General features: G+C 50.3%; 1 protein-coding gene across 5 annotated transcripts; it reads right to left on the bottom strand.

The window, feature by feature from the left end:
- Nucleotides 1-12,524: 12,524 nt before the first annotated feature.
- Nucleotides 12,525-51,076, bottom strand: IGFN1 (immunoglobulin like and fibronectin type III domain containing 1). Of its 5 annotated transcripts, none has more exons than XM_041489530.1 (26): nucleotides 50,747-51,076; nucleotides 44,734-44,871; nucleotides 39,998-40,066; nucleotides 39,431-39,553; nucleotides 37,075-37,214; nucleotides 36,428-36,527; nucleotides 35,565-35,612; nucleotides 34,978-35,023; nucleotides 34,091-34,265; nucleotides 33,428-33,541; nucleotides 32,063-32,234; nucleotides 31,174-31,446; nucleotides 26,581-29,472; nucleotides 25,204-26,400; nucleotides 23,858-23,982; nucleotides 23,280-23,421; nucleotides 22,514-22,810; nucleotides 21,597-21,896; nucleotides 20,545-20,718; nucleotides 19,999-20,127; nucleotides 19,264-19,566; nucleotides 17,904-17,992; nucleotides 16,623-16,818; nucleotides 15,149-15,448; nucleotides 14,366-14,692; nucleotides 12,525-13,619 (listed from the first exon to the last, which is right to left on the bottom strand). In XM_041489530.1, the coding sequence occupies exons 3-26, from the start codon at nucleotides 40,014-40,016 to the stop codon at nucleotides 13,606-13,608; spliced, it is 7,695 nt and encodes a 2,564-aa protein (XP_041345464.1). In that variant the 5' UTR covers nucleotides 40,017-40,066; nucleotides 44,734-44,871; nucleotides 50,747-51,076; the 3' UTR covers nucleotides 12,525-13,605. The 5 variants fall into 5 exon arrangements, with proteins under 5 accessions (XP_041345464.1, XP_041345463.1, XP_041345460.1 ...); XM_041489529.1 differs by having other exon boundaries at nucleotides 25,204-26,541; nucleotides 26,650-29,472; XM_041489526.1 differs by having other exon boundaries at nucleotides 25,204-29,472.
- Between the last annotated feature and the right edge of the window lie 13,614 nt (nucleotides 51,077-64,690).

Here is a 64,690-nt window from a genome sequence, read left to right as displayed (position 1 = left end):
TCTAGCACTGTTCCCTGATGATGTTTCGGTGCCAGGTCATAAATTCTCTTGGAAGATCTGTGTTTTCCTGAAGTCTGAAGGTGAACATGTAGATATTTGTCCACCTTGCAAAGCCAATCCAGATGGACTGTTCCTGGAAAGCAGGAATGAAACAGAGAACCTCTGCAGGCCATGCTGGTTGGCCTCAAATGTGATCTCTAATCTCTGGTGCTTGGTTTCAGTGTTAAAATAAAAGATAGCTTCAGTAATCATGTCAGTAACATGATTTGCATAAACTATGGAGCGGTTCAGAGTAGTTTTTATTTAATAGGATTTCAATGGTTATTTAAAAAACAGAATGTGCTTCCAGGTTATCCTGTTCATCCTTTCCTGCTGGAATTGTCATCACCAAAGTCCTTCCCTGCAGCCCTCAGTGGGTGCCAAGGGAGTGAATAAAACCTGGGAGAAGCAGCTCTGCCCCACACTTGGCATCCAGTGCTGTCTTCATCCCCTCCTTGGGTTTGCCCCCAGCACCAAAGGACCCCTGGGCCTCAGGAGGGTGGGATGGAGGATGAAACCCATGGGTCAGCCCTGCTCTGTGTCCCACCTTGTGAGTGACCCCAGAGTGGTGCTGTCACAGCCCTTGGCATCCACAGCCTTCTTTGCTGGAAGTCTGGTGCTGCTCAGTTGGCCCTGGGAGTAACTTGGGAATGTCTGTGCTCTCTTCTCAACCATCTTTTCTCCTCATTTTCCCAGGGCTCTTCATAGCAGCAGAGGCTCCTCAGGGATTGCAGTGGGATGCCACAAGATGCACGTAGTGGGAGGATGGTTCCCATCAGCATAGCCTGCTGCATCCCACCCCAGGGAGGAATCAGGTGCTGCACAGAAATTGGAGCCTTGCCAGTGCAGACAGCAAGGAGGGTGGAGAACCTGGAGCAGCTGCTTTTCCAGAGGAGGGGATGATCACGGTCATGGACTCAGTGATACTCATCTGCCATGGCATGTCCTGGTGGGCAGCAGTGCCAGGCAGTGCTGGGGCCAGGGCACCACGGGCATGGGGTCAGCCCAATGTCTTCATCTGGCAAGGACTGACCTGTGCTGGCAGTGGCAGAAAAATCTTCCTGGAATTCAGGAGGGCAGGAGGCCAGGCCTGGAGATGGCATCACAGCAAAGCTGTGATCCCAATGCTCTGCTCTCCCTGTGACAGGATAAACAAGGCAGTGCCACTTGGCAGCCTGTCATGGGGACACAGCCCTGCTGAGGGGCTGGCACGTCCCCATGGGCAGCCACAAGACCCCAGGACTGAGGGGGGACCAGCACAGGGCACTTGTCTGACCCAAATACTCAGAGCAGCCTCCCACACTGACCTCCCAGCAGGGCCCACTTTCAAGGGAAGGCTCTTGCAGCCACCCTGGGTAATTGGGCCCCAAGAACAGACTGCACCCCCTGACTGTGCCACGAGCACGAGGAGTTCCTCCTTGCACCATGTCCTCCCACATGTCCTCCCTGAGGATGTCACACCCTGCCACGGAGGTGTCACCAGCACCAAGGAAGTCCCTGGGACAGGGCCAGCTCCAGGGATCCTGAGCTGGGCTCTCTCTGCAGTGTCCTGAGGCTCAGTCTGGGTCTTGGCTCCCAGACTCAAACTCCACCTCAGGCTTTGCCCTTGGGCTGCTGGGCCGGGTCCGTAGCAAGGAGGGGCTTTGCCAGCAGCGTCCCCAGGTGAGTCTGGGTGTGCAACATCTCCCCCCAGTGCAGCTCCTTCCCAGAACTGGGACAGGAGACAGAGCAGGGGAAGCTCCCCCTGACCAGGACAGCCCAGGCAGAGAGGACTGGGAAGAGATGGGAGAGAGCAGCAGCTCCTTGGCCTGTTCTGGAGAGGCTTCCCAAGTGAGATAGGGACACAAGGAAATGAAAACTGGGTGGGTTGGCCTTGTCCTGGAGGGGAAGCAGAGATGCTTCCTGCTCCATCACCATCCTCCCCTCCCAGGGCACCTCCCTGGGGCCTGCCCTTCCCTGGCAGCTGCATGACCAGTCCTGGCGCCTGTTTCCAGAGTGACCTGCTGACCATGTCCCTTTTTCCCTGCTGACCATGTCCCTTTTTCCCTGCTGACCAAGTCCCTTTTCCTGCTGTCAGGCCTGCACAGCCCTTGGAGCTCTGAGCAGTTCAGAGCTGCGATGCTGTTGCTCATCAGAGGTGGGACCTGTTTGTCAGGGGTTGTCCAAGGATGTCCAGAGGGGACAATCTGTGTCCTCAGCCGTGATGGTGCTGAGTCTGGAGCTGCTGTCAGGCCCCTACACTGAACTCTAATGGTGCTCTCCAACCCAGAGCCACCCTGTCCTGCCTGGTGTCCCCCTGTCCCCCCTGTGCCATTTGTCACCAACAGCGGCAGTGAAGGCAGGGAGCCAGGAACGTCAGCCCATGGAGGTCCAGTGACAAAGACAAGTTTGTGGCCTGCCCTTCAGCCCCAAGGTGGTCAGGACTGGAGAATAGCAGAAAAAGGAAAGGCTGGGTTTGCTCTGATTGGAAAAGGAAAAATTTGGAGAGATCTTTCAGTTCTCCGCAGCCGATTAACGGGAGTTGACAGAGGGACCATGGAGAGGCCATGGAGAAACCCCAAGGGCTGGAGCCAGGTTGGGAGAGATGGTGATGTAGACCTGGAGAAGAGGAAGCTCCACCTTAGAGCTCCTTCCCCAGTGCCTAAAGGGTCTCCAAGAGAGGTGGAGAGGGATGTGGGACAGGGGCCTGGAGGAAGAGGACCATTCCCAAGGGGAAGGGCTTCCCAATGCCAGAGAACAGGGTTAGAGGGGATAGTGGGAAAGAATTGCTCCCTGTGAGGGTGGGGAGGCCCTGGCACAGGTTGCTGCTTAGGGGTGGCTGAAAAGGAAATCTTACATTGCTTCTGTAGATCAAAGTGCCTCGTACTCCTCCTGTAATCACACCAGGCTGACATTTGTCCAGTGACTGCTCTGGAGAGCCAGGGAGATAGTTTTAGGAGTGATTGAGTAGCAGCTGTCCTGAATGGGTTTTAATCTCTGATTTAACTTGATTTGACAAAATACAATAAAATGTAGAGCCTTCTGGGCAGAAATGGGATTTAACATAAGTTTTCCAGACATTTCTACTTCATATTCCACTTGAGGCCTCATGTCCTGGGGATTTCCTGCCCTTGGGACCTGAACAAGAGAGGAAATAGCCCCTTGCTGCAGCCCAGCAGCAGCTTTGGGAGGAGGGAACCTCCTTGGGAAGAGAAACTTCTTGTTCTTGGCACAGCACATGGCATCCAAAGCATTTGCCCTGGCTGTGGGAAAGCAAAGAGGACAAATGTGCAACTAGGACACTTTTTCAACATTGGCCAGGATGAGAATTCCTGTCCCAGTGGCTGGGACAAGGAAACACTGGCCAAGGGGACCCCCACCCACCCATGGTTGTCCTGAGGTTCTGCCCTGCTCAGCAACATTGGAAAAGTCATCACAAGAGTCACAGAGACTGATCTGGGGTCTTTGGGTCATCCATCATCCAGCCATGGATGGGCTCCCAGCTATCCTGCTTTGGGACATCCCTCCTCAGAGCAGGTTGTGTCCACAGATCCTGCTCTCAGACCCTCGTGGTGGCCTGTAACACAATTATTGTTCTCAGAGGGGTTTTTCCTGTGTCAGAAATAGCTGGAGGGAAGGTGAGGTGGGTTTTTTATAGCACAAGCCCCAGGCTTTGTCCTGGAGAGAGCTAGGTGGAACAGCTCAGAAAAAGCTGGAGAGGGAGCTGGTGGTGGAGGAGCCTGGGCTGGGCTGGAGCTGCTCCCTGAACCCTCCCTGCAGCACAGGGACACCAGGACAGGGACGTCACACAGCTGAGGCACCCACAGAAGATCCAGTTGGGGACAGTTTTCTGCAAAGCCCACAGAAACCCAAAAGCCCAAGAGAGATGCTGAAACAGCCTGGGCAGCACCACAGCACCTTCCCTGAGTGCCTGGCTATTCCCACAGGGAACAGGAGTGTCCCAAAGGCTCCATGTGCTCCCAGAGCTTCACAGCCAATGTTACTCTCTGGGCAGGAGGCTGCATCTGAACTCTCCCTGTCCTGGATGCTGGGGAGGCTTCATGGGGAGAACAGTTCCTGGACTCTTCCTATCCCTGAAAAGCAAGGTCTGAGGGGGGAAAAAAGGAGCTGTTGATGATTTGAGGTAAGTGCCTTTTACCCCATGAAGCTGCTGCTCTGGAGCCTTTTACCCCATGGAGCTGCTGCTCTGGAGCCTTTCAGGAGGGATCACAGTATTCTGCACTGGAGCAGGGAAAGGACCCAGAGACTTTTTGTGCTTCCCTCCCATCCTGGACCATTCAAATCCAGCCCTTCCTCAAGCACCATGAGTTTTCCTCTGGCAGCCAGGACAGCAGTGCCTCACAGCAGAGACAGGGCTGCCAGGGAAGCTCTGGACACTGTCCTGTGACCAGTTTGGCTGTGAGCAGCCATGCCTGTGGTGCCTGCTGGCTCCTCACATGTGCCCAGGGCTCAGCTCTCAGGGCAGGGAGGAATGGTCAGGTTGCCAGGCTGCCCTGGCAGCAGCAGGTCAGTGCCCGGGACCATCGGTGTGGGACTGACTCATGTTTGGGATTGTGCTAAAGGCAATGAGCTGTTCTCTGGGCACTTTTCCAGAAGGTGGCACAGGGAGGTGGTGCAGCCCTGCTGAGCCAGGTGCGCTCTCCTCAGCCTGGCTCCCTTTGGACAAGGCTCCAGGAGCTGTGAGTTCCTGGCTGGACAAGTTCTAAAATCCAGCTCTCAGCTCCTTCTCCCAAACACGTGTCCCTGTAATAGAGGAGTTTATCCCCTGCTGGAATGAAGCAACTCAACCCTCCCCTTGCATTGCTGAGCCTTTCAAGCCTCCTTTGATAAGCAGTGTGAGCGCAGCTCCCTGGGCATTGCCACATCCTCCTGGCGTGCTCTGCCCTGCCAAAACTGAGTTCCAAGCTGGTTATAAATTAGGCACCACGCTCGGCTTTCATCTGCTCCCCGAGCAGAGGGCGGGGGCAGAGGCCACGCCAGGGCAGAGGAGCAGGGCGTGGGCAGGGGAGAGGCCGGACCAGGCTGGGGGAGAAGAACCCCTCACCCCTGGCAGCCCTGCAGCAAACGGGGGGAAGTGGCTGCTGCAGCCAGCGATGGGGCTGAGCTCTGGGGGACAACAGCAGCAGAGAAACCTGGGGTTCCCTGAGCAGTGACAGCAGCAGGAGCAGCACCAGCACCAGGCAAAGAGGGAGGAGAAGATGGTGAAGGGTCTGGAGGGGAAATCATGTGAGAAGTGACCGAGGGCACTTGGTTTGTTCAGCGGGAGAAAAAGAGCTGAGGTCAAAGCTCAGCAGGGACTGCAGCTCTGATCTCTGCTCCCTGTGAGCTGGGACAGGACCCCAGTGATGGGCTGGAGCTGTGTCAGGGCAGGTTTAGGTTGGATATCAGGAAAGGTTCTTCCCCCAGAGGGTGCTGGGCACTGCCCAGGCTCCCCAGGGAATGGGCACGGCCCCGAGGCTGTCAGAACTCCAGGAGAGTTTGGACAGCACTGCCAGGGATGCCCAGGGTGGGATTGTTGGGGTGTCTGTGGTTGGACTGGATGGGCCCTGTGGGTCCCTTCTGACTCAGGATATTCTGTGGTTCTCTGAGGCAGCACCATCTCATCAAAAGGACCACACAGAGGGGAGGTGGCTGTACACAGACAAAGAGGGAAGAAAGGCAGAGCTGTGGGCACAGGAAAAAAAGATGCTGCACAAGCCATCATGTCTGGAACCTCCAACTACTCCAAGGCCATCCTGGAGGGAATGGAATTGCTCAGACTGGAGCTTTGGGCCAGGTCAGAGCAAGGCTTCCCTGCAAAGGAGCGAGGAAATGAGAGGAAATGTCATGTGCAGGGTAACAGAACTTCCCAGGTCAGAGCCTCTGGGTCTGTCATGCAAATCTGCATCTGCTGCAGAGGCTGAGCCTGCCCAGGGCGAGGAGGAGCCCAAGCCACTGGAAGGATGAGGGAAACCAGTGTGAGCCACTGCAAGGAATGGCAGTTTGCTGCTCATAGTGGTTTTGTACACACACTCCCAGAATGGTTTGGGTTGGAAGGGACTTAAACTTATCCCATTCCACCCCCTGCCACGGGCAGGGACACCTTCCACTTGCCCAGGCTGCGCCAAGCCCCATCCAACCTGGCCTTGGACACTTCCAGGCATGGGGCAGCCACAGCTGCTCTGGGGACCCTGTGCCAGGGTCTCACCACCCTCACAGCCAAGAATTCCTTCCCAATATCCCATCTAACCCTGCTCTCTGGCAGTGGGAAGCCATTCTCCCTTGTCCTGTCCCTCCAGACCCTTGTCACAAGTCCCTCTCCAGCTCTCCTGGAGCTGTTTTAGGCACTGGAAGAGGTTCTAAGTTTCTCCCCAAAGCCTTCCTTTCTCCAGGCTGGATAGCTCCAATTCCATCATTTTCCTTTCTCTCTGAGTTTTCAGATACCTCTGGCCCCTTGGGCAGACCCCCAGTCCTCTGTCACTGCCAGTGTTGGGCACAGACCGAGAAACCTCAAAAGTCCCTTTATACAGCAAAAACAGCAGCTGAGTTGCCCAGATGTGGAGATGGTTTCCTTGTCAAACAGCTCCTTGTGGTGTAACAGGATCTTCTCCATGGATCAAGATGCTTCCCAAGGCTGCTGTCAGAGCAGCACACACAGCATCCATCACCTTTCACTGAACTGGTGCTGCCCTGCTGCATCCTTGGGCACCAGGAGCCCCACCAGGCACGGCAGGGCTTGGTTTTATCCCACACTGTGGCCCCCAGGCTGTGTTCTGTGAGGATCCCCACACGGGGGATCCAGCCCCCACTGCATTCCCCAGACATGCCCTCAGAAGGGCAGGGCAGGGCAGGGCAGGGCTGACACCATCCTACTGCATGGCCTTGGTTTCCCTTCCATGTGATCAGCCCCAGAATTAAGATTGGGCAGGAAATCCTGGTCTAGTGGACACCTCCATGCAGCTCTGCTCGTGGCTGACAGATCCACTTCAGGGCTGGACAAGCTCCTGTATCCAGACATGCTCCCTGCAGGAAAAGTGCCTGGGGGGGAAGTGCCCTGCGAGCTGCAGCTCTGCACCCACTGCCCAGATCTTGAGAGGTTCAGCTGAGCTGGGCCCTGCTGTGCTCCCACCACAGTTGAGCCACTGCAGGGACACTGCACAGGGTTTGGGAACACCACACACTTGTCCAGGTCTTGTTGCCTGCAGTGTCAATGGCAGCACTTCCAGCTGGAGCCTTTCGGGTCACTCAGCCAGGTAATGTGAGCTGTCAGTGTCCCCCTCCAGCCTCCACAGAACCCCTTTCCTGTGCAGGAAAGAGAGCCCAGCTCTGAGGGTTCTCACCAGGACCCCCAGCCAAGGGGGCACAGGGAAGGCACCCACGCCCCCATGGCATCCAAAGCCACAGGAACAGAGAACAAGGACGTGGAATCTGGTAACAGTAGAGCTTCCCCCCTTGGGAGCTTCATCCCTGCACATGGAGGGCTCCAGGGAGGGAATGGCAGCCAGTGCAGATCCAGGGCCAAGGGTCAGAAAGAGGCTCCACCGTGTCCCCATCTTGTCCAGATGTGCTGGAGAAGGAAACCCATTTCCTGTCACTTCCCATGAACAAACTGAGAAGGCCTGACCCTGCAGAGGGGGTGCTCCAAACCCTGCCCCAACAAGCCATGGAGCAACCCAAGACCCCACTGGGCTCCCATTCTTCCTCCCCAGGATGGCCACATCCTAAATCAGCCTCCTCCCTGGCTAGACATTTCCAGTGTGGGTGTTACAGGGCACTGGGGCTGGGATCACCCCCTAAGGAATAGACAGTGCTGTACAATCAGTGTTGAATTCATCCCTCTCATGTGGCCTAAGCAGCTGCCCCAGGACTGCTCAGGGGCCCTGCTGGGATCAGTGGTATTTAATGTCTTCACCAATGCCACAGGAAGGATCCCTCAGCATGTTTGCAGCTGCCAGGGCACCCTCAAGTTTACAGCTTTTCCTGCCCAAATCTCCTCAGCCAGGAAAGAAGAGCCCCAGGTTGCCCAGATGTGGAGATGGTTTCCTTGTCAAACAGCTCCTTGTGGTGTAACAGGATCTTCTCCATGGATCAAGATGCCTCCCAAGGCTGCTGACAGAGCAGCACACACAGCATCCATCACCTTTCACTGAACTGGTGCTGCCCTGCTGCATCCTTGGGCACCAGGAGCCCCACCAGGCAGCAGGGTTTGGTTTTATCCCACACTGTGGCCCCCAGGCTGTGTTCTGTGAGGAACCCCACAGGGGGGATGTGGAATCTGGTAACAGTAGATGCCAATGGCAGCGATGCCAGTGATGCCAATGGCAGCTCTTAAACAAGGCTCACGGGGGCTCAAGTGTCTCCAGGCTCTGAAGGAGCTGAATTGCAGAGCCTCCCACACGGAAAAACCCTCTCAGGAAGACCCAGGGAGCTCCACAGTCCTCCAGCACCACTCCCTGGAGAAGGAGGGACAGGACGGGCTGTGCAGCCAGGGAGGAGCTGCTCCAAAGGCTGCGCTCCCTGCTGAGCCCTGCGAGATCCAGAGGCACCCGGATCCCCTCCTGCAGCACCTGCATCCAGGAGATGGGAGCAAAACACAGCTGCCTTTGCTCCAAACGCTGCCCAACGGCAATCCAGACCCATCTCGCTCTGCCAGGAGTTTGGGCCGCTGAGCCACAGAGGAGTTACCCTTCCCAAAGGGAAAAGGACCCAAATTCACCCTCAGGGGCTGCTTGGGGACTGACACCAACACAGCCAGGCCCTGCCAGGGGAGGACTCCACACTTCGGGATGCACCGAAGCTCTCTGGGACAAAAAGGCTCCCCGAAGACACGAGCACAACTCCTGCCTCCACTCCTGCTCCCAGCAGGACCAGAGCAGCATCCAAACTCCTTGTGGAGGCAGCAGCAGCTCCTTCCTGAGGGGCTCCACCAAGAGCTGAGTCCCACAGCCCTGAGCAGCTCTGTCCTGGAGGGAAGGCACTGGGACACACAACTGGACAGGGCAACCAGAGGGACATGGACATTCCCAGCACACAGAGACCAGGAACCTGCAGCGGGTGAGGAGGCACAGCCTTGGTCACTGTGCTGGATGGAGAAAAACATTTTCTAAGCAGGGCCTATGAAGGGAAAATCGACAAGGAAAGATCCAGTGCATTCCTGAGTGAGATTTTAGCACTCAGAAAACAGCCTGAAAAAGCCTGCTGATTCATGGGCAGACTTGTTCTTGCTCTCCAAGTCACCAAAGGTGAGATGGAGTCCAAACAAAAGAATTCAGGGGTGTGGGGGGAGAGGATGGTGGAGGAGGATTGGTGCAAATCATCCAAATACCCCAAGCAACCTCCTGCCCAGGAGGCTCCTGTGTGAGGAGCTACTTCCTGCCCCAGCAGGATCCACCCTCCCTACTCAGGGGCTGAGAGGGGATTTTGCTGTAACGCTGCTGGAACCTGTTCCCCAGCTTGTCCACGCCAGGCTGGCACAGCCACTGCCCTCAGCAGTGACACCAAACCCAGCCCAGGAACACGGGGGAAATCCCAGTGCTGGCAGAGGGACAGCTCAGCCCATCAGAGCACAGCCCTGCACAGCAGGGAGCCCCAAGCTCAGCTCATCCCTCCCTCCCAGCTCGGGAGCATTTCTCTTCTTGGTGCTCACAAACTCCACTAATGAGGCACTGCTGCTCTCTTGTGGGATGGAAATTTTGGGGAGTGGCTCCCAAGGACTCCCAAGTGCCAGCAGAGGCTGCAGCAGTGCCACCCCCCAGCAGCACCACTGGGACCCTGGTGACAGGGAGCCATAGGTCAGGGTCCCTCTAGAACATCCTTTGGCCATTACAGATAGTTCCTGGAAGGAGGAGCAGACCTCAGAGTCACAGAATCTTAAAAAGATTTGGACTGGAAATGATCTTAAAGACCAACCAGTTCTACTCCCCTGCCACGAAGAAATACTTTCCATTAGACCAGGTGGAAAAGGATGAAAGAAACATTCAAGTTACCAAAAAAAAATTTATTTATGTGTTATTATTAATAACTGCTAAACTGAATTAAGAGCTGGAGCTGCTGGATTGAACCCAACACGTTGGGAAGGTTTTCCAGTTTTTTTGACAGCAAATAAAACAGGTGGACAAAGAGCAGCTAAGAAGATGCTGGCACTCAGGGAGAGACACCAGAACTTGGCAGCCAGTGGGAAAGGGGTCCTGTCCACCCTGTCCCACCATCGCAGTGCCCAGGCCATGCTGGGTGTGCTCTGAGCTTGCCTACACCTCCCAATCCCTTCTCTGGGAGAGCAGGATGGCAGGACAGTGCCACCTTCTGCAGCCAGGTGTGGCAGATGGAGCCCCTCAGCAGCTGCCAGGGCAGGGCGTTCCCATGCCACCCCAAACCCATTATCCCACCCCTGCCATGAGGCCGGGCACCCCTGCCCAGGATGTGCTGCTGAAGAGGAGCTGCTCTCAGCCACGTCCAAGTGCTGCTCAAAGAGGGGATCCCCACTGTGTGCAGGGGACACACAGACTGTCCCTGCCTGCCTGAGGGAGCGCTGGAACTGGATCCTCTCTGATGGGACACACGCTCCTGTCCCTGTGGGATCCACGTGGATGCTCCCATGCCCTCACCCCATCACCCTGGGATGTGGGAGCTGCCCTGCTGTGACTTCCCTGCCTTCTCCCCTCACCTGACTGATTTACAAACTCCAGGCTGGAAAACAAAGCTGCCGGTGTTGGAGGAGGACAGCGGGACCCTGGGAAAGGCCGGACCTCTCTGGGTGAGGAATGAACCCATCCACGGGTAGGGAAAATCCCACCTCTGCTCCCCTCAGCACGACCAGAAACTTCATCCTTTTAACCCAGCAAAGGGGGAGTCTCCGCTGCCCCCCAGACTGGACCCAGTGTCCAGGACCGGGAGCATCCCCAAGATTTATCCACAAACTGGGTGTGCAGCAGGTCCTGAACAACTGTGCTGAACCGAAGCCAAGAGCTGCGCTGGTGTCCCGGCCCGGGGGATGCCGCCGCCCGCCCCGTCTCAGTGTAGCACCCGCGGAACAGTCCTCGCTGTTCTCCCCGGAATGAATCCCCGCTCCACGATGAATTCCAGGAGATCCCGAGGGTGCTCCTGCCGCTCCAGCGGCAGCGCGGAGCTCTGGCGGAGCTCGGACCGCTCCCGGAGCCGGGAGAGGCGGCAGCAGCCCCTGAGAACGCCGCGAGGAGCGGCACCAGCCCCGCGGGCACTCGGGGCCGGTGGGGGAATCGCGAGGGCGGTACCCGCGCCCAGGGCATCCCCGGGGCCCCGTGCCCGGCCCCGGCCGTGCTGGGCATTCCCGGCCGTGCTGGGCACTCCCGGCCGTGCTGGGCATTCCCGGCCGTGCTGGGCATTCCCGGCCCGGGAGGCTCCGGTACCCGGTGATCCCGCGCCCGCTCCCCCGCGGCCACAGAGCTCCTCTCGCTGCCGCCCCACCTCTGTCTGTTTCTCCTTCTCTTTACTGTTATTTTCCCGCCCTCTCACCCTCCCCGGCGGTGCTCGGCTCTCCCAGGCCCGTCTCGTCCCGCGCTGCTGCCGCTCCCTCAGAGACCGCTCGGTGCCCGCGCCTTTCTCGAGGACAGAGCAGCGCTCGCCGTCCGAGCAGCCTCGGGCAGAGCCGCGGGACGCTCCGGAGGCACAGACCCAGAGCCGCGGGACGCTCCGGAGGCACAGACCCAGCGCTCGGGGCCCGCCGCTCCCCGAGTGCCTGAGAGACAGAGGAGCCAAGGCGACCACCCGGTCTGCTCCTGGGCGCCGCCATCATGGCTCAGGGCAGGGAGGGCCGCCATTGGCTGAGTCGGGGAGGGCCCCGAGGATCGACCAATCACCGACGGCAGTGGCGTGATGGATGCGAGGGGGCGGAACCTACTAGCAGGGTGGGAGAGACCATCTATGGGCAGTGCCGGGGGCGCTGGGCGGGGCTCGGGAGAGACCATTGCGCTGCACGCGGGGGCGCGGGGCCGATGCCCGGGCGGCTCCGGGCCGGGCCCGGCCTGCGGCCAACGCCAGAGTCCCGGCCCGGTGCGGCCCTGCCATGGGCGGTGACACCGTCCGTACGCCAGGGTGCTCCCTGCCCCTCCAGCCCGGCAAAGGGGAGCACGAACATCGGCCCTTGCACCCTGGAGGTGATTCCCGGCAGGGGATCCGCCTTGGGCTGGGGCCGGAGCTCGCGGGGTGAAGCGGCAGCAGAGGAGTTGCTGGAGTTGGTGCGGAGTTCTCAGCAGGACTTGCAGGAATCTCCTGCTCCTGCTGTGCCGGGGCTTCCCGAGGTCCCTCAGCTCCAATTCCAGTTTCCATCAGTCTTGGCTCTTGTGTTTTCTCAGTCGAGAAGCGAATGTGCCCTGCAGGTGATGTCCCCCTGCCTCCAGCCTCGCAGGAGGAGGAGCTGCGGGAGCCATTCCATGAGGGATGACCAAGTGCGGCCCTCAGGTGTGAAACTGCAGCAAACAGACGCAGGAACTGACTGGGATTCCTTCTCCAGAATAAAAACAGACTCGGGGTAGATTTCACTGAATTGTGGTTTAATTTCATTATCTACTGCTGCTACATCTGTACAACATTGTACAAAATGTAATCTCAAGAACATTCCAGCCCCACAGCTGTGTTTGGCTCTGCTCTCTCCTGTCACAAAGTACCCTTGGTGCTCTGGCTGTGACACCCTCCCACAGCCACCAGAACATTTTGCTGTCCAGGCCCAGTGATGGGAACCCCTGGCTGTGGCAGGAGGTCCCTCGAGTCCCTTGTATTTCTGGTCAGACAGAAAGGATTTTTACCTCTTTCTGCTCAAGGCAAAGCCTCCCAGCAGTGCCATGACCAGCGCAGTTGGGATGCACAGGTGATGCTGGGGGTGATTCAGGACTGGCACAGCGTTTGTACAGCACACTTTGTGGGTTTTGGGTTGTAGACTGCCCACACACGGGTTGTAGACTGCCAGTCCTTCCTACCAGTGCATTTGCACTGGGAGCTTCACCTATCCCATGCCAGGCTAGTCTGAGATTTCATCTCCTGCCCAGACAAAATGAGCAGGCAGATCTTTTAAACTTAGGGGTTAGGGAAGATAATCTACTTAGCAGCTACTGATAGTACAACATATGCAGAACTGCTTTTGCCATATTTGGGAAGCCTGCAAAGAATCACAAGGAATCCAAAATGATTGTTCTGGTTTGAAAAAGCAGATGTGAAAGGACCAGAGATCCCTGATGTCCAGAAAGGTCCTTATTGTGGGTGAGTGCTGTGGCAGGATGATCTCTCCCATCCACCTGTGTTCTCCACAGAAAGTTTCATTTTGGCCAATTATTTTTCCTCTCATCTTCTGTGTTCCTGAAACTTCTAAGCTGTGTTTTAAAGGTCTCATAGAAAGCCTGATTATTGAAAAAAAAATACAGTGCTCTTAAAGCTTTTTCCCCCAGTATTGATGGCAATGCAGCATCATGTTCAACATGCAATTACTGGATCTGAAAAATAACACCCTCAGACTGTGAAGAACATCTGACAATAAATGCACAGCCTTCATATGGACAAGTCCTCACCAGAACCTTCTCATCCTCAGAGCCAGGCAGGGATGTTCTCAGCTGGGCCACGCTACAGGGAGGAGTCTGAAAGTGAGGGTAAGAGAGAAGCAGCTCAGGGTTGTAGTGAGGAAGATCAGAAATAGTCTGAAAAGCTCCCTGTGAGAGGGAGCTGAAATATTGCAGGGCCTAAAAGTCTGCAAGAGGGTGGCAAGGGTTTAACTGACCCATTTTGCCACTCCTGTAATCCCAGCAAGGTATTTTGCATTTAAAGAAAAATATTTGACTCCAAGTAAAGGATATTTCACTGGGTACAGTCACCAACAATATTTATCCATAAGTATATCCAAGAGTCTATCCCCAGCCAATCCCACTGCCCTTCCATCCACATGAGGATCCCAATGCCTCTGACCATGTCCCTCTCTCTTCTCCCTTTGTGTTGGCTTTGGCCAAACATCAGCTGCTCTCTCAATGCTCCCCTCACGTGGCACATTTGCCAGGGTCTTTATTCTGCAGCTCCTGCACTCAAGAAAGTGATATTATCCTTGATATTATCCTACCTAATGAAGATGGGATTGTTCCTTCTAAAAAATTTGCTCAAGCTCAGCCAAAACCTCTGGGTCATGTAGAAATCAAGCGGTCTTTCCCATCTGCCTTTTTATTTCTGGTTCTGTTTGGTACTTGATCACAAGTACCATGATTAGGAATTCATTTAAACCACCCAAATGTACCATTGCTTTCTCAGCAGGTGGAGCTGGCTGGGGACCATTTTTGAGGCTCTGGGCAGCAGTGCCAGCCCTGGATCCACCAGGGAAGCAGCACTGCACAGTTACCTTTGATGGCGAGGAAGGCTTTGCTGAAGGCACGGCCCACTTCATTGCTGGCTTCCACCATGTACTCCCCCTCATCCTGCTTGGTGACCCCCAGCACCACCAGGGAGCACACCCCGAAGTCGTTGGTGCAGAAGTAGTTGGGATCTCTGGAGAGGTCTCTGCTGTCCTTGTACCATGTGATTTTTGGTGGGGGATGGCCTCCAACAGCACAGCTCATGTGACACTCGCTGCCCGTCACCACCACGTGAGACTTAAGGGGCACCAGGAACCTCGGGGGCTGGTTCTGGTTAACTCCCCTGTATTTCTGTGCTTTCACTCGAAATTCAGCTGTGAAAAATAAAGCACCAAACACACACTCAGATACTTCTCCCAGCACTGTAGAGTTTGCAGGGGTTTGTTTGTGCAGTCTAGAACTCTGCAAATTATCAGAGATCCCATGCACCTATAGATTGTAACCTCTGCTTCTCCTCAGAATTACCCAATATTTAACTTCAAAGACAGAAACTTTGGTTTCTACAATACTAAAGCCTTAGATTTTGCTGGGAATTCATTTTGGGGAAAATTGCATGTCATTATGGCTGGCAATGAAGGGTCTGTCTGCACAAAGTCCCTGCAGAAAGAACAAACCTTCCCTGCCCAGCTGGAATTCCTCAGGGCATCTCTGTGCATTCCTGTTCTGGGCCACTGAATATTCCCAGGAGGAGAGATCCATTTGAGGGTGGGGTATTAGAAGCAATGAAAGAAACAAAACACAACACAGAGAAATACTTAAAAATGTTTTACCCTTTTTCTTCCAGATCCTCCAGGGCTGCACAGTATCTGATGGATCACTGACTCCCAGGTCATTTTTTGCCACAACCCTGAAGTAATAATCCCTGCCTGGGACCACCCTGGTGAAGGTGAACTTGTTGTTGTAGATCAGGTCCCCCAGCACATGCCACAGGCCCTTCTGGGATTCCCGTTTCAGGACAGTGTAATACAGGTTCTTCTCCCACTGCTCAGATGCTGAGGGGTCCCAGGTCACTGTCACTGTGTTGGGCACATTCTCCTCCAGCCGGATGGCTCCAGGGGGCTGAGGGATATCTGCCAGGGGAGGGCACACAATGACACAGCTGTAGGGACAGTGGCACAGAACCCTAAAATCCTGGAGTCTGTTGCATGTCTGGGGCTCAGTGACCATCCTGATCCCTGGAAGGGATAAAATGCCATTCCTTCTCCAGGCACACACATGCTTTTGCTATGAACTGAGCTGCTGCTGCAAATATCTGCACTGGCTGAGCAGTGAGAGGAGGGTGGAACAGCTGAGCTGCTTCTCCTCCTGGGGTCACAACTGGGAGAGCTGTGCTCAATGTCCTACAGCCTGTGCTGACCTCCCTCATTCACTGTGGAAGGATAGTTTTAGTCAGTGGATTGCTCTGTCCTGCAAACAAGTGAGATCATAAAGTGCTTAGACAATCTCATAGAAAACTGTACCCTGGTTCTCCCTGTGCCTGCACAAACTGCATCAGATCTCACCATGCCAAACTCAGTTTGTGGCCTTCTGCCTACTCACAGTAAATCATGGAAGCCCAGACTGGTTTGGGTGGCAAGGGACCTAAAAGCCCATCCAGTCCCACCTTCTGCCATGGGCAGGGACACCTTCCACTATCCTGGACTGCTCCAAGCCCTGTTCTACCTGGCCTTGAACACTTCCAGGGATCCAGGGGCAGCCACAGCTTCTCCAGGCAGCCTGTACTACCCTCACAGGGAGGAGTTCCTTTCCAATATCCCATCCAACCCTGCCCTCTGGCAGTGAAAAGCCATTCCTCCTTGTCCTGTCCCTCCAGGCTCTTGTCCCAAGTCCCTCTCCAGTTCCCTTGGAGACCTTTAGGCACTGGAAGGGGCTCTCAGATTTCTCCAGAGCCTTCTCTTCTCCAAATGAACATCCCCAGTTCTCCCAGCCTAGCTCCAGAGTAAAGAGGCTCCAGCCCTCTGAGTATCTCCGTGGCCTTCCCTGGAATTGCTCCAGCAGCTCAACATCTTTCTGTTGCTGGGGGGCTGGAGGCAGCTCTGCAGGTGGGGTGCCACCTGAGGGGGCAGAGGGGCAGAATCCTCTCCTCCCCTGCTGCCCATGCTGGGGGATCAGCCCAGGGCATGTCCAGCTCTCACCCACCAGCACCCCCAAGTCCTTCTCTCAGGGCTGCTCTCAGTCCCTTCATGCCCCAGCCTGGATTGGCTGGGAGTTGCTGGTAGATTTGTATGGATGGCAGTGAGTTACCTGTAATTTGAACCTGGAAGCTGAAGGTCTCCCTTTTGCCCAGCCCATCCCCAAGCTCCACAGTGTAGGTGCCGCTGTCACTGAGCTCGGCTGCCCTGAGCAGCAGCTGGCTGCTTCCATCCTCGGTGCTCACGGCAGCCCGGCTGGGAAGGGGGAGCCCATCCTTTAACCAGGTCACCACCGGCTCGGGAGATCCCTGCAAACAGCAACAACTCACAGCCACTTGTTTCACCTCCAGACTGTGTCTTGTATCTTAGTTTCATTATCTTACCCCAAATATGCACCTCCACAATGTAGTAATGTTTAGAAATACAGATCCACGATGGATCTGAGAGCCCTGATCTGTTCTATAGTTTATTTACTTTTTTTTTTTTCCTTTTTGTCCTTTAAGGATGTAATTGCAGTAAAGTGTTCAGAACTGTGTCAAACAAGCTATGCCAGATCAAGGACAGATAACTTCAGGAGACAGTATTTTCTGCCTTTAAAAAAAAAAGATTTGTTGGTTTTGGAAAGAAAAAACCATCCTCTAAATCTTTATTTCCATTGTGCCATCTTAGGAGAAAGGCCAGCAAATACACACCCTTCATCACCCTCCTCTGGTATCCCAGACTTCACAGGATTATGGAATCATTTATGTCTGGAAAAGACCTACAAGAGCATCGAGTCCAACCCATGCCCCATCCCCACCTTAAAAGCACTTTTACACTTTTTACACGAAAGGTATTCCTTGGACATCTCCAAGGATGGCGACTCCAAACCTCCCTAGGCAGCCCCTTCCAAAACCTGACCACATTTCCCATGAGGAAAAGCCTGTGTTGTTCCAAGCTTACTCCAAAGCACTGAGATTTCTGTCAGTGCCTGCCAAGTTCTCAAGTCACAGAGCTCAAGTGCTGCTGTTTGGTGAGCAAGCCCAGTGAAGGTGTTGCTGGGAATGTGGTACCCCAAGGCCTTCTGAGGGAGTCACAGGGAAATCCCTGATTTGGGATGTCTGACAGAGCAGTACCAGATGAGGATAACATTGATAAGGCTACGTGGACAGCACTGAGCCTTGTCTGCAGAGGTTAAGGAATGACCACAATGTCATAAAACACCAATGCCAAGACTGACGACTCGATTCTGGCTTGTGTTTTCCTCACCATGAAAGTCTACACAGCACAGGCAGGCCAAATTATTTGCCCAGTGACTTGTAAACAAAATTCCATGACATAAAAACAGTGGCTCAAGTTTTCCTGTCTGCTATAAAACCAGGCAGGGAATTCCTCCAAAGCCCTGAATACCCACCTCAAAGGGAATCTTCACCCGGATGGGATTCCCTGCTTTTATAACCAGGAAGCTTTTCACTGTGTCATCTATCAGTAACCTGGGAGAGACTGGAAGAGACAAAGATTACTCCCAAAAGGCAGATGTTGGTGCAGTCACTGGTGACAATTACAGTGTTCCACCCCCCCGGTGCCTCTGCCAGCTGAATGAGGCTGGTGAGGGACTCACAGTGGGAAAATCTCCCTGGTTCAGTCCCAGACTTTACACCTCTCAAATTTCATTACTATTTATTTATCACCATGACTAAACAAGGGAAAATGATGTAAAAATACATTCACAACAATCTCTCTATTCATGTGATGTCTCAGTCACAGAGAAATTTGCTCTTTGCCACACTTTATCCCATCACAGGGATCATCTTTTGTGTTTAAATGGGGTCTGGAAAAAAGAAATTCCAATGAACACATATATGCAGCACAGAGCACAGAAAACCCACAGGAAAGCTGCCAGAGTTTATCTAAAATAGTGTTTTTTAGCATTTAAAAGATATTATTTTCTCTTTTCATGAATACACTACAGCAGTTAGTATTTATCTAAGAATACCAAATACAGTAATGCTAAATTATATTTAGTGTTTCCAGTATAGAACTGAACACCTGCTTTAGATAGATTTATTTTATTTTATTTATTTTAGGTTTTTTATTGATAAATGGGGTCTCCGGGCATATGCCAAAGTAGAAATTTTCACTTAGGATCCAAGTTAAGGAAGATGAACTCATCACAGAATTATCTCTTACATCTGTAATTCTGCTCTGTTCCCAAAGAGCAGGGAAAAAACAGAGCTGCAGATTGTAAATAAAGATGGAAAAGTGAAAATGGTAAAAACTTTCAAACTAAACAATTAAAAAGTAAAATAAAGTATCCAAAACCAGCATTAAAAATGTGATTTAAGAGAATGAAATAAAATGTTTCATTTCAGAACTGCCTAAAAATTGAGCGGAAACTCTGTTTTTGCCTTGGAAGAGCGCAAGCAGGGTTCTGTCTGGTGACTGTGGTGTGGCCCTGCACAGGGGGCAGAATGTAAATCCAAGGAGAAAATGGAGTTCTGAGGGTTGTTTTGTCCAGAGGAGTCTCTAAAATGAGCTGAGCACTGTGCACTGCATACGTAACACCAGTTAATATTGAGAGTGCCCTGCTGAGGTGAGCAGATAACCCCGAGGTGAGCAGGAGCAGCGCTGCCCTGTGCTCGGCTGAGCCTGGCGACAGCAGCTCCCGGAGCGCCACAGCCCGGCCGCTCCTCTGCCGGAGAGGGCCCCGTTCCGGGGACAGAGCCCCGGGCAGAGTGCCCCGTTCCGGGCACAGAGCCCCGGGCCCGACTCACCCACAGCAGCAGCAGCTCCAGCACACGCCTCGAGCTCCGAGGCCTCCCCGGGGCCGCCGTCGCCGAGGGCCCTGACGCGCAGGAACAGCTTCTCCCCGGCCCGCAGGCCCTGGACCCTGCACGAGGTGCTCTCCGCAGGGAGCGTGAAGCACTTGGTCCAGCTGAGGCTGTTACAGGGCCTCATCTCCACCTCGTAGCCTTTCACATCATTCCCATCTTGTACTTCAGGTTTGTTCCATGTCAAGGTGACACTGGTGCTGTCACTGCTGCTCACTTTAAGGCCCTGCACTTGGCCTGGAGATTCTGGATGGAGAAATTTTATTTAAACTATTTTTTTAGGATTTCTCTTCCCTCTTCAGTCACTGCCTGAGATTCCCCAACATTCTTGCAGTGCACTGGATTTCCACTGTGCTGTCTTGCCCCATCTCATCCCAGTTCTTCAGAGCTGGATCTGGGTCCTTGCTCCTACCAGCCCTGCAGTAAATCCCCAACACTCCAAAACACTCTGTGGCCCCTCCTGAGTGTTCCTCCACACTGCACATCACCCCACACTGGGATCTGCCAAATCTTAACTTGGACATCCTACAGGAAATCCTTCCATTCCTTCCTCCAGCTGATTCTCAGCCATGAAACATTCTCCAATTACTGATCTTTGTCTCCACACACTTTTACAGAGGATTTAAGAACATCTCTCCACAAATACCCTGAAAGCAGAGCACAGGGCAGGGCACTTACTGGTGGGGTCCCGGGCCAAGGCAGGCTCTGAGGGGTCACTGGGCTGTCCTGTGCCAGCAGCATTGACAGCTGCCACGCGGAACTCATACTGCACACCCTTCTTGAGGCTGCTCACCTTCAGTTTCTTGTCTGCGGAGAGGAGAGAGGAGAGGGGAGAGGAGAGAGGGGAGGAGGGAGAAGAGGGGAGGGGTGTTGCCTCAGGGGAGCTGTTCCCCATCAGGAAAGGTGACACAACAAAGCCGTGCCTTACTTCAGGCAGAATTATGGACTGAAAAACTCTCAGGAGCCATAAAAGCTGTCACTGATTCTCCTGCCATTCCCTAGCCAAGTGCATGTGATCTTCTGGGATGTGTTCATTGTATTCCTTTCAAAATCAAACAGCCCTTGAATCACAGAATCCCAGAATAATTTAGTTGGTAAAGACCTCCAAAGTCACCCATCACCACCTTGATGTGAAAGGTGTAAGATCCTAAGCAGCTCCTAAACCCAGCTGACATTTTTGCCTTTTCAAATCCACCAGGCTCTTCCAGGAGTCAGAATACCCACCTTTGACAGGCACGTTGTTGACTGGCAGCCAGGTCACAGTGCCCTTCTTGCGTTTCTGAACAATGTATCCCATAATTTGGGAAGTGCCGGTTTTACAAGGAGCTTTCCAGGATATGGTGATGGAATCCCTGCTGGCACTGATGATCTCGGGGGGACCTGGGGCACCAGGGGAAGCTACGAAGAGATGAGGGCTTCATTATTAGCAGGTATGTTTTTATGAAAAGATAAAATGGTGCTGTGTGTAATTTCTTCTTCCAGACTCCCCCAGGTACTCCTATGGATGTGCTTTGAAAACCTGGCTGAGACCTGAAGCTGTGGATCCTGTTCCCCACACAAACTGGGTCCAGCATAGACTCTGTTCCTGAGTTTGGATTTCACAAAAGACCTGCTGTCATCAGGACTGACAATTCCTCTGCCAGTGGGGTGTGTCATTCCTACATATGAACAATCAGCAGCATTCTTGCTTTCAACAACACGAACTGGTAACAAAATGGATTTTCTTTGCCCTCTGCTAAAGTGTTCAAGATACAGAATCATGGGAATGAGAATGGAGAAAGAAGATAATTAGAACTGAACATTGCTCTCTCTAGTACTGCATTTGTGCTCATGGCAAACCTGTTCTAGTATTTAAACTCCTTGAAGGACAAAACCAATATTCAACCAAGTTGTTTGGAGATCAGGGGAATGGAGTGGTCATGCTGAGAAGGGCTGTACATATAAGTTCTTTTGCCTGTGGAGTTAAGAAAAGGCCTCACATATTCCCTTTGCAGCCACACGGAGAAAAATTTCCTTTCATCTTGATGCGTTTTTCATTTCCCCCATGAAACTTCCTTTCCAATCCAAAATACAGCATGACCAAGGAATAATTACATCTCACTCAGCAGCAGAGCCTACAACGAACTGCTGCTCTTGCTGGGCAACCTCCACAGCTTTGTGTGAAGACTGAAGTTGAGATCTGTAGCAACATCTACAATGCAGTGAGTTTCCTCTGATGTCAGCTTTGATAATGAATTTCCCAAATTGAATTACGAATTATGAGAAGTTCTCCTCACCTTTACCAGCAGCCTTCACTTCCCCTGACTCCAGCGCATCGCTCGCTCCCTCGGCATTCACGGCCCTCACCCTGAAGTAGTAGCTCATCTCTTCCTCCACTTTGCTCGTGGTGAAGCTGGTGCAGCTCCTGGGGGTTTCTCCCAAAGTCTCCCAGTCGTTCCTGCCCACCTGCTGCCTCTCCACGAGGTACCTTTGCACTGGTTTGCCCCCATCGTCCTTTGGGGGCTTCCACTGGATTGTGATGTTGTTGGCAGAGCTTTCTACAATTTTGATGGGTCCTGCTGGAGGCTGTGGCTTGTCTGGAAAGATGAACAGAGACACAGCTGACTCCAGACCCAGACCTGCTCCTGGGTTTGGAGCAGACACTGTCCCTTCCTCACCAGCTGGGAGACTGCTCCTGGTGAAATGCAGGCACAGTTGTAGGATGAGGGCTGGGCATGTGAATTGCCTCTTCAAAACTTGCACTCTTCTAACTTTTGATGGAGAAGAAGGAAAGCCAGGCCCTTGCTCTCCCTGGGTCAATAGTTCTCATAAGCATTGTTCAGCTTGCTAATACAGGCAAAATGTCATTTCTGGTCTCCCAAAGGAGCCCAGACATTTATGGGAGGGCTGAATTGGACCTTGATGTCCTATTTCAGATTTACATGTTGTGTACAGTCACATCTCCCACAGTGTCTGAACATTCAAAACTCAGCTGCTTAGGCCATAAAAAACCAAACTGGGTTTGTGTTCCCTTGTACTAAAGGGCATGAAGCATGTTCAGCAATCTTTCCTTGTACCCTGATTTTGGAGCAATATACAGAGTCTTGTTCCTCTCAAAATACCCAGTCACTCCAAATAAGGTTGTCTCCAGTGTCAATGGATTCCCTGCCTAAGCTTTACAGTGAAAGCCACAGTGAATGTTATAGGATCTTACCTATCACCACGAGCTTTAGGTTGATCTCCAGGACACCACTGTCGTTCTTGAGCCTGACTTTGTAATCCCCACAGTCCCTCCTGTCACAGCTGGAGATGGACAGTGTGGTGCAGGTGTCTGTCTTGTCCACACGGATCCTGGTGTCATCCCCCAGCTCCATCCTGTCCTTCAGCCACGCCGCCCTGATGGGCCCCCGGCCCTCGAACGGGATCCGCAGCTTCACTCCCTCCCCGGCCTTGGCCACTGTGGGGACACTGGTCAAGTTCTTGAGGAGAACTTTGTCCACCTGGGGAGGATCTAAGCAGGTGATACAAGGTCATTAAAAACCACAATTCAAGGAGGATAAGGCTCACCTTGGAGGGAAGGGATCCCCTCATGGTGCTGCCAGTAATGCTTAGAAGCTCACAACACTTGGATCTGAACCTTTAGTTGTACTTTGCTACAGGATAATTATCACAAAATTTTGTGGTATCACACTGTCCTTTCACTACAGAAAATTTCTCCTAGGCAACACACTAAACACAAGAATGAAGAGTCTGCCCTGGTAAAGTGTTTTGTGTACCCCAAAAATATTTGAGTTGCTGGCAGAATCGTCCCTAGTTAAATTTGCAAATGCAAAATGAACCAACCAGTACAAAAAACATTTCCCATTTATCTTGTAATTCTTTACAATAAATTTATCTCTATAACCAATAATATGTCTCTGAGTAAATATATTACATTTAAAGCCCATCTCATGCTGCCTTGATGGTTTGACTAGACTCACCTTCAACAAAAATTGAAGCTTCAGTTTTTACATCTCCACCTTCAAATCTGTATTTCCCAGCATGAATATCTTCAGCCTTGTTGATGATCAGTTTGTGGACAAGACCTTTCTTTTCAAAGACAACTCCATCCATACTTGTTAACTGCAAAATAAAAGACAGAGACCTATCCTTTTTAAAAAAAAGGGAAAAAATGCAATCCAAAACTAAAACTGGACAGACTACAATTTGAAATGCAGTTGAAAAGACTTATGAATGTCATCCATATTTAACGACAATATTCTGGTATTCTGTTGCCCAGAGAAGCTGTGGCTGCCCCATCCCTGAAGTGTCCGAGGCCAGGTTGGACGAGGCTTGGGTCTAGTGGAAAGTACCTCTGCCCAGGGCAGGGGGTGGACTGGATGATCCGTAAGGTCCCTTCCAACCCAAACCACTCTGGGATTCTGGGGACCCTTCCAGGGCCCCACTCAAGCTGCAGGTGACTGTCAGCGGGAAGGACACCTTGACACCACCCTTAGGAAGTAGAGCCAGAAAGCAGAGCTTTGCTACCCAAAGGCAACAGCAAGCTCAAGGCACCCACCTTGAGGCCATCCTTAAACCAGGTTCCTGTCACGTTGTCCTTGCTGACAGTGCAGGACAGCTCAGCTGGGTCCCCCTTCAGCACTCGCACGGTTGCCAGCTGCTTGTTGAGGTAACAGCGCGGGACTGAACAGGCACAAAGGAAGGGAAAGAAGCTAAGTCTGTGCTACAGAGAGACACCTAGAGCTGAAAATGCATGGGCACGTGAGGTAAAAAGAGCTTTTAAAAAAAACATCCTCTGGTCAGGAAAGGCTTTTGTGCCACCTCAGTGTGGGCCAGCTAGGTACACTCAGTGCCTTGAGGGCCAACATCAGCTATCAACTATCCCGATATCCACCTCGTGGGCAATGGATTCACCACAAATCACATTATCCAGCTGTGGATTTGCTAGTTTATGTCTGTGCCAATTGTCTTGCCTCCCTCTACAGCCAGTGGAAAAAACCAGGCTGCTCCAGGTTGTGGATGTAGTGCTTCATCCTCCTCTTCCTCTGCACTGACTGCACATGGGGCTGCCCAACATATCCCCTAAACAGCCCCAGGCATACTGCTCTCCACCCATGTATTCCTCTTTCTCTTCCCAAGTTCTTCTCCATTACCATCATAATCTTGTCTCTAATATATACCCCACACCTTCCTCCTGAACCCAAATTTTGATGATTTTATTTCCTTGTTTATATTTATGGTTTAGCAATGATAATTCCTAACTTGTGAACCATCCCATTAGGCCAATATTCCCCTCGGATTATACACCTGAAATTTCTAATTCCTACAATTTTCACATCATCATCTTGTTGGTGGAGCCACAGGTCTTACTCAAATGACTGCAAACACATTACTCCCCTCTTACTCTATGCAACACCATATTATTCCTGATGTTACAAGAGAAAATAACTCTATACATTATATAATCCCATATAAGCAGGCACAGAATTGCTTCCAGAACTTGGAAAACACAGTTCTTTACAGTAGGTTTTTGAAAAATTAAGTGAAACCATCAGTTTTGAATTGGAACAGTATCAAAGAAACATGACGATACTCCTTGAAACTTTATGGGAATTGGTATGTTTGTGAACTGGTCTGTTCCATGATATGTGAAACACAAATGAAGAGATGAGACCTGGTTTAGATAATTTAGACAAAGAAAATAATTTAGACCTTTAAGGCAGTTTGATCAGAGCACACTGTGTAAGATCAAACAGCCAACCAGTGGGAGAATTAGGAACAGATCACGGGACCACCAAATTTCTATAGAATTGTGTTTATCTAAACCATAAATCAATTTCTTTGCAGGATTAGGAATGTGAGTATCAAAATGCAAAGACCAGGAGTCAGCAGTTAACCACGTACCTTTGATATCATCCAGGACACTCCGTCTCTTTTGTGCTGTGTTTTCCGTGTTGTTCAGGGAATCATTTGCTTTAAGATCCAGGTCAGGTTCCTGGTTTCTCTGGTTTGCTGAAGGAGGTCCACCAAAAGGACCTGACATCTGGCCATAACTCAGTGGACCTTGACCAAACCCACCTGAACTACTTCCGTCAACAGATCTGTCATGGGATTTACTCCCTGCCTCTCCAAAGGCAGAATTTGTGTCATAAAGGGAGTCCAACTGTCTGAAATCTCTGCCCTCTCCCCTGGCTCCTCCTGGACCTGACAGGGACCCTCTGTCACCAGCTGAACCTTTGTTCCCTGGCCCTCTGACATCACTGGCAGTGCCCTTTCCAGTTTCACCTCTCAAAGATCTGCCAAGATGTGCATCCAGCCCATATTCACCACCTGGTCCACCAGCAGCTTCCACACCTCCTTTACCATGGACTGAATCCCATTCATCCCCTCCCAACCTCCCAACTCCACCTGCACCAGCCGTGGCTACAGCTGACCCTCTGTTCTCGCCACAGGGAGACCCTGCACCCCACAGTGCAGAGCCTTCCCTGGAAAAACCCTCTCCTCCTGCTCCACCTGCATATCCCGGAGTTCTGCTCAGTGTGGCATCTGTGCCACAGCCAGATCCCATCGCTTTCTCCCCTCCAAGAGGAAAATGAGCAGCTCCTGCCACAGCCCCAGCTGGGAGACCATCCTTTCCATAGGGACCCCCAACTCCCCCTGCACCACTAACACCAGCACCTGCTCCAGTTGGGAGACCATCCTTCCCATAGGGAGCTCCAGGTCCCCCTGCATTAATACCACCAAAACCAGTTGCAACTGGCAGACCATCCTTTCCATAGGGACCCCTAATACCCCCTGCACCACTAACACCAGCTCCAGCTAGGAGACCATCCTTTCCAGAGGGACTCTCAGCTCCCCCTGAACCACCACCACCACCACTCCCAATTGGCAGACCATCCTTTCCATAGGGAGCTCCAACTCCTCTTTCACCACCAATCCCACCAACATCAGCTCCAACTGGCAGACCATCCTTTCCATAGGGACCCCCAATACCCCCTGCACCACCAGCCCCACCAGCACCTGCTCCAAGTGGCAGACCATCCTTTCCATAGGGACCCCCAAAACCTCCTGCACTACTAACACCTGCTCCAAGTGGCAGACCATCCTTTCCATAGGGACCCCCAACACCCCCTGAGCCACTAATGCCATCACCTGCTCCAACTGGCAGACCATCCTTTCCATAAGGACCCCCAACACCCCCTGCACCACCAACCCCACCAGCACCTGCTCCAACTGGCAGACCATCCTTTCCATAGGGACCCCCAACACCCGCTGGCAGACCATCCTTTCCATAGGGACCCCCAACACCCCCTGAGCCACTAATGCCATCACCTGCTCCAACTGGCAGACCATCCTTTCCATAGGGACCCCCAACACCCGCTGCACCACTCCCACCAGCACCTGCTCCAGCTGGGAGACCATCCTTTCCATAGGGAGCTCCAATTCCCCTGGCACTTGCAGAACCTGCACCAGCAACACCTGCTCCAAGTGGCTGACCATCTGGACTATACAAAGCTTCTCCAAGTCCTACACCACCTTCACCAGCCCCAGCTATGAGACCATCCTTTCCATAGGGAGACCCAAATGCCCCTGCACCAGGCCCACCAGCACCTGCTCCAGCTGGGAGACCATCCTTTCCATAGGGACCCCCAACACCCCCTGCTCCACTAATGCCAGCACCTGCTCCAGCTGGGAGACCATCCTTTCCATAGGGACCCCCAACACCCCCTGCTCCACTAATGCCAGCACCTGCTCCAGCTGGGAGACCATCCTTTCCATAGGGACCCCCAACACCCCCTGCTCCACTAATGCCAGCACCTGCTCCAGCTGGGAGACCATCCTTTCCATAGGGACCCCCAACACCCCCTGCTCCACTAATGCCAGCACCTGCTCCAGCTGGGAGACCATCCTTTCCATAGGGACCCCCAACACCCCCTGCTCCACTAATGCCAGCACCTGCTCCAGCTGGGAGACCATCCTTTCCATAGGGACCCCCAACACCCCCTGCTCCACTAATGCCAGCACCTGCTCCAGCTGGGAGACCATCCTTTCCATAGGGACCCCCAACACCCCCTGCTCCACTAATGCCAGCACCTGCTCCAGCTGGGAGACCATCCTTTCCATAGGGACCCCCAACACCCCCTGCTCCACTAATGCCAGCACCTGCTCCAGCTGGGAGACCATCCTTTCCATAGGGAGCTCCAGTTCCCCTGGCACTTGCAAAACCAGCACCAGCAACACCTGCTCCAAGTGGCCGACCATCTGGACCATATAAAGCCTCTCCTGCACCAGCTCCACCAGCTCCAGCTGGGAGACCATCCTTCCCATAGGGAGCTCCAAATCCCCCTGCATTAACACCACCAAAACTAGCCCCAGCTGGGAGACCATCCTTTCCATACGGAGATCCAAGTCCCCCTGTACCACCAGAACCACCAACACTAGCTCCAACTGGGAGACCATCCTTTCCATAGGGAATTCCAAATCCCCCTGCACCAGCACCAACACCTGCTCCAATTGGCTGACCATCTGGACCATACAAAGCCTCTCCAAGTCCTCCTACACCAGCTCCACCAGCTCCAGCTGGGAGACCATCCTTCCCATAGGGAAATCCAAATCCCCCTGCACCAGCACCACCACCACCACCAGCACCAACACCCGCTCCAAGTGGCCGACCATCATACAAAGCCTCCCCAAATCCTCCTGCACCACCAGCACCTGTTCCAGCTGGGAGACCATCCTTCCCATAGGGAGATCCAAATCCCCCTACACCAGCTACACCAACCCCACCAACACCTGCTCCAACTGGGAGACCATCCTTTCCACAGGGAATTCCAAATCTCCCTGCACCAGCACCACCACCAACACCTGCTCCAAGTGGCTGACCATCTGGACCATACAAAGCCTCTCCAAATCCTCCTACACCAGCATCACCAGCCCTAGCTGGGAGACCATCCTTCCCATAGAGAGATCCAAGTCCCCCTGCACCACCAGCCCCACCAGCACCTGCTCCAATTGGAAGACCATCTTTCCCATAGGGAGCTCCAAGTCCCTCTGCACCAACACCACCAAAACCAGCCCCAACTGGGAGACCATCCTTTCCATAGGGAGACCCAAATCCCCCTGCACCAGCTCCACCAGCACCTGCTGCCAGTGCCTGACCATCTGGACCATACAAAGCCTCCATTTCTCCTGCAGAATTGCCACCTGTACCAGGTGTAGCCCCATCTCCACCTGGAAGGCGTCCTGGCCCATATAATGAGCCAGATCTTCCTGTCTGCCCTAACTGACCACTGGCATGAGGTGTCAGGCCATCCTTGCCATAGGGAGTCCCTGTTTGTCCCTCTCTGTTTACACCTGCTCCATTCATATCACCCACAGTGGCATGCCCATCCTTGCCATGGTGGGACCTCATTCCTCCTGCCATTCCAGCACCTGCAGCATTCCCCCCACCTCCAGCTCCTGGACCAGTCCTGCTGAACAGATCACCCACACTGGCTCCCACTCCAGCTGAATCAGGATCAAGGCCATCTGGCACAGAACTTTCACCACCCAACCTCCCAGAACCCCCAAAACCAGCTCTGTAACTGGCATCACCTAAATTCCCATCCTTGTCATGCTGAGAGCCCAAACCTTCTCCATCATCCATGTCAACGTTAACAGCACCCAGCAAACCTTCACCTCTGCCATCCACAGAATTCCATTCACCTGCCCCTCCTACTGCACCACCTGGACCTGCTCTGCCTGACAGAGTGTCCATGCCATGGACAGCCCTTAACCCACTTCTGCCCCCTAAGCCTTTTAGCCCAAAGATGCTGCTGTCATTGGCTGCTGAGTCTCCATCTAGACCTGCTCCAGAAAACTGCCCAGACCCCATCTCTCCATTCATGTGGGTTTTGCGTAGCCCTTCTTTTCCCAAAAATCTTTGGCTTCCATCATCAGAATCAACAGAGTGTCCTTGGCCCCTGCCTTGACTGCTGCCTTGGCCTGTTCTGGACCAGCCACTTTTCTCCACACCAGAAGATGTGGAAAAGGAAGGACGACCTTCAGCAGCAGCTTGTTCTTGGCGCCGAAGCTTCCTCGCCCTTTCGTTGTCTGCCATTGTTTCTTTCAGCCACTCAGATGTCTCCCTTTCAATCTTTTCTCCTTCATCCTGTGTCCTCTTTCCTTTGGCATCTGAAGTTGCATTGTTTCATGACAGCAGATTTACAATTTACAGAAAAAGAGGGGAACAAAATAACAGAAAATCAATAGGACATGCACTGCATCAACAACCAAAGAAAATGTGTTAACACTTTTTGAATTTCATTTTAGGACATACACACACACACACACAATACATTTAAATAAATTTAATCCTGAATTTTTCAATGCCACATTCAGACAATGAAATGTTAGTTGAAGACAATTATTTTTAGTTAAAATGCATTTTTTTTTAATGGAAACATGCTCATTATAACAAACAAACAAACCAAAAATAACAGAAAAAGAAACTTCCAGCATGGCAGGTTGGATTTAGAGGGGCTGAGACTGTATGCGGGATTCATTAATTCTGTCTGCCTTCACCCTCCAGCTATGGAGGAGTTACAGAATATTCCAGGCACAGAGGAGCCATCAGTTCCCACCCTGGAATTGGGATTTCACTGCTCTGGAGGCAGCTTGCACATCTGGATAATGGCTGGTTTAGGGATGCCCAACCTAAGGACTAAAGCTTTCAGATCTGTGAATAGCTTTGGATTAATCTGAAATTCAGGCTGTTCTGAGAGCAGGTCACTCACTGCTTTGGTTTCCAGGTCAGATATAATTTATCAGAGCTCACAGCTCACTGAAATCCAAGGGAAATTTCTTTGTTTCAGAAACCTACATTGCTTTGGAAGGGCCTTTGTGAGAGAGACCCCTCCTGCTGCTGCAAGAGGATCCCAAAGGAAACCACAGTCAAAGGGAACCAAAGTAACCTCTCATAAGTAAACAAATGTAAGCCAAGTGACTGTGAATGTTCTTGCACTGTGTTCCCATCTTTCCAGCTTCCTCTGAGCTCTTTCCAGCATGTTTAACTCTAATTTGGAATGAAAAATGTTATCTAGCAAGAAGAATGGCATTGATAGTGTAGAACTGAGAGTATTAAAAGCTCCCTGAGCCCCTGCCTGCTGCACTGTGATCACTGGGACAGCTTTCTCAAAAACATGCGGGGAGATAGGGAGCGTTTTTCCAATAAGTGATGGAGAATGTGCTACTTCACCATAGCTGTAGAGCAAACAAGCCAGTAGGATTTGTCAGGACTAATTAAAAGGGGAAAAGTTGGTCTCATTTGAAGAGGAAAGAGGGTCTAACCAGACATTCATTTTTCCAAACAGGATTTAAAATAATGGAATCACAAAACAGTTTGGATGGGAAGGGACCTTAAGACTCATCTCATTCTGCCCCCTGACATGGGCAGGGACACCTTCCATATCTCAGGGTGCTCCAAGCCCTATCCAGCCTGGCCTCAGACACTTCCAGGGATGGAGCAGCCACAGTCTCTCTGGTGAGGCCAGGGCCTCACCACCCTCACAGCCAATAATTCCTTCTCAATATCCCATCTAACTCTGCCCTCTGGCAGTGGGAAGCCATTCCCCCTTGCCCTGTCCCTCCATCCCTTTTCCAAAGTCCCTCTGCAGTTCTCCTGGATCCCCTTTAGGCCCTGGAAGTGGCTCCAAGGTCTCCCTGGACTCTCGTCTTCTCCACACTGAACACCTCCAGTTTTCTCAGTCATAATTTTGGACTTAAAGGCTCAGCAATTAATTTCCCAGCAGAGCAACATCTCCCTGAACCATCAGGCAGTGAGAAGCATGTTTTGTGCCAACACACCATGGGAACAACCCGCTGCCAAGCACTCACACTCCACAAGGAGCCAGGCGCTGGAGGAGCCCTGTCCCGCGTCGAGCGTGTACAGGCCGCTGTCCGAGGGCCCCACGTTCCTGACAATCAGCTTGTGGGTCAGGCCATCAGGTGTCACAGAGATCTGGTGCTTGTCACTGGCCTGGAGGGGGTGGCTTTTGTGCAGCCACAGGGGCTGGTGGCAGGGCGTGCACAGCACACACTGGAACTCGGCGTCCCCGGCCTCGGCACAGCGCACGTCGGAGAGCGGCTGCCGGAACCGCGCCGGGATGGCTGCAGGGGAAACCGAGAGCTATGGGAAGGAAACAGCCACTTCTGTGCTCCAAGAAAAATTGTTACAGCTGAAGGAGGAAAGAACAGGAAGTTGTGGTGCCTCTGAGCACTGCCTTACTGAGAAAAAGGAAAAACTCAGATGTACTTCTGTGCCCAATTTTGCAGAAAAGCAGAAAAGTAGATTTTTGTCTTTATTATCTTCTGAGACATTTGTACCTCACAGCACTGATGTGCTTCCAGTCTGTAGTCATTGATGTGTTCCCGCAGTGTGATACTCAGATTGAGTTTGTTGGTATTATTCTGAGCTCACAGAAGCAAACTGTAATATGGGGTAGGTTAAGGAGTGTGCTCACTGTCACCCACAGCCAGACTGGTACTCGAGGTCAGGCCTGCTCCCTTGGACTGCAAATGCAGAACCTAAAGCACTTAATCACCCTCCTGCTCCTTTTCACCTGTGCCAGACAAGGAGCCTTTACTGGGCAGCACAAAACCAATCCTCTGTGGTGGTCAGGAGTTAGTGAGTTTGCACTTGCTCCTAGACACAATATTTTTTCCAGCAAAAAAACCCAACTTTTGTCACAGTTGCACACCATATCCATCAAACTGAATTCCTTACCTTGAGCATCCAGTTCAGTTGAGAAGACAGGGACGTCCTCCACCCTGACCTGGTACACCCCTGCGTCCTCTGGCTGCACATCGTTGACAGTGAAGTAGTACCTCCTCCCAACTCTGCGCAGGCAGTGCTTCCTGTACTCATCCCCTGTCCCGTACCGGAGCCGCTCGCCGTCCTGGCCAGGGGAGGGCAGGGCAGGAGTGTCCTCACAAAGGCTCAACCAGTGCCCGGCATTTCAAACACATCAGGACAGGCTGGTGCTACAATCCCCTTATTGATAAAAATGAGTAACCTCACAGTGCCCAGGGCTCTTTGCAGTACACAGGCACTGTCTGGGCAGTGAATCCTGCTCAGAGCAGGGCACCAGGCTCTGAAACTCAGCAAAACAGCAGCTCTTGGCTACCCACATAAGGGTCTGAAGCTTAATTAATACATAGTTCTTGCAGCTACAAAGACAAAGCACTTTTCTAGATTTCAGCATCCTCATAGCTGGATGTACAGGAGAGTTCACCGCTTTCTGTAGCACATTTGGGTTACATTGTCCAAATTGTGGCTCATTGACTTCATGTCATATATTTGATCCAGAAGATTCATACTTAGTCTGTCCTTCCCTTCAGGGCATTCTGATTTCCCCTGGATTAAAGCCTCTAACCACAATTTGACTAAAAATTATCTTTCAGAAAAACACACCCAGCAATGAGCACCTGCAGATTCCATCTGGGGGACTATGGATCTAGAGGGAATGTTTTACATCTCTGAGATCTTCTTTCACAGAGGGAGTTATAGTGCAATAAAACACTTGAGAAAGTGAATAAAATTTATATGAAACTGCAGAATTTCTGCAGCCTGAAAGACACTGTTGGGGTGATGGTCTTAAACTGAAGGAGGGCCAGATTAGATATAAGAAAGTAGCTTTCCCTGTGAGGGTGGGGAGCCCCTGGCACAGGGTCCCCAGAGAAGCTGTGGCTGCTCCATCCCTGGCAGTGTCCAAGGCGAAGTTGGACAGGGCTTGGAGCAACCTGGGATAGTGGAAGGTGTCTCTGCCCATGGCAGAAGGTGGAATGTTTTAAGGTCCCTTGATCTTTAAAAGGTCCCTTCCAACTCAACTGTTCTATGAATTTGCTGAAGACACAAGGACATCAGTAACTGACTGCATGCTCTGTACTTGGATCTACAAATCCACAGGGATATCCACCACCAAAGATCACCCCACACCCACAGTGCTCCCTAACCAAGCAGGGATCTGCAAAAGACAGACAACCTTAAGGCATTTATTTGCTCTCAGCCACTGCCTAGCAGATGAAGCCTTTTTTTGTAGAACACTTGAGGGGCTGCTCTGAGCTGCTGCTGCCAACTCATCCCTCTCACCTTGAGCAGGTAAACGTTGCTGTTGCTGTTTTTCAGCTCCATCTCCAGGCTGAACGTAGCATTTCCCTCCTTGTTGACTTTGATGTGTTCAAAGTTTTTGAGAGTGTGAATTAACTGCAAAGAAATGTTGAAGAACCTAGTAAATTATAAAGCTGCCATGACAAAAGTTCTTGAGCTGTTGAATTAATGTGAAATCTACTTTAAAGAGCTACCTCTAACATGATGTAGTAGAAGTATCTGTAAGTCACAGTTCTGGTACAGTGAGTTGCAGTGTCTGTAAGTTGCCACAGTTTCCTCCTGTATATAAATGACTTTTTATGTGTTGCCTCCTGGCCACTCCCACACTGCCCATCCAGGTCTCTACATGCCCCTGTATGTGAAAGCCAATTTTTACTCTTGGACATATAATTTTCAATTTGGGGTCCAAATTCTTATCAGAGACAACTGAATACCCCTGTGGTTAGTATCTCTAAAATCTGTGAACTGAGCTTCAAGAAATTCATTAGCATTTTCACTTGCATGAGTAAAAGTGGAACTTCTTTAAAATATTGTCATAAATCACTGTCATACAACAAAATTTTCATCTCCAAAGCAATTTAGGAAGACATAGCCTGTTTTCAGAAGCTGCAGTTTGTTAAAAATTAGTGGTTTCAGTTTATTTACCTTGTCCTGTTCACTCTCTGTTTCTTTCCTCATCTCCTGCAGCTTCCTCAGCATCCCACGGAAGTCAGCAATTCCATATTTCATACAGATTTTCTCATAATCTCTCCTATCTGCATGCAGCAGCAGCTGCCACACAGCTTCTTTGTCCAGGGGCTTTGGTTTTGGTGCTGCAGCTCTGAGAACCAGGGGGGAACCATTCAAACATTTTCATGGACAACAAAATGTCCTGTTTTCTATCCCTAATTCTCTTTCATCTCTCTCCATCATTCCTGTAGTTCACTTGGCCCTGTAGGTGCAGGCAGGAAAGACTGGGACTCTTCCAGAGCAGGTTTTCTGCATCTGTACTACAAATTAAATGGTGCCAGGGAACAGCTTCCACCCTGCTGAATTATCACCAGAGGGTCTGGTGCAGTTTGGCCCAGGCCAGGTAACTGCCTAGCACAGTTCAGGAGTCTGCACAGAGATCATTATCAGCAGACAATCCTTAGAGCTTCCCATCTGGGAAGGGAAGGATTCTGCCCAGTGCACCTGGCAGTGCAGCTGGGCTGGGAGCCAGAGCTCAGCCCCTGGGCAGCCAGAGCCATCAGTGCATGAAGAGTTGTTCTTTGGACAGGAAGATACTTGTGAGCTAAACACGGGAAGCAGAGAAACACAGCCTCCCTGTCAGACCCTCGTGGTGCAGAGGGAATACCCCTCACAATGAGGCTGCAATCTTGTGTTTATCTCAGTCCAGCTGGCAGTGCCAAGCTGTTCTGGCCTGTCTCTCCACAGGGAGTCTCACCACAACTTTGGACACAAGAAGTGTTGCCCTGAAGGTCTCTGGAGCTGTCCCCTAGCACTGAGAAACATCCAGAAGTGGGAACATGGCCCTCACTCCAGAGCCTTACCTCTTCCTCAGCATCTTCCTGGAGTCCAGGAGTGTCTTCTTGAGCTCTGTTGCAAGAGAGGGGGAAGCAACTAACAGTCACATACCCAGCACTGTGAAATGCATCTCCCCAAAGTAGATAATGCAGAATAGCCAATGACAACAGGGCATTCTGCTGAGGTCTCTTCCTCTGGTGTTTTTTTCACACTTCAACAAAAAACTGTCATTAAACTTAGTCAGTTCTCACTGCCATGCTCATCCTTTGAGTGCTAATGAAGTTCATCTCTCCCTAAAGGGCTTCCCTCTAGAGACCCACTATTGTCAGCCATGCTAACAAGTTTGATCCAGATGTTTAACATCCCCAAATCCCTTTTTCCTTTCCTAATGATTCCACAATCACTAATTAGAACAGCCCAAAACTGTGTCTAAAATCATCACTTTAGCAAAAGGTAAAGAGCAAGCAGACAGAGATGACAGAACATTAGAGGCTCATTAATCCTTCTCTTACTCCAATCTTTACAAGTCTGGGGTAGCAATAGTGTGACAGACTAAGTATTTTTCTCTCTGCTCTCCCCAATAATATAATATACATATAGATCTTTAACTTACCATCAGCAGCATGAACAGGAACATATTTTGCCTTCCTCTTAAAACCAACTGATCATTTATAAGAGAAAACAGAAGAAAAACAAGCTATAGGATGAACAAGATTAGATTAACAGCAGTGAACCAATGAGCCATGAAACCACTGCATCTGTTACCAGTGCAAGAGGGAATCCCAGTTTGGATTTCCTTGTCAATCTGACATTTGCTCTCAGTAAACTCCATCTATAAAGGTGATATTTATATTGCCATTGATTCTATGCTTCCTGGAGACTCCATGCAGAGGAGGAGAGCATTGTTGCCCTACCAATTTTATGGTCTAAGCAATAGGAGGAAATATCAACATCTTGTTTTAGAGATGGGAAGCCAAGATGGAAATGACAACAGTAGATAGGTGCCTTCTAAACTTACTTGAAAGGCACAGAGGTGACACGGACATTTAGATAGAATCCATCTTCTGCTCAAGTGGATTCCAAGAAGATCAGTTATGTCTGATCCACCAAGTGCCCATTTCTCTGCACTGACTATGACAGAAGCAGGAATGAGGTGCAGAGACAGCTGCAGAGGGATGGATCCCTCCCAAAGGGCTGATTCATTCAACACCATAAAGGAAAGATTGGGGCAGTTCAGCACTAAATCCAGGGTATCTGACTATGGACCAGTGCAGTGAGCACAATTCCACTTTCTTCCCCCTTGCCTGAAAGCTCACAATGCTAGGGAGCCACCAAAAGATCTCCAGTCTTCAATGAGGGGAATACCAAACCTTCACACCAAAATACCCAGACAAAGTCCTGGACACCCAGCCCAGGGAACAGCATAGCTCCTGGCTGGGACCACGGGGCCTGTGGAGCCCAGAGCTCCAGTCCTACCTTGGATGATCCTGAGGCCAGCAGAGCACGAGGCCTCTCCGTAGGCATTGACAGCACAGCAGCGATACAAATCACTGTCATCCTGAACCAGGCTCTTGATCTTCAAAGGAAGAGCACAGAAACTGCTCACAGAAAGGGCTGGGGTTCAGTTCACCTTCAGCTTCTCATAAAGCAGATATTCAATGGTACCTCAGAGGCTTCTCCTGTTCCCAGAAGGGCTCTAAAAAGCTTTGTTTGCTTATCTTTGTGTTATCTCAGAGCTGGGGAAGTGTAGAATCATGGAATACCCTGAGTCAGAAGGGACCCACAGGATCATCTAGTCCAGCTCCTGGATAGGACACTCCCAACAATCCCACCCTGTGCATCCCTGGCAGTGCTGTCCAATCACTCCTGGAGCTCTGGCAGCCTCGGGGCCGTGCCCATTCCCTGGGGAGCCTGGGCAGTGCCCAGCACCCTCTGGGGAAGAACCTTTCCTGATATCCAGCCTGACCTGCCCTGACACAGCTCCAGTCCTTCCTTGGGTCCTGTCCCAGCTCACAGAGAGCAGAGATTGGGGCTGCCCCTCTGCTTCCCCTCATCCCACTGCAGGTTTTTCCTGTCCATTTCTCTCAGTTCCACAACTCCTTTCTGAAATATTTGATCTTTACCTGCAGAATGAATTCATTTGTAGCACTATTGAAGGACATTTCATATTTGGCAGGATCATCCATTCCTTTCCGTGTACGTGACCATTTCACCTCAGGAGCTGGGACACCTTTGACCACAGCTCTGAAAATGGCATTTTTACCTTTGAAAAGAGACAAGAATTTAGTTATTTAAGACAGGCTTGGACATGAGGACACTCAGGCCTGGCCCCTTTTCTTATCAAGAATGATCCCCAGAGTGAGTAATTTCTGTTATTTTATGCAGAAACATTCTTCAAAAATAACATCTTCTTTTGCACATCAATAATTCAGGTTTTGTGTGTATTCAGTCATAAAAGGCCTTTAAAATCTGGCATTATCCTGCCAGATGTGGCTGCTGACATCTCTGGCCATCACTGAAATCAGAAGCCTGACAGCAAATTCAACCCAGACTTCCTTTTTACTCATGAAATGTCCAAATCCCTTCTCATCACACATATTCTCTATCAAATCCCACTGTTTCTCCAATCTTTAACTGGCACCACCTTGCACTCCAAACCACCAGGCTCTGCTGTTTGAAGAGACAAGGGAGGGAGAAAAGAAGGGGGTTCCTCTCCTTCATCTCTGCTCCCCAAGGAGCCTGAGTATCCAGCAGCCCACCACAGAAACCTCCAACAGCTCTCCCATGGCCCAGTAAAAGCCTCCTCCAACAGGCTCCAAAACCACAGGGAACACTGGGAAACAATCAGAGAAGTGACTTGTGTGGGTGAGTGGGAATAGAAATGGAGGTGAGTTATCCACAGAAACACCTTAGGGTGGAAATGATCACTCTCTATTATTTTTTAATACTCTTGGTCTTCAGGTGACCAACACTGTAAAGATTCTCCCTGGAAAGTCTGGCAATATTTCTCACACCTTTCTGCAGTCACCACCACCAAACTTATTTGATGGAACAAGTTCCTGCCAACAGATGCTTATAAAAAGACCTTCTCCAGCCTTTGATATTGCAGTACTGTCTCTCATTGAAGTCTGATTGCAGTTTGTTATCCCTGTATTACATTTTAGCCACTTTGGCTGCACTTTCCCTTGCTTGCCATCTGTCACAGACCACCCAGGCAGCAGAATCAGCTCAGCTACACACTGGACACAGTGGGGTGATGATAGAATTAAAGGCCCTCGTGGTGCCTCTACACAGACACAGAATTGCAGTGACCAACCTGAATGCACAAAGAACCTGCTGAAAATGAAGTAACTTGGAAAATTTATACAGGTGAAAATACAGACAGGTGAAAACTTAGCCAGGGGCCTTGGGTAGTGCATGAAACGTGCAGGTGGAGGAGAAGAGGGACAGGTTCCACTAGAGGCCACTGTGCTCCTTCATAAAACCTCAGTGGCTCCTGGAAATCCACAGGTGAGTGTGGAACGCCGAAATCCAAGCTGCTGGTTCAGTCCTGGCAGGCAAGAGGATCTACACGATGTTCTCAGGCCACTCCACACCAACAAAAAAGAAAAAACAAAAGGACTCTCTGCAGGCGCAGAGAGACCTCTGGGAGGCTCTTCATTGATTCCTGTTCTTGGCTCATCAGCTGCCTGCTCTGTGCTCTGTGCAAGATCCTTATGTTTTTCCTTACAGAATCATCACAGAACCATGGAATGGCCTGGGTAGGAGGGACCTCAAAGCCCATGTAATTCCACCCCCTGCCATGGGCAGGAACACCTTGCACTGTCCCAGGCTGCTCCAAGCCCTGTCCAGCCTGGCCTCAGACACTTCCAGGGATCCAGGGGCAGCCACAGCTGCTCTGGGCACCCTGTGCCAGGGCCTGCCCATCCTCCCAGCCAGGAATTTCTTCCTAATATCCCACCTAACCCTGCCCTCTGGCAGTGGGAAGCCATTCCCCTTGTCCTGGCACTCCAGGCCCTTTTTCATCTCTCCTGGAGCCCTTTCAGGCACTGGAAGGCTGCTATAGCCTAAACAGCACCTCCAGTCAGCATATCCTACTTTAAAAACAGCTGATTTTAGTGCTGAGCACAAGTTCTTTCAACAGGAAAACAAAAAAAACCGACAGCTTTTCATTGTAATTAATCTTTTGCTGCAAAATCTTTACTGTGAGAGCTTCCTGCAGAATTCACCACATTTGCTGTACACATAAGAGCTAGATGTTGGTCTTGCATACACATAGTGACAACTCAGGAGACCTTTGTGAGTACTGATGGAATTGTCATCAGTGTAACAAAATCTTCGGCCACACAACGCTTTTTTTGTGGTCATGTCAAATCACTTTAGAAACTCACTAGATGTAATCATGATAATTTTTTCATGTAGGTAGGACATGGAGTCAAACCCCCAAATCTGTGGCTTTGCCTGTTTATCAAGTCTCACCTTCCTGCAGTGTCAGAGTGAGTGGTTTCTTCTCAAAATCAGGTGTACTGCATCCTGGTGGAACATCATTCACAAACTGAGTGACAACAACTCCTGGGATAGAGGATTTCTTGAAGATTTTTACTAGAAAATCAAGAAAAAAATTCAATTTACATGTCTGTCCTTCAGAAAGAATCTCTCTCTCAGCATTGCCTCAGCAGAGCAATAACTGCTCCTGCTCAGCTCCTCTTGGACCACAAAGGTCCCATCTATTCCAGTGCCACAGGCTGTAATGTGTCCCAATGCTTGGGGATTAAGGTCTGGGATTTTGTGGTGGCTTTGGCAAAGTTGTGCCAAGTAGGAAATTCTGCAATCAAAGTCCTAATGCAGGACCACCTTGGCTCACAGCGACGGTTTGGACAGGGAGAGCTTTGCATCAGTTCTTGTTCCAAATGCAAAATCTGGCATGAGAAAAGCTCCAGTGCCAAGTCAGAGCCTGGTGGGTCAGTCCCTGCCATCTCCAAGCTAGAGAAGCAAGCAGGGGTTATTCCCAGGGGAATATTCCCCAGAACTTGTCTGTTCTCTCACCTGTCTGATGGCTGCTCATGATGCTTTGCTCAGCTTTCCGGGGTCAGCACAAACAGATTACAAGTTCTCCTTTGAAAAAGACAAATACTTTCATTATTTACAGTTTGCAAGAGGAAGGACAGACCTTAACACTGCTCCCTTTAGTGACACAGTTTGTCCTTCCTCACTTGCCACATCCTTGCAGCCAAGCAGAGGCAGACCTGCCAATCAGCCTGTCATGCCCAACACAACCTGGGCATGAGGATGATTAGCAGGGCTGGATGGAAAATGTACACATCCAGTGGCATCCCTCTGTGTCACCTGGCTTTCCTCTAAAGACCTCCTCTCGTGTTTCAGGCAAACATTCACCACATGGCACTCACGTGGTGGGTTCTGATGGATGGCAAGAGCAGTTGCTGAGAAGAAAACCACAGAGATGGATGTCTAAACTGGGACATGGAGCAGAGGTACATCCTGATCTCATTTAGCTTGGTTAAATTAGCAACAGACCTGAGAGCAGACAAGAAGCCTTTAGAAGGGAATGGTGAAGTGTGAGCTTGGCATTAAGGAGTTATTGTTATGGATCATTCAGGGGACCTTCTGCCAAAGGAGTCTCTTTCCCTGTATTTTAAATTGGACAATGTGTAATGTAACACATCCCTGCCCTGCAGCAAGCTGGGAAAGCAGATTCTCTGTCATGTGAAAGATGCTCAGGAACTATAGAGTTACTGCAGCTCTGAAAGAGCAATTAGATTGGATTGCCTGTGGCATTAGTGCTGCGTCTCTGCTTACGCTCTTCACTCCTTCAGTCAACAGAGGGACACAGGAATATGCACCTTCCATCAATTTTGAAAGGCACAGGGACTTTGGGAGCACACCTACACCAGACATTCATCCAGCTGAGCTCTGTCACCTGGCACCTGATGAAAACATACGGGTGACATCTCCTTGTCACACATTTAACTCCAAGCTGCATTGTCTCAGTGAGAATTGGTTTCAGCTAAGGTAAGAGACAACCTAGTGAGTAAAAATAATTTGTGCTGGATAAACCATGCCCAGGCCAAAGAGAGTGTCACTCACAGTACCTCTGGGTCAGCTTCTGAACCAAAATGTGTTTTGCCATTACTCAGCAGCTGCAAAGAGCCACAGATACCTCCCTACAAAAAAATCACCGTCTCCATTTTGTCCTTACCACAAATCTTGTTTTGGGGCTCTGCACACACTACAAATCTCAGCAATAGTTGACATCCCTGTGAGCCTCCCTGGCCTCAGTGGAAATGCACTGAGACAACAGCACTGGGAAATGGGAGAGGGCTGTGTGAGCACCAGCCAAGCCCTCTCTCCTGTCCCGTCCTGCCTGATCTGGGTGTCCTCTGCTGCTCCCACCACAACAAGGAGTTTGCATTTCATCTGTACCTGCTAGTCTGGCACATCACACAGTTACTTCTGTAAACCCTTGGGAGACATCTTAGAACTTGGGAATGAAGGGAATGAGGAGCTTGTGGGAAGGAAAAGACACAAAACTGAACTGAAAAGAAGCTGATTCCAGGGCACCCTGTCCTGCCCTGGGCAGGGCATTGCACAGTGAATGGCTGAGATTTTTAGAGGCTCTTGATCACCCTCTTATGGATTTAATTTGTCCTCCACAGTACTGAACCGCATTAACAACAAACATAATCCCCTATTGCCTCTTGTATCTTCCTAAACATGTCACCACTCCTGGAGCTGGAATGCCTGATGCTTACAACACTCACCAAACAGGATGACCTGACACCAGCTCCCAGCAGCTTTCCCCTAAGCTCTGTTTATGTTACACTTGCATTTATTCTTTGCTACTCGTGACTCCTTTCCTGCATGCTGGGAGAGGAGCAGCTACTCTGAAACAGCAACATGGTACAAACTCAACTCCAAAGCCTTTCCTCACATCTCCAAATGTTTTATGTCAGAATGTTTCATTCTCAGCCTGGTGTGACAGTGGACATGTGTTACCATAACAGAAACTGCTAAGAGAGGGCTAAATTCAAATCTAGTTTGGTAAAACCCCCAAATACTATCAATGTTTGCACAGGCAGTAACAGGCCCCATCTCTAAGTGGGCAACATGCACAATGTGCAGTATGTATAAACTGCTGAGTTTACGGAGTCTTAAAGATTTAAGAGATTCACTTGGATTAAAAATAAGCTCCTGTGAGTCCTTAAACTCGTGCGAATTCCTGACTTCTTGAGAATGAGAAGGAAGCATGTTAATGCCACACATTGATTGCAGGGTTAAAATAACAGTGCTGGATATGAAGGGAACATTCCTTCAGTGTAATGAATCCAACCACGTTGCATTTTCCAGTATCTTGGGTATTAAATAAGGACCAGAAAATAACACCCTGGTTGGCACAGAGTCACTAAAACCTACCCCTGCTTACTTTTATAAGTTTTACTCCCTTGTTACATGAATGATCATGGCTTTGTTCTGACTCCAGTTCAATCTAGAAAAAGAAATCACAGAATTTTTTAAATGAGACAGCAAAAGCCTTCCAAAAATTGCCATAGCGTAATTCATATCTTGACTCGCAGGTGCTTGAAACATTGGTGTCCAAACAAGGATGATTTATTCAATGGAATAAATGCTTCCAAGAGGGAGTCACCCCTCCCCAGGTGAATGTTGCTAACACCCCCAGCACAACAGAGTGACACTGGAAGCAGCTCAACACTCTCGCTCCTCTGTAAAACACATCCCTGTCATGCATTAGCCTTGTTCAGGTATCCAGTTGGCCATTCCTCATTCCAGGCAGATGTCTGTCTGCTTTGCAGCTGCAGGGACATCCCCACTGGAGACAGAGGCTTTGAGTGCAGAGCTGGAGCAAGCCCTTGGCTACTGACAACATTTTTAATGTCCCAAAATAAAGCAAGAAGCCTGGCAGCGTGGGAGGGTGCCCTTCATTCTGTGTGTTCATCAATCTGTCTGGATGAGACAGAGCAAGAGACCATTCCCTGTGACCCTGACTGGACAGCAGTACTGGGGCCATAAATCAGCTGAGTGAATAAGCAAAACATTTGGGAGTCAGAGGATTTGTAAGTATTGGGGGTGTCACAGGGAGTTATTTACAGGCTTCAGACAGTGCAGTACACAGACAAGATGTGACATAATTGCTGGCAGACTGGTGAGCAAAATTAGCCAAACCTGTAGGGAAGTGGCACGCAGTGAGTGGTTCATGGGGAGGGGATGGCTGCAGAGGCTCGGGATGTGCCATGGGCATTGCACAAGCACAGATACAGTGGGGACAAAGCCATTAGCACAGACTTAAACCACTGATGGTAAAGTAATCAGCAACAGAGGCAGCATTTCTTTCACAGGGGCATGTATCAAGGAATCTGCTGAGCTGGAAGGGACTCACAGGGACCATCCAACCCTGCACAGACACCCCAACAATCCCACCCTGGGCATCCCTGGCAGCGCTGTTCAAACTCTCCTGGAGCTCTGGCAGCCTCGGGGCAGTGCCCATTCCCTGGGGAGCCTGGGCAGTGCCCAGCACCCTCTGGTGGAAGAACCTTTCCCTGAAATCCAGCCTAACATCCCCTGACAAAGCTTTTCTCTTTGTAATTCTCTTTGAATTTCTCTTTGTAAATAATGAAAATCTGGGTGGTCCTGACACAGAAAATGTTCTAAACAGAATACCAATTTGTTGTGAGCTCAGTCAAATTCTGGCTGTGCTTTACCCCAGAGATCCAGATACCCAGTGAGTATATTTCAACTAGAAGTTCTCTTTTAGCTTTGGGTTGGCTTTCTGTGGTTTTTTGTTAACTTGAAGTAAACTTTTGAGCTTGAGTCTTCCCATTTCAGATGAATTTTCAAGGAAAATTTCAAATTATTTGGTTAGAACCACAGAACTGAAGCCAATAAACTGCAGAAGGGAAACTTCATTAAAACTTCTGAGCAGGTCACAGAGCGGGAATGTCACAAGCTCTCCAGTGATGAATGGAGGTCTTGTGCAGAGTGGGGAGGAATGCCCAAGGATCAGATTTTGTGTGACTTATCCCTTTGGTAAATCTATACCTGACCTGATCTTCTCCTCTGCCCCAGGGATTATGAACACGACCTAAGTGCTTGCTCAGGATCCACAGAAACACAAACTAGATACCCTGCACCCATTTATGTATGAAAGTGGCACTGATACCAAAGGCCAAGAGGAGGCACACACCATCCCTATTTTCTAAGAGAGCAAAAGCCATTAAGCCCCAGCAGTGAGCAGGAGAGTGAATCCATGTTCCTCTGGAGCAGCAGGGATGGGATGGCAGCAAGAGAACTGGTCAGTCTGTGCCTTTCCGTGGTCACAACACTCCCATTGATTTTTCATAACAGAAACAGACTTTGATACAGGCAATGGATTTACAGCAAGTATCACAGAGCAAACACAACAGTGTCTCACTGCCAGGAAGGAAAGATAACATATCCCTACTCACTGTCCAGGATGAAAACCCATAGGAAACCCCCAGGGTACCTGTGCCACAAGTCCCCTGCCAGCTCCACGAGACAATGACAGCAGATCTTCAACAGCCTGGCATCTTCCCAGGGAAATCCAGGGAAATCAGTGTACCCTACAGGAGCCAAATACTACAAGACCCTGCTACTCCCAGAATGTTTACAACCATTTCCAGACCTACTGCAACACAAACCCACATTCAGTGTCACAACAAAGGTGTCACTTCCCAGTCCCAGCTCTGCATCACCCCCACACAAATCAGTGGTGACATGGCAAAACTCACCACTCTACAGGCTGAGCTTCTCACAGGATGCTCTGGAAGTCACTTCTGTGTCTCCAGGCCCACAGTGCCTTTGTTCACTCAGAGCACAGAACTCTTCATAGCTGCCCAGTGGGTCCCCTGGTCCCAGATATCAGTGACCTGTGGGAAGGAAGATAAGCCCCTTATCCATCTGGTGTAAATGTCACTAAATGACAAAAGAAACAGCAAACTGTTGTCCCCCTCACAACTCTCCAGTCTTGCAGAAGGTGAAGCTGTGCCCAGGAGCTGTTGGGTGTCTCCACTCTGAGCTGGAGCAGCCCTGGGGGCTCATTATAGCCCCACACTCCCCCAGCCCAGAGGAGGTGCCCTGGAGCCCTTGGCAAGGCTGGCCACGGGCAGGGCCAGCCTGGCCAGATGCGACCATCAGTCAAGGCCACGCTGCATCTCCAATGCAAGACCTTGGGCCCCAAAGAAGGACAAACACTTGTGCAGATCCAAGGAAAGGACAGGCTGTACACCACGTTGTGTAGGCCACACCAGCAAATGGGTATGTCCTACTCAGAAGCCATGAGTCCTTATGACATACCACAATTCCTTAGCAGAGAAGTAAAACCAGTGAATTATTGCATTTGTGGTGGGTCAACCGTGCCTGGGCTTGGCCCTCAGCAGAAGAGTCCCTCAGTCTGTGCTATTCCAAGAGGCCTGAAAGAAATCCAGTTGCTTTAGAATACCTCCACTGCTACAGTCGAAAGACACACCTCAGTTTGCTCCTTTCCTTCCAATACAGACACAGGCTGATCCCTTTCCCGTGAGCAGAAAACAAGGCCACTTATTCCACCAGTGGAAGGTTCCCTGCCCATGGCAGGGAGCTTGAATTAGATGGTTTTAAAGTTCTCTTCCAATCCAAAGCACTCTGGGATCTCTCATTTCCATGGACAGGTACCCAGATGTACAAGTTCAGTACATTGTGACCTCAAATCTTTTGCTTCTTGTCTGCCCTTGAAGACCTTGTAAACCTTCCTTCCTCTGCTCAGAAAGCTCCCCTAAAGCAGAGGGGCCTTTGCTTGGTCCCTGATGCTCACAGAGATGGCCAGTGTGCGACTGCAAGTTCCCTTCTTCCAGAAGCTCTACCTGCAGGCAAACAAAACCTGACTGGCCTGAAGGCTGCTTTCACTCACTTCAGCCTGAGAGCCCACAGTCGTTGCTTTCCTTTGCATTGGGTGAACAAATTCATACTAAATCTCATGCTCAATTGGAGAGGAACGGCTGGCTCCAGAAGGTAGCAAGAGAAGTGTTTTTACTGTGATTGCCATGGTTCACAGGCTGTCTGTGCTGGCAGAACCAGAAGAAGGCCTTCCTATGAGAAGATGACAATTTTAAAATCTGAGGCTAATGGGAAAGGAACACACAGGTGCCACAGCTGGTGCCACAGCTTAGACTCCTGTTAGATTGCATCAAGACTGAAGAACCACAAAGAGCACCATTTCCACTAGCCTGAGAAAGAAGATTCTCACCCAGGTATCAAAAATTTCTCCCTTGCAGGGCTGGGAATCACCATTTCAACCAACAATTTAAAAGATAAATGTGAAAATTAAATTCTGGAGTAATTTTCTTTATTCCTTCTTTCTTTTCGACCATTATTGCGGGTGACAGTGTTTAAAGCTTCCCAGTTCATGAGAAAAGCATGCCAACAGAGGAAAATGGAATTGCTCAAACTGATGCCTGGGCTAAGATCCTTCCTGTTACCTTTGCAGTGATATAAAAGTAGAAGCAGTTACAAGGTGAAATATAAACCATTTGAAAGTTGACAAGCCAAGAAAATAAGACAACAAGGATCTGGGAAAACTGGACTGCTACTGGAAAATCCTCTCAGTAGCAGCCACTGTTTTCTAGCAATGTGGGACTCCCACAGCATTTTCACCTGCTTTGGACAATGATCATCCCAAAGATGCTCCCTCAGACATCAGTCCTGCTGGTTCAGGACAGCAGTTTGTGGCTTTGCTGACTGGATGCTGCACCTTTACTAAACCCCATTGCCAGACAAGTCTCAGAGAGAGCAGCACTTTGGGTAAGGCCTAGGAATGTTCCTACAGGAATCATTTACCTGCCTCCACTGAAACCTGAATTCAGCTCTCCTCAGCTGCAGCAGAAGCAGAGTTATCCCAGAGGCCTGAGCTATCCAGGGCCACGGGGATTTCTGCTGTTCCTCTTCGCATGTGCTCTCCCTTTCCAGGCATTTGCTCCCCACAGAACAGTGCCAGTGGTATTGAGTCTCCAACCACATTTAGCTGTTGGGTCTCAACTGAGGAATTCCTAATTAGACAGACAGTGGGGTCTAACAGGTCTAACAAGTCCCAGGAGATCCACAACTGCTCCTGTTCCACTGATCCCACAAACCTGATCGTGCTTTGCCTCATTTCCAGCCCTGGTTTTACAGTTTTCGTGGGGCCTCTCCTCCAGGGGGACTGCTAATTTAAAACCATCTGCAACAGAGCAACCTCCTCCAAGAGCTTGACCTTCTTCCATTTCAGCTTGTTTTCCACCCGCCCACCCAAGGCCCTGTTAACCCCTGTGTGCCAGGGCTGAGCCACCAAGTGCCACTGGGTGCCTGCAGAATGTCACGGCGAGGCCGGGACGCTCAGTGGGCACTGCTTTCCCTGCAGAGGGAACAGGTTTTTCCCTGAAAGTGAGGCCATTCCCCTAAGGAAGGGCAGTGAAGAAATGTCCAGAGGCAACAGCTGAAGGACAGTTATTTCAGATTGAATTTAAAACTGTTATTTAACTGGAAACAAGACTCTTCCAACATTCTGTTTTCCCTGTAATTCCCTTCTTGGAATATTTGTGTCAAGTCTTCCTGCTCTGACCAGTGACAACTGGCACAGCTCTTCCTACAGACTTTGGCACCCACATGGCTCAGAAAGGGCAGGAACTCAAGAAACCAAGACCTGGTAGGTCCAAAACCCTGTCTGGATTTTCAGTTCATAAAGAAATTACCAAGATCAAAAATCAGGCCAAGACACTCCATTTCCCTGCAGCCTGGTGAACAGTCCTGACTGCTCTAAGAGTGGAAGTGGTGGCAGGGAGGCTTCTTTGGGGCAGAAATATTCACATATGAAATGGGTGAAGATGTGCAAAGCTCAGTGGTTGTGTTCCAAGTCCATCTTGACATAACAGCAATGAGAATCCCATAAAAACTATACAAGAAAATGGGCATGGAATATGGAATAAAGGCCCACAGTCAGTGAAGATTACAGGTACCCGCAGCTCTCCAACCACCCATCACACTACAGCAAATCAGGTGAGTCTGGCAGTGCTGGTCATGCTGGGCATGTGTGAGCACAGGGACATTGTGCGTTCAGATCAGACCAGGGGCCATCTGGGTGACAGGAGAGCATTTTGGTTTTCCCAGGAGCATATCCTGCAGCAGGATGAGGAACAGTCACACCACGCATGTGAGTGCCCCAGTGGGTCTTCCATACCCACAACATTTGAATTTAAGTAAATGTGATGTTCCAGTTACTGGGTATTTGCTGCTCTTTTCAGTGGGAGTTGCGCATTCCCATTCCAGTCCCTCAACACCAGTTCTACACGTTGTAGAGTCCAGAAGAAATTGAAGGGACTTGTTTCAAGCTTGAACCTGTGGTGATTTTCCCTCCCCACCTGAGGTGCCAGTATGTCCCTCTGTCACCTGCAAGCCAAGGGCTGCTGTCACTGGGCACACAGAGCCAGGTCAGGCCCACTGCAGTCCACTGAACCTTCACACAACATAAGGAGATCAGAACCAAGGGAATGAATGCAAGAGGCACCAGTGCTCTGCTTTCACAGTGCAGATCAGCTCCCTCATTCCCACACTACAGAGAATTCCTTCTGTTCTCTTGCTCAGTTCTCTTCTCACTGGTTCAGTGTTTGCATCCATGACTGACTGAAGGTGTTTGCTAGCAGTCTAGGATTTAGTTGGAGCCTGGCTGCCTATTAACCCAACATTCCCACTTTTCCCAGTAACAGCTGCTCCCATGACTATCTTCCTTGCATGTTCCAGTCCTGGGGCTGGGATTTACTTACCATTTTCATCCACAAAACAAAATAGTGGGCAGCAGACATTTAATAAAGACTCTCCAAAGATGTGATTAAACATCAACTTATTACCAGACAAATCCCTCCACCTGGACTTTCCACCCCCCTTGAGACACAGAAGAGAACAAGGGTTTAAGCCCCTCTGGGCTTTAAGGAATGCAGAGAACAAGGGGTGCCTGTACAACTTGCATCAGACCTTACACGGCCCTTGGGTTTTGCTAAATGTACCTCTCAGGCAGTCAGAGGGTTAACAAAGCTCACTGCATGCAGCATATTAAACAATAAAATGCAACCAGGGATTGAAGGCTTTATCTCTGTCCCCCTCTCTGCCTCAAACCAGAGGCACAGCAGACTCCCCAGCTCTGAGTTCTTTATGTTACAGGATTTATTGTGCCCCAGCCTGCAAGTGGCAACAGATGAAACAAGTCCCATCCTGGCCTGACCAGCTGTTTTAATGTTTCATTCCCTGATGTACTGGGAAGTTTCACACTGAAATAAATGGTAAGAAATTCTCTCTGGAACCTCAAGAGGCCACAGCATGTAGTAGCTTCCTGTTGTCTATGTGGGACACCAGAATTAATCTCAACACTGTCCTGTCAGTGCCTGACCTGTGCTGGCACCAGTGAATATCTGGCACCTACAGAGGTGCCAGGGGACTCACATTTCTGGAAAAGCTGCCCCATTCCTTCTGAAGTTTGCTCACTGTCACACTCTCTCTTTATCCAGCACTAAAATATCAGAATAAAATAAGTGTCATCTTAAGCCAGAAAATTGTAAGATCATATTTACAAGAAAATAGACAGGTATTAAATGAACCAGCCTAACCTTCTAGAACTAAAAAATGAAGTCATCTTTATAGATAAAAAGCTAATATTACAAAAAGAAAGAAAAAACAAAAAAAATTACTAACAGACATAAGGGTGTCAACCTGAGTATAATAACACAACATTTACCAATTAGTTTAAGAAAGAGATGTGTGCTTACCTCGTAAACAAAGTCAAACTACTGATCAAAAGCTGCATAGACAAAACAGAACTACCAATTAAACAATATGTGACTGTACAAACCAAGATAAGAAGTAAATATAAACAATATTTAGAAGCACAATAAACAACTTTTACTTAATTCACATTGAATCATACCAAGTCCTTTGTCTTCTCTCCTCAGAAAATTATGCCAGCATCCAATGGACCAATAATCAAAATCACAGAATTATAAAATCATAGAATTGTTTGGGTTGGAAGGGACCTTAAAGCTCAGCTCGTTCCACTCCCCACCAAGGGAAGAACATCAGGTTGCTTAGAGCCCCCCTCCAGAAAACGGAAATATAGGGAAAAAACCCCCAGAAATACAGAAAAAACATGGAAACGGAGAAAAAGAGAAAGAGAGGGCATCTCTCTCCTTTCATCCCCACTTGTTCTATGAAGCCTGTGATTTCACAGAAGGGTCACTGAGCTCCCCTTTCTGCAGGAATGAACCTCCCAGGGTGTGTACCTCTATGTGCAGGGTCTGTCCCCCCGCAGGGTCGGTCCCTATGCAGGGTCTGTCCCCCCGCGGGGTCTATCCCCGAGCAGGGTCTGTCCCCCCGCAGAGTCTGTCCCTGTGCGGGGTCTGTCCCTGAGCAGGGTCTGTCCCCCCGCAGGGTCTGTCCCCCCGCAGGGTCTGTCCCCCCGCAGGGTCTGTCCCCCCGCAGGGTCTGTCCCCCCGCAGGGTCTGTCCCCCCGCAGGGTCTGTCCCCCCGCAGGGTCTGTCCCCCCGCAGGGTCTGTCCCCCCGCAGGGTCTGTCCCCCCGCAGGGTCTGTCCCCCCGCAGGGTCTGTCCCCCCGCAGGGTCTGTCCCCCCGCAGGGTCTGTCCCCCCGCAGGGTCTGTCCCCCCGCAGGGTCTGTCCCCCCGCAGGGTCTGTCCCCCCGCAGGGTCTGTCCCCCCGCAGGGTCTGTCCCCCCGCAGGGTGTCACCCACCTCCTCTGCCCTGTGAAGGTGATCACACGGAGCTCAAACGCAGCACAGCTGGCAGCAAATACGTCTCCGGTTCCGGAGCAGGTGCCCAGCACTCACCTGCGGTTCTCAGCCCGGGTGTCCCCTCTAGCCGAGTGCTGTCCCCTCTAGCCGAGGGCTGTCCCCTGTAGCCGAGGGCTGTGGCAGCCGCAGCGGCAGCCGGGGCCGGGCCGGGCTCAGCGCGGGTCGCTCCGGGCCGGGCCGGGCTGGAGCCCCCTCAGCCGCCCCGGCGGTGCCGCCTCCTCCCGCCGCTGTCCCGGCGCGGTGTCGCCGCGGGCGGGGCCGCCTGTCACAGGGCTGTTAGCTTCCGAGACATCCAGAGGATTGGGATTTTTATGGGCACCCGGGCACCTGCCTCCTATTCGTTATTATTTCAGTCCATTCCAGTAATGGTGCTGAGCAAATTTGAGATGAACATAATTCTTCAGCATTTCACAAGTCAGTGGGATGGTGCTTTGTCTGTGGATTGTGTTTCTTCTTCGCAGCAACTTGTTACAAACTTTGACACAACTGAAGGGCTCTCAGTGTTTTAAAGGGAACTGGAGTTCAGCTGGTTTGAATCCCATTCCAGGAATAAGTAGGGTCCCTAACAGAACAGATAAACTGAATTTCAGATAAAAGTGAGTGGCCAAGCATGGTTAAAGATGAGGCTTCTTCACATACAGTCTTTTTTAAAAATAACTCCTTGAAAAGTCAGATTTATAAGCGATGGACAGACCCCTTCAGAGCAGCAGTTCACAGTGTTAATATGAATTTATGTCACAGTGTTAATATGAATTTGTAGTGTACACTGAGCAGTCTGAGTCTGCACTCCTGTTACACAGCCAAGAGCAGCTGCTGTTACCTACAGTCCTTCTTGCACCTTTGGAGAAAAACAGCTTTAACAGGAAATTAGGAATAAAAAGGTCAGGGTGGAAATGGAGATCAGAGACCTCAGCAAACTTGTAGTGGTAATAATTCTCTGCTGTGAGAATTCATCCAGAGTCACCTGGAGTGATGGAGATAAGTCTTGAGAAAAACAGGACAGAGGCTCAAAGTAAAAGACCCCAGGCAGGGAATGAAGTGGTTATAGGCACAGTTTCCTCAGCTTGCAGAGGGCAGTGGGCACCCAAGGGTCACCCAAAGGGCTGCTGGTTGCAGATATTCCAGGTGTTTCCCTGCCCCCATTGCCCATCTCAGGGACAGGCACACACTGGGGGAATGCCAGTCACAGTCATTTCAGAGGCCAATACTTCCAGGTAGACATGAACACATCAGTACTTCTAAAAAGTGGATTAGGATAAAGTTCAGCTTTCCCTGTCTTGTCCTCTTCAAGGAAGCCAATGTGCCTGTGGGAGAGGCTGTACCTGGAGCTCTTCCAGCCTGGAAAGTGGGCAAGCCCCTGTCCTATGAGACCTGCCTGGTCTCATAGGAAATGATGCAAACATCATTTCCAAAGGTTTTGCTTCCATCCAGTGAAAGCAATCCCCCCCAGCAGGCAATGGGCCTGTTGTGCCCTGGATGTAACTGCACCTCAGGTGCCTTCAAAAGCACTCATTGTACAAAGGAACAGTCAAGGCAGGAAGATGAACCAGGAGGACAGAAGCTTTGCCTATACTTTAGTGTACTTTCCAAATGGGAATATTATTCCCTAATTTTTACTTTAGATTAACAAGATTTTGGAGTTCAGATTCTCAGTCCCTTGATACCACAGAAGCCAGGTGAAATCTGCTCAGGGTTTCCTACCTTGCCCCTCCATAGCTAAACATTTTTCCTGTGGAGGAGAGATCTGGGTCACAAATTGATGAGCTTGTACTGGAAAAGATTTAAGCCAGAAAGTGCAAGTGACATATCCCAAAGGATCACATTTACACACCTTTATGCACCTTTACAGTCAGCAAAACACAGAAGATTCCATTTAATGCAGTAGAAGAGAAAAAACATCTGCTTCAAAAAACAGAGAAGTACTGACAACTCAGGAGATGCCAAAATCATTCTGATAGACTTGAAAATATGTCTCAGTTATGAGACCTTAGCAGCCCAAAGGGCAGCCTTATGTAATGTGCTTTACTTAGCAATCCTCTGACATGGGCATTCCCAATAAAACAGTGCAAGGATTTGTAAGCCTGAGTATTCCCTTGCCTCTGACAGCCTCATAAAGATTATTTCCTTTCAGACATGTGAGAGTCTCCACTGGAAACCCACTAAACACTGCATCTGAGCTGACCTGAGCATTCAAATTCTAATTTCATCCCAAATCAGCAGATGGTTATTAGTTGTCTCAAAATGGCATTTGTCAGGAATGAAAATTCTTTGCCAAAATAAGCCATTCAGTGTTATTTATGATGCAGACAGATTCTGTTACTCCCTCATAGGGTTTTATGCTCAAACACTGTTGACTCAGCCAGCCCTGGCCCTCTCCCCTTTTATGTTTGAATGCAGCCATTAAATTGTCTTTTAGAAGTTGCACTGAGGGCACAAACCCCCCTCACTTCTCCATTAAATGAGGACAAAACACAGAAATGACCCACAAGTGCATGAACATTGAGAACTCTGAGCGTTTACTGTGACAGACTAAACACAAAGTTCCTCTGTGTTCTTCTCAAGCTTCATGCTCAATGTGGAGTCTCAAAGAAGCAGCCATGGACACCAGAGGCAGTTGTACCCATTGTCACAATTGTCACATCCCAGACAGCCTTCTGACCCCAGCACACTGTGTTGACAGGAGAGTCCCACACAGACACCACAGCATTGTTTGAGATCCAAGCACAAGCTCCACACCACCCCAGGATGCAGCTGGCAGCAGAGCACCTCTCTGAGGGGACAAAGATCTCTTTTTTTTTACATTTGCCATCCCTCAAGCAGCCATCCAGTGTGACATAGTGTGTCACAGTCCCTTCAGACACCTGAGCTTGTACAATTCACTGTCCCTTTAAAGGTCACACTCCTGCAGGGAGCACTGGAAGTCTGGGCTGTGGAGAGGCTGATCCAGTGGAGAGCCAGCCCAGCAGCTGAGTGACCTGTCCATAGCCAAGAGCTCAGCACACCCCTGGATACCAAGTGAAAGATACTGAAATACAGAAACTCTACCAGGGAAAGTGCAGGGGATCCATCCCCTCCATTACCCTCTCCCAGGGAGGAAAGCCAAACTCCCCTCCCCGCTGTTCTACAGCCTTGGACAAAAGGGCTGGGAGACCTGTGAGGCAGAGAAGTTCCTGTGAGAGCAGGGTGTTGGGGAGCTGTTCCCTGGTGGAAGGGGCAGCCCCAGCAGAGGCAGGACAGGAACCTTACTGACCAGGCAAACTCAACCCCGCGCCTGAAGTGGGTGAGCAGAGAGGGAACAGTGACAGGGTCCATCAACTGTCCCCATCAATGGTCCTGTGATCATCAAAGGCCAGGAAAGAAGTCAGGTCCAAGGTCAGCCTGAGAAGGCCAAACAACAGTTCAGGAAAACCTGAAAACCAGTGCAACTGCAGCAAAGCACAGGAAGTGGGTGAAAGGCCTAAGTTTAAGCAGAGCCCCTTGGCCCTGGGCAGAGGTATAGGAAGGGACCCCAAGTGAGGTTGCTCAGGGTAATTAGGCCCTAATTAATGCCTTCATAGCCCTGTTCCTGGATTCCAGGAGAACATTTCTGTGACACATCAGCTCACCCAAGTCTTGCACAACTGGGGCTTTCAGCAGCACACTTCAAACTCATCTTCCTGCCCTCCCACTCTCCATAAACTCTCCTGCCCCTGGGGTGGATCTGCTCTCCTGCTGGTTTCCAGGCCTGGATAGTCTCTCTATCCCCTCTGCCAGTCTGTGCCCTCAGGAACACTGGTGTGCCCATGTGCCCTCCCTGTCCATGGCTGCAGGGAAGGGCAGGAGCAGAGCCCTGGGAGGAGGCAGGGAGCAGGCAGGGAAGGCACCCAGCAATGGACAGACAGTCAAGCAAACAGGGATTTACCTCTGTCTTCTATCACTCCCCATCATGTGACAGGAAAAACTGTACCATTTAATGAATGTGCCACTCCCTAGTTTGGAGCTGAAGAGGAAAGTCCTTTCTTGTTGGGAGTTTCTGTTGTTCTGATAAATCCAGACTGAGATGTTACTCCCTTCTATGCTCTCTCAGTGTCTAGAAAGAATCTATGAGATCCCACTGTCTTGACTTTCAAAACCATTGCAAGACTTTTCCCAAGGAATTTAATTTGATTCCTGTGCATATGCAGTGAATTGATCAATGCTCTCCAGCACAAAAGTTTTCATCCAGGTTCATCCCTGCAGGTGCAGCTTCCACCCTGCTTTCACACTAACGCTGACTTTCTAAAGTGTCACAGGAAGCAATCCTTCTGTTTAGGACCAAAGTTGCAGCAAGGAAGGTCTCAAAAGTCTCTGCCAAAGTAGTTCTTTTCTAGGGCTGTGCTGTGAGGCTGAACCAGCTGAGAACCCAGCCACGGAAGTCTCCTGCCAGTTATTTCTCTGCCTCAGGGATGAGCCAAGCCCAGAAATGGAGATGCCCAGGAAGATCATGGTCAGATGGCCATGTGGCCTGGCCCAGGCAGTGGGAGAAAATGAAGCCACTTCAAGGCTCCTGAAGACGCACAACTTCATTTTTCAAGTCACCTCAGTTTGAAGCATCCAGACCTAAGAGGTACCGAGTACCTGGAGCCTTCCCTAACATCACTGGGTTCATCTGGATGCACATCTCTTGGTGCCTGCATGCTGGGGAAACCACTGGAATACATCTTGGTGCTAAGGGATGCCTGTATTTGATCCTGAGTGAATGAAAACATTCTGTGTTAAAATAAATCACTTTCCCCTCCTTTAATGTCTCACACTGATCTTTGTCACCTCTTTGCAACATTATTTCCTTCAACACAGCTGAGTTTGCAACTGCCTGGGAAAAGCAGATCCTCTGAGAAGAACAGGCTGATGATCTCGTGTCTGCAGCCCAGTTTACAAACTGTCTTTGGCAGTTTCCAGGAGCTGGTTTTCCTGGATTGCTTTGGTGGCCCACAGTCACACACACTCTGTGTTTTCCACCCCCAGGCACGTCCTGCTGTTCCCAGACAGACAGACAGGCAGGCTCTGGGCTGGGGAGGGACAAGTGGGCAGGTCACTTTTCAGGTAGATGGATAGATGAGGAATGGATGGGTGGATGGATGGATCATGGAAAGGAGCAGGATAATGTCAGGGGTGCTGATCCATCCTGGTCAGACTGGGAGAAGAGAGGAAAGGAGGAGTGGGTGTCAGAGAGGGATCGTGTGTCAGAACTGTGATGGATGAGGGAGATCTGTGTTCTGGGAAGGGTGGCTGGGGCAGACAATGCCAGTGCCAGGAGCTGAGCAAGAGGAAACCAGACCCACGCAAAGGCCCTGATTAACCCTGCATTGAGACAGACCTGGGCTGCTGCTCTGGGGCAAACTGAAGGGCAAGCAAATTGCTCATAGTTTGAGCATTTCCAAATCCAGTATGTCCTTGTCAATCTCTTGGACTGACAGACTGAGTGTCCCAGGTGGCTCAGGGCTGTGTGTGACCATAACAGTGAATGGGTCATGCTCTCATTCATGAGCTCTTCAGCTTCATTCAGCTTATTTTCCAGACATCTCTCATTTTACATTCACCTCTCACTCCTGTCTTTGCACACAGTGAGTTCCAGTTTGAAGGCCTAACCAGAGCAAAGTTTCTTTCCCCACAGTGACCACAGAGAGGCTGAGCTGTCCTGGCAGCCCTCAGTGGAGAGGAGAAGGAGAGAAGCCTCACATGTTTATCACACAAACCAGCTGACCTGTACTGCTCAGTTCTACTACTAGTCTGGACTCCCCCTGGCTCCTCAGGCCAGCTGGGTCACACTGCAGTTGCCCAATCCTTGCTGGAAGCAGGAATGTACTGGTGAGATGCTCTCCTGGCCATCCTTCCCACCCTTTCATGGCAATATTGAGGGACTTGGATCCCACTCCAAGCTGGCAGCAGAACAGAGAGCAAGCTGATGCAGGAAGGTCAATGCATCAGAGAACATCAGCAACCCAGAGGAAAACTCTAAGGAGCTCTAAAAAGCAGGGAGCAATCCAATAAACCATTAACTGCTGCTGCTCACCTTCTGCAGGTATATGAAGACAAAAATTTCTGGGCTTTGTGCGTGTTTGTATTTTAAAGCACAATTTTAGCTCTCTTTCTGATTTATCTACACTAAAAATCCAGGTTTCTCTTCCTGGTGTAGTATTTACCCATTTATCCATCATCTTCTAAGTGGCTATCTGATACTCCAGGTGCCTTCCTTGTCCCTGTTCTCCCTCTTTATTTATCCTGTTGGACAATTTGTGTCTCCTTTGTAGCTTATGAATATACACCTCATTGATAAGGACATTGAGATCTGCAGTTTGTCTTCTCTGGAATGGTTCTGGCCTCCTTCCTGACTCTCTAGGTATGCCTGCAAATATAGCACAAGTGCATCGCTCACTGCTGACCACAGCCTTGAGAAATAAACTTCCTTAAACAACAAGCCACAGCCGTCTGCGGCAGAAGCCAAGACTCACTGGCCTTGCCACATGCCACAAAGGTCACCAGCCCCAAACTGCCCCAGCAGACAGGACAGAATGCCAGAAGCAAAGGACATATAAATCTAATGGCTGTCAGCTTAACTATGTCAGCTGATTGCTGAGCTCAGCCAAAGGGGGAAAGAAGAAGATTGGCCCCAGTTTAGCTTTGTAAGTCTCAAGGAATTGGGACCCCTTTCAACACAAGTGGTTTTAGCAATTCCTTAAACATTTCACCCAAGAAAGGTTCTTTAACCCTCAGCTCTGTGGTGTATCAGTCGAACCATCCACAGGTCCCAAAGCTGGTCAGAGGATGGCAGGAAGGCTGGGAGTCTCCACAGAGCAGCTGAGACCTGCAGGATTTATTTATCTGCTGTAATTCTTGAAAAGGGTTTATTATTTGCCACTTTCCATTGCCCTAATCATTGTTTCCAGAGATGCAAGGGCAGAGCACTCCTACAAGGCTCAGGGTCAAGAAAAGTCACAGAGTCACAGAATCGTGGAGTCATTTAGGTTTGAAAAGCCCTCAAAGATCATTGAGTCCAACATTCTCCCAGCACTGCCATGCTCACCACTAGACCCTGCCCCCAAGTGTCCATGCGTTCTTGGACACTTCCAGGGATGGTGACTCCACCACTGCCCTTGGCAGCCTGGTCAGGCCTGGTGAAGCTGAAAGACACCTGGCCTGGCAGGTGGCAGAGAGATACAGCTGATAGTCACTGAACCATGGAGGTGGCAGTGACCAGGGGCTCTGAAGGTCCCCAGTCCATCCTCCCACTCAGGGCAGGACTATCTGGAATACCCGATTGGAGCAGCCAAGGCTTTTTCACTGAGTCCCAGGAAACACCCCAAACTCTCACAAGGATGGAGATTCCCCCTCTCTCGTGACCTGTCCCAGGCCTGCACCAGCTTCCTGGAGAGATCTTTTCCTAGTGCCCACCCTGGACCTCCTGAGATGGAACTTTTGGCCATTGCCTGTTGCAATTTGGAAGCACAAAGACGAGTTTGTCCCTCTGTCCCCTCTGTGACCACCCTTGCTCTGCTGGCCACACATCTCTGGATTTAGTCTAGGGTGCAGAACTTTATGATGGGCACACAGAACTAGTTCATCTTCAAGCTGGCACCCACCCAAGAACATCACCTGGAATGGTTGTGCTAACTTTGAGCAGTGAACATGAGATGATAGTGAAGTTTCTGTGTACACATACCACAACAAAACTGCAGAAACTTGCTTCATTAAATGTGTGGAAATGGATAAAGGGCTAAAAGGAGGCAACAAAAATTAATACAAGAGAGCTCAAGATGAAGGTTGGAGTGACAGTGCCTGTCAGCAAAGGCATGACATGAAGAAGGGCAAGCACTGCAGAAATGAGAACTCCTGAGCTGAAAACCATCCTGACAAATCATGTCCCATAAGGCAGTTTGGAGATGGAAGCTTCTAAACCTCAGCATGCCAGAGTCAGGGATTTAAGATTCCTGGCAACATTTCCCTTCTAATGATTTTGCTTACCAGAAAGTCTGTCATTAAGGCCCTGTGAGGAATTGCTGTCATGCTGCAGTCTGATATCAGCTATTATTAATAACTGGGGAGTCCTGGCTTATGAAAGGAACACATTTGGGTACGCTCAGAGAAGATCCATGTTGTTTCATCTGTGTTCATTGTGGAGGAAACCATGAGTTATCAGCTTCCTTTGACCTTGTACAGATGCTCTGAAGATGCCATTCTTGCCAGGGAATTGAGTCTATTGCTACACTCAGGGGCCTGACTCTGATCCTCAAGTTTTTGTCACAGTACAAAGTCAGCTTTAAGTATAAGACTGCAGTTCAGGTGTTTCATCCCTGCACTGGGGGAGATTTTCATCTCTCTGGTCCATTTTCATATCTCTGTTGAAATCCGCTGGTTTCCTTCATTTCTACATTCCACAGCTTCCTGAGGCTTCAGTCTGAGACTGACTTAAGTGGAGACACTCACAAATGAGAGACCCAAGCATGGGAACCTCCATATGAAACACAGACGGAAAAAAAGAATAGGTTATTTTTATTTCTACTATGACCTTGATTCCCCAAGGTACTCCCTTCACAGCTTCCTCACATCTACAGACTCTGTCATGTTTCTTGTCCTGATGAGTCTGAGAAGGGATGTTTTGCCAGCTTTTATACCTTTTCCAAACTGGTCTGTTTGCAAAGCCTGGTTAAGTGTTAAGTAAGAATTGACAATATCAACCTAAGTAGGACAGTACATATTCCTTAAGACAAGCAGTGAAAAAATCCAGACCAAAAAAAGACGATGAAATGGGTTGACTCTGCAGCACTGAGAGAGCGAGAATATGTGAAGCCTCCATTTTAAATCATAACGATGGCAAAAATGGTAATGACAAAGATGACTGGAGAACAGAGGACACAGGAATGGAAATCACCATGAGCGTGTGGATGGAAAACTCCAAGTGCAATTCCAGCATGAGCTGGTAAGTATTGCTATTAGGGAAATATCCCAATTTCTGAGGCCTCCACCACAATCCAGGAAACATGGCTGTTTGTCCATGTTGAAAACCAAGTTTCTCAAGCAGAAGGATGTGTGGAGGTGGCACCATGGGCTGCTTAGCCAGGGGAGGACAAGTTGTATTAAAATAGAGTGAGTAAGGTTACTTTGTTCAACTCAACAAAAGAGAGAAGGGTGATAAAAAATACTAAATATCTTACAAAGGTAAATAACAAAAGGGGACACAAGGTAAGAGAAGGACAAAAAAAATAACTGTCCATAAAGAGGAATATCAGGAGACTTTTAACCACCAGATGTGGTTAGTCCAGCCTCCTTGTTGGAATAACAAGGTGGAGTGTCTGACACAGTTACCATAGATTTATTTTATAATGGGAACTTGGTGTCACAGCTTTCTGCCACTCAAATTCAGAGGCCTTTTCTAAGGTCAGAAGATCTGGGAGGACAAATGGCCAGGAGACACTGAGGTCAGAAACTCTTGGCTGCAGTAAATGCCAGTTGGGGGTGACTTGCTATACAACTATTTTGGCAATTTGTTGTCCTGACCCTTGGACATTCTCTTTGAATTGCCAACCTACAGTGAACTGTGTGCACAGCACGATGGCTCCTGTGTCCCAGCCCAGCAGCAGGGCCATGGGCACAGCTCTGGATACTCCAGTGCACTCATTTGGGTGAACAAGGCAGTGTCACAGCAAACTTGCAGGCTGCCAACACCCTGCCAGAGAAGCCCTTGGAACAGAAGGTACCAATTCTTACCCACTGTAAGACCTCCATGTCCTTTAGACAGAAATCCCAGATGGGTGTTTCATCCAAACAGAAATACACCTTTTGTGTGTGTCTGTTCTCTGCTGTGATGGTTCTTCCATCATTTGTGTGCGGGTGTCTCTGACAGCATTTCATGGGACCTGCTGGGGGCTCTGGGGCCTCAGAATCACCACAGATTCCTGGGGTTCATGAGTCTGCTGACTTGTGATGGAGAGTGTGGGAAGCTGTGACCAAGGAATGTCCCCTCCTCCCCCCTGTACACCCAGCTGACAGCAGAGCTCCTGCCCCAGCACCCTGCATGCAGGGGCTGTGTCCCTGCTGCAGACCATAAATTACTCACAGCCAGCTTTAACACCTCCACAGAGTTATGCCCCAAAGCTTTCGGTCCCAGCGGCTCTGGAAGGGGTCAGTGCCTCTGCATGTCCAAGCAGGTGTTGATAATAAGGAAATGCCCCCCCGTGGTGAGAGGAATTTTAGAAGCTGTGAGGAGAGGTCGCAGGCGCAGGGAGGGCAGTGCAGGTGGCTGCACCCACTGACTGCCCTGGGCACTTGGCCTCAAGAACAGAGCTCTCCCTGCAAACAGATCCCTGGCAGAGCCTGTGCCAAACACAACAGCTACAACAGCTTTTGGGCCATGCCTTATGGTTAGGAGCAGTCTGCTGCAGCAAAAAATCCCCAGGCTTTCCTGAGGAGGTGGGAAACGCAGAACTCTTGCATCGTTTCACTTGAGAAATGAGCATTCCTGAGGCAAAGGCTAGGAAAATCTTTCTCCGAATTTCAGAACAAAACACACAAGACACAACCATTCTACAGTCCACAGTCCCTTTTGGAGCTACAGAGAGCATACAGAAGCTCTCAGTCCTTTCCCCATGTTTGATGAGATGCACTGAATAACTTGATTGTGAATCAAAGAAGTCTCAGTGCCACTGTTCAGAAAGGAAATTCAGCATGGAAACAGCAGAAAGCAAGCCAAATAAAACTCTCTTCATACTAATAAATGATGTTTTCTCACACTCCATCATTCCCCAAAGGCAAGGAATTGCCTTGCTTTGATTACTTTGGATGAAGAAGGTGAAGGGGACCCAGGCTGAGGTGCTAAGACCAGTGCCATGCTAACACAGCTCTGGCACAGCCCCATCACCACTTGCAGCACCTAACTGTTTGTGCTGACTTCCTGAGAGTACTTGGGGTAACCCCTGAGTTCCCAGCATGCTGATTCCAAATGACATCTTCCAGCAGAGCCTCTATTCCTGCCAGCGCCAGAATCCACCTCCATTTCATGCCCCATTCCTTTCACGAGACTGCAGGAAGGGAAATAGCCAGGGCCTGCTTAAATTGAATATTAGGAAAAATTTCTTCACTGAGAGGGTGATCAAGCCCTAGCACACCTGTCTGGGGCAGTGGTGGAGTCACCATCCCTGGAAGTATCCAGAAAACAAGTGGATGTGGAGCTTAGGGATGTGTGTTGGTGGTGGCTTGTGCAGAGCTGGGTTAATGGTTGCACTGGATGATCTTGGAGATCTTTTCGGCATGAATGATTCTGTGATCTTGTGGCTCATGGTCACAGGATCTCCAGCCTGAGTACTGCTGGTCCTGAGAAGATGCCACTCCTGCTCCTGGCTTTTTGTTTGCACTGACATGGCCATACAGTGCTCTGCAGGTCTCCTATTTTCAACGGTGTAGGAGAGTTAACTCCATGTTAAAGCTAAGGATTGACCCTGCAGAGCAAACCCTGGAGCTGGGAAGGTGTGATCCCATCCCAGTCTCCCAGAACAGGCCACCGAAGCAGGTCTCCGTTCCTCTGCCCTACAGTCTGTGTGAGGAGGGCCTCCCCTGAACCATCAATTACAGCACTCAGTTAGTTCCACTGAGCCAGAGTCTCCCAGCACAGTCCTGGCAAACTGCCCTTCCTCCCACTTCTCCCTCATTAGGCTGCTCCTCCCTTGCTTGGTCTTTAATTAGCTTGTCATCAGCAACTTGGCCTGGACTGAATACCCTGCATTGTCCCAAATGAAACTGTGTAAGACAGATGGGACACCAAAGCAGCAAGAGAGGAGGGCAAGAAGTCTTGCAAAGCCATCAATACGTGTCTGACTGCAGGGACAGGCTTGCCAGGAGCAGCAGGAAGATTTCATCTGGTTTGGCAAACTGGGGGTGTTCAAACTGTAGATTGGCTGAGACCCAGCAACCCGATTTCAGCAAACCCAACAGAAGTTCAGCACAGGGAGAGACAAACCCCAGCAAAACCAGTGGCCTTAAGGAGTGAAGCTCTTTATTGTGGCATTGAAGTTGTCAGGCAAATTAATCACAAACACCAGAGGTTTATGTCCAAAATGGAGACAGGAGTCCTGTAACCTTATTCGAATAAAGGGAGAGGCCATGGGGCATTTCCCCTGGAGTCTCTCAAATTTTTAGAGGACACAGCCTCCTAATTTCCCAGCCACATTTCCCTCTCTCTTTCCCCATTGGCTGAGGTACTTGAGAGGTACAGACTTCCCAAATTGCCTCAGACAGACCCCCTTCTAAAGTATACCCCCCCTCCCCCCATTTTCTTTTCCTATGGGATTTATGGTTCCTCCCATTGCTTCTTTCATCTCTCAGTATCTAGCTTTACCCACAGTTTGTTTATAAAGACAGGTCCCTCTCATTCCTTTCAAAGTGAAGTGCTCAACCTGGTTTGGAGCAGCTTCACAAGGAAGCATCACACCCTCAACTCCCTTTTTTCCCTAGTTCAGAAGCCAGCCGGTGGCCTCAGATCCCCTTTTCCCTGCATTCTGCAGGAGGTTTGTTCCCTGTGTGCCACACACCGAGCTCACAGATACTCCTGGCGCCGCTGCAGAGCCTGGAGCCAGCACACAGGAGAGGACGGGGCAGCAGCAGTGCAGGAGGGGAGAGCAGCCCAGCAAACTGGCACCTGTTGTCAGGAGAAGCCAAGGCTTGTGTCAGCCTGCTGAAAATGTTTCCCCTTCGACCTTGGTGACCTTTCCCATCACACTTTATGAGGCAGACTGCTCCCATTAAGTGCCACTTGATCCTCTGCTAATGCAGCAGTTATGAAAGGCCCATAGCACTTGTCACTAGGATAAACACCTTCTGAGTGAGAGAAGCTGTGGGGAAGGGGTACACACACCCTCCCCTCTGCTCCCTCACGTCCCTTCCCTGTCTGTCCATCACCACTGGCATAGCCCCTGGTTTGGAGCAGGAAAGCTGAGCCTGGCTGCCAGGGCCTGCATGATTACACAGAGAGGGGCTGCTTGGGTTAGTCAGACATTGCCCTGCAAGAGAGGGATTCAGGACACAGCACTGGGTGTGTACTGTCTCTTCAATCCTGCAGATCACACAAGCTCAACCAGCTACGATGGGGACAGGTCCTGCTGAGGCCACCCCTGTCCAGTCAGGGCTCAGAGCCCTCTACAGCTTTAGCGTGCTCAGGAAAAAAGGCTCAAGGTGTGCAAGGGAAGTTTGGACATTAGGAGACATTTCTTCATAGAAAGGGTTATTAAACATTGCAAGGGGCTGCCGAGGGAGCTTTGAAGTCCTCAACCCTAGGAACAACTGGATGTGGCACTCAGTGCTCTGGGCTGGGTGAGGTGGGGGTTGAGCATAGCTTGGGCTCAATGATCTCAAAGGTCTTTTTCAACCTAAATGATTCTGTGACTCAGTCTCCGGGGAAGCATAAAAACACCTTCCCTGCTGGAATGCTCCTTGGCACTGCCCACAGCCTCTACAACTGTGGCTTGGCTGTTTGGGTAACCTGAGCAGGATCTCCAAGGGGCTGGCACTAATGGGGGGGTAGGTGGGCACTACTGCCCTGCAGGACTTGCCCAAAGAAAAGAAGAGCTTGAGGGCCAGGGCAGCCTGCTCAGAGTACAAACAAACTGCTGTTAATTTCCTGCCAGCCAACCCTTCCAGCTCCTCCACATGCTCACAGGAGTGACCAGCACCAATTCTGTCAGCCCTTTGAGAAGGGTGGCTACATTGATTCTTCTACCCCAGAACAGGATTGGACACACACAGAATGTAGCCCATCATCCCTGTGGAGAGACTCCCAGAAAAGGGACTGACTTTGGAAGAAATAGCACACGTGGGCAGATTTTAGCGAATTGAAAGGTTTTCACCATTTGCACTGGAATATTTGCCAAAGGAGAAGAA

Source organism: Pyrgilauda ruficollis, unplaced genomic scaffold, assembly GCF_017590135.1.
Source record: "Pyrgilauda ruficollis isolate IOZ18807 unplaced genomic scaffold, ASM1759013v1 scaffold95, whole genome shotgun sequence".
In the NCBI taxonomy this organism is placed as follows: Eukaryota; Metazoa; Chordata; class Aves; order Passeriformes; family Passeridae; genus Pyrgilauda; species Pyrgilauda ruficollis.
This window is presented reverse-complemented; position numbering and strand designations above follow the sequence as displayed.

Coding starts and splice junctions, on each gene's coding strand:
- IGFN1 (XM_041489526.1), bottom strand. Junction 36,528..37,074: donor CAAATGAATTCATTCTGCAG/GTAAAGATCAAA, acceptor CTTCCTTTGAAG/ATCAAGAGCCTGGTTCAGGA. Junction 17,993..19,263: donor TGGAGCTGCTGCTGCTGTGG/GTGAGTCGGGCC, acceptor TGTCTCTTCCAG/TCTCTCCCAGGTTACTGATA.